Below are 71,118 nucleotides of genomic sequence, written 5' to 3' on the forward strand. Positions count from 1 at the left end.
TGTACAGAAACCACAGATTCATGGCACATACACATTTGCAATCTGTAGGCCTGCTCAATACCACTTTTTCACTAAGTTACAACACATGTGGGCAGTGAAACATAAGAAATGAATATACAATTCCCACTATATTGTGCCCACAATAATTCAATGCTCTGTTGCATAGAGAATAAATTTAACAAAAAGGCCGCTGACTTCCTTAGGATGAAAATTGTATTCTCAAGTTCAAGAAAACATCAAATAACAACAGCTCCACTATTCTTAGTGTGTGCTATAAAGAAAATGTCTATTTAAGGGGTGATCCTTTTGTATTTGTGCTTAAAGTTACGGTGAAAATACTTGCTGTTTCCAGATTATCTTAGTGATATTGTGATTATTATTGTAATATCATGCAAGTGTGAAAACATAAAATTCACATTCAGCAGTTATCAAACTCACTGTTTAGCCCGCTTGTTGTCCGCCTCTGACTGTGCATGCTTCGGCAGCACACCTTCCTTCGCCCCAACCTTTTGATCATGACCAGCATCACCAGGAGTTCTCTTGTCCATGCCATGGTCATGATCCCTCAACGCGTTAGGTGGCCCATGATGCCCCCCAACCTTGTCTTTCGCCGGCATTGGCAGCCCGCCGCCATGCCTGAAACCAGCCAAATGTGGCATGCCTTGCTCCCATGGCCGGCCATGTGCCCTCCCAAACGAACCTGACTTGGCATAGTACTCCTGAACACCACCCCATGGCGCAGGCTGCCCGCCTCCTCCCCCCATCCCCTCGAAACCATTAGAGTAAGCACCAGCGCTGGCAGCTCCTGTGTCAAACAGCGCGAACGAGTCGCTTGACGACCTGCGGTGCCCGGCCCGGCCGTGCTGCCGCGCCGCGGGCGTCTCGGGCTCGTTGAGCAGGTCGTCGAGCCACGACGGCGGCTGCTCCTCGATGAAGCTCTCGGACGACGTGCGCTGGTGGTGCCCGTGGCCGTGCCGGTGGTGCGCGGCGGCGGCGCCCTGCGGCCGGGCGATCGGGCCGCGGTCGGCGTACGGCGACGGCGCCGCCGCCGTCGGGAACGGGCTGCGCGGCGGCAGCAGCGCCTGCTTCTGGAGCTTCGCGTTCGCCATCATCATGAGCTCCGGCCGACCAAACTGCAAAGGAAACACAGGACACAGCTCACCTCAGACCCGACGCCAAGATTCTGAGCAAATTCGACGCCGAACCACCGCGAGCTCGCATCCAATCCAGGAAGGCGGATTGGCGCAGAAGCTCAGCAGTAAACTACCTACAGATCTCAGCAAACGCCCGTGCAAAAACAGTAAATTAGTCGGCTCAAATTCGCGTCAAAGATTCGATTTTTCCTAGCACAAGCATCAAATCGCCGAAAGAAAACGGTCAAGATCCACAGAAGAACAAGCAGGGACACAAAAGCTGCGCGAAGGAAAGCAGCACGAGAAGCAAATCGAAACAGAACCGCACGACAAACTGGAGCGGATCAAGAACAGGGCCATACCTGGCCGAAATTCAGTGGGAGAAACAACCAAAAACCCATGAAAAGCACTTACAATTCGGCGGCTGCTCCTCCAATCACCCCTCCTCGAACTGGACCAGATACTAATCTCGAACGAAACGGATTTTTCGGCGGAGTGTTCAAGAGAAGAGAAGAGGGGAGGGGGGGAGGAAGGAAGGCAAGAGGGGAGGGGGAGAAGAATGGAGAGAAATCGTTTAGTGGTGGGGGAACGAGAAAATCAATAAATATTGCGCATCTTTATTCGGGGTGGATCGTGTTTGGGGAAATGTCGGGAGGATCCTTAATTTTCGACGAGTAGGAGCCGTTGAATTTGATGATCGGACGGTGGGCGATGCTGATACGGATATTCTGTAGTGCGGGGATGCTGGTGGTCCCCACCAGCTGCGAGATAAAGGCTATGGATACCCCGAGTGTACACAAGAGGAAACTGCCCGCCTCCACTAGCAAAATCGACCTACCAAGAAATGAATGCTGGAGCTCCTTGCATTATTTAACATGAAGGGTATATGTAGGCTCCATTTATGAAAATGATTTGTTTATTGAATGGGAAGATCTCATAGTAGTTTGAACTTTGAATCTTCTGATACAAAAAATATTAGATTTTATCATATGTCCTAGCTTAAATAGTTAGGTCAAAATCATTTATGGGTTAAGTGGGCGAATTTGGATACTAAAAATGAAATTTTCCATGCTCTTGCAAACTACAAACAAGTGCCAATATATTACTTGTAAGATTCACTAATTTGTAAAGAATTTACAAGTTCAATGTGTCATCGTAAAATTATAATTATGCGGATGCAAAGGTAAATGGCACTTTTTTGACACAATGGATGCTAGTATTTTCTAACTTCATGATATAAATCCACTTGGAAGTTGGCACAAAGGGGCTAGTGTGAAAGTCCATGAGTTTGAGATAGCAAAGCCATTTTGTTTTTGTTTTTGTCTCTCTCTTTTTTACGAACTGGCAGAGCCGTTGTTGGTACATGTAACGAAGCAAATAAAAGTGTCCTTGTTTATGCAGCCCATATTGGGTAGTGGGGCAGCAGCGTGAGTGAGCAACCAGAAAACAGCCAGTGCCAACAGCAAGACAGCTCAGGGATCCAGCTGCGACCACAACATGATTCGGTGGTGCCCTGCTCTTTTTAATTCCGTGACATGATGATAATATCCTTATTTATTATCACCCCCTGATCTTGTTTTCTCTCCTCTTGTTCCCTTTGGCCATTTATCCTAGAGATCATCGCATTGGCCTCATTGGGAGAAAGCCCAAAAAGAAGCCCATGTTGGCTGCAAAAGGGAGAACGCAGCACACTAGAAAAATTGCAGCACGATTGAGCAAGGAATTTTGCAATTTGTTTATGTTCGCAATAATTTTAACACGCAGACACACACTAAAGGTTTGGATGGGGAAAATAGCCAACAAGGCAGGAAAAAGAGCGCGCTAGCTGCTGTCCATTTGTACCTATGTGCGCGTATGTGTTTTATCACAGCCATGTAACGTGTTTTATCTCAGCCATGTAAAATGCCTCAAGGTGTGTAGAGGTTACAATGATTGAAACCTACAAGTCACGATCTTTGTGATAGTAATTTAATTTTGGTAACCTGCTAACTATAGAAAAACGAAAAAATGTAAAGCGTACTATATTGATTTGGGGGTGTTTGGATACTAGGTGCTAAACTTTAGCAGTGTCACATCGGATGTTCGGATGCTAATTAGAAGGACTAAACATGAGCTAATTATAAAACTAATTGCAGAACCCCTGTGCTAATTCGCGACACGAATCTATTAAGCCTAATTAATTCATCATTAGCAAATGGTTACTGTAACACCACATTGTCAAATCATGGACTAATTAGGCTTAATAGATTCGTCTCGCAAATTAGACTCCATCTGTGTAATTAGTTTTGTAATTAGTCTATGTTTAATACTCCTAATTACTGTAATAAGTGCCATTTTAAATAATATAGTGACCATGAAAAATTCAAAAAGAAATCCAAAAGAAAAGGGAGAAAAATGGCAAAAAGATCAAATTCGGCCAAATTTTGACCGAAATTTGAATTTCAAATTTGAAATTCAGAAAAATTTGCCAAAAATGTGGATTACAAGTGTAATGATGTGTAGGACTCAAGGATAAAAAAAATTTGAGCTATGCTAGTGCCAAAGTCGTCAGAAGAATCAAAGAAAGAAAAGAAGAACTCGGTTTACTGTTCACCATCCGAAAATAGAAATTCAGAAAAACAGCTACAGAGTCTGTTTTCAAAATTCAATTCTGAAGAATTTTCCAACCAAGTGTACCAGAACAACTATACCATATTGAAGTGTGAATTTTGGACTACCAGATTTGGGTGTTGTTGGTCAGGATCAGTAACTGGAAGGGAGTCAAATTCCAGTCTAAAGTCGGCACAAAATCACCAATGACTGAAACTCTGAAATTTTGCTGAGTCTGAAAGGCAACATGACATCAACTTCGGATTTAAATTCAGAGCGAAGTGGATCAAGAAAGGTACTGGTTTATGATCAAAATGGAATATTGGGACAATATAGAGCATGTTTGGGTAGAAGTTGGATTGGAAACACTAGATTTAGGCCACTGAATTGGATTGGCAAGTGAAGTCGACACCACTGTCGATAACTGACGAACTGAATCCCTAATTCAGTTGAATTCAGAAACAGCTCGAGCTACTTTTCCAAAATTCCAGTGATCCAGTGTTTATCTCAAGCTAAGGCCAAAATAAAAGACGGAGATCTTGAGTTTATCTCCAAGTTCGGTTAAAGCGCAAGAGGCCATCGGATCAAGGATCAACCGCGGAGAAGCTCTGAAGGTCCCGGGCGGTGACTGAGCACCAGGACGTGGCGCCGCCGCCGTCGTCGGTCGTCCGCCAGCTAGCTAAGCTAGGCCACCTCCTCGCCACATACACCTACGGGTAGACCACGGTGGCAGCCATGCGAGGGGTAAAACGCTTGAATAACTACCGCTCCCGCGCCGCCGTTTTCACCGCCGCTCTTTTTACCGCCGCCCGTGCCTCTTCTGCCAGACGCCGCCGCCAAGCAAAATTCTACCTCCACGCCGCCGCTCCCGTCGATTCCTTCCGTCCATACCTCCGCCTACACCCCACCAGTAGCCCTACCAACTTGTTGCTCAGCTTCCTTGCCGTGACACCTTGTATCGCCGCCGCTTCTGTCCGCCGCCGTCGCACCACCCGCTCTCGGTGAGAACCCCCTCGCGCTGTCTCTCTTTCTTCTTAAGCAGTCGTAGTCGAGTCCCTAGGGTCCTAGGATGGTGTCGGGGTAGTCGTTTGAGTAGGATGTGCCGTAGTCGCGAGTAGCCACGGCCGGCCGAGGGAGTCGCCGCCCGTCGCCGTGGAGGAGGTAGCTCCGGTCGTCTCCAGGGAAGCTGTCGCCGCGCACGAGGTCGTGTAGGGTTAGGGTTGGTGTTGTCGTCGAGACCCGCCGCCGGGAGGGCGCCGGCCGGCGAGCCGCGCCGCCCCCTGTTCCGGTCGCGCTTTTGGCGGGAGGAGGAAGAAGGAGCTGTACACTGGGCCCGCGCGTCAGTGAGAGAGAAGGGGAGGGAAGGCGCAGGCCGAAGCGGTGCGGCCATCTTGGGCCGGCGAGTTGAGGCCCAGTGGCACGCGCGGGTGACCGGGAAAGAAAAGGCCGGAGGCCCAGAGCAGCGACGCAGGCCGGCGTCGCGAGAGAAAGGAAGTGAAAAGAAAAAGGGGCCGTGGGCCGATGCTGGGCTACCAGAAGAGAAGGGAAGAGGAAATCGGCCCGCGAGGCCCGTCGGGAGAAGGTTAAGGCCGGCGGGTAGTTTGAACAGGAAGGTGGGGTCCGCGCCATGGGGGCCCAGTGTTCGCGAGTGAGGGTAGAGTGTGGGTGAGTGAGAAAAGTTTTCCGGGGGAATTTCGGGGAAAAATTAGATTTCTTTAGCAAAATAATTCGTTTAAATTCATTTTGCACCATTTTAATCACAGAAATTTGTAGGAGTGTCCAAAATTAGTAAAACCAATTTTATTAGGCTTGTTTTATTTTCCTTTATACATTAAAATTTTTACACCCTAGGAAAATAATAAAAATTTAGGTATTTATTTAATACCTTCCTTTTTAGGTAATTAAATAAATACTTAATATTTATAAAATGTATAAAATATGAATAATGCTTTATCAATCACAAATAATTCTTAACCCATAAGAAATTAGATTTTCAAGTTAGAAAATAATTTCCACTTTTTCTAAAAATAAAAGAAAAAGCTATAGGAAGGGTTAATTAAGAAAATAAAAATCTAGGTTAATCTTTTTAGATTTCTTTTGTGTGTTGACTTACAACCTATTCGTGATAAGTCGTATAGTCTTTATTGGCTTGCAACTTTATCATGAAGGAAAGTTGTAAAGTCTGTTATTTAAAAAGTTTGCATTCTAACCCCTGCATGTATGTACCGTAGATCCAGAAGCGCCAGAAGAGGATTACTGGGAATTTTCAGAAGGACCTTCGGAATCCGAGGAAGTGTTTGAATTTGTCCCCTGTGAAGCGAATCCGTCGGCTTCTACTAATCTTTTTATCGATCAAGGCAAGCCCCGGTGCATTTATACCTATCTATTTTGGAGTCGTTATTTCATGTGACTAGTTATAGGTTAATTGGTTATTGTATGCACTAGGTCTAGGAGTTGGATGAAACCTATTCTTGTGTATGATCATGCCTTGAATTAAGGACATCTTTGCCACTTGTTCAGATCCTAGAAACTACCCAAGTCTAGAATTGCTTACTCGCTTACATGCTTGGTTTACCAACCTTAGGGAAAACTCTTGATCATACATGCTGTTTAGGAAAAATAGTTGGAAGTATAGAACCAGACAGAAGCTAGAGATGTAGTTCTGTCTGCTGATTAATCTGCTTAAGGACCGGGCCGTGTCTTAACCATTGATCAAGTGATAACTTCTGATCACTTACTGGGTATGGGACCAGTAAAGCCCAGTAGGTTAGTAAATTCGATGATCAGGAATGCTTCGTACCCGCATTTGACGTGCTGGAGATTGGCAGGGGTGTAGCCTGAAACTCACATGGAGATCAGGCCAGACGTGGGGTCCCATGTGGGGGTGCATCCCTGGGTCCGGGTAGTTGTGTTCCTAATCATTGACTTTACTAATCGAGAGGTTGCTAGTACGACCTGGACAGTCGTATGATGCGGGTGATCGGGGTACTCTCCTGCAGGATGTAAATTGATCCGGATCGCCGTAATTCTCGGTTATGAATGCACTTGATCGCTGTTAAGCTCCGTAGCATGAACTCATGTGATATAAAATTTTTATTGCCAAGTACTGTATGAATCAACAGCTGTGATTGCTTTTACTTCTGTTATCATCTAGAATGGTTAGGTAACAACTTAACTAAACTAAAAGACAAAACTAAGGCCGCACTCATAGTAAGCTTTTCGGCAAAAATTGTGTCAACCAAGCACACCTAAAGGCCGACATGCAATCCAAAGAAAAACTAGTATATTGGTTAGTCGGGTAAGACTTGCTGAGTACCCCGTACTCAGGGTTTTCCCCTTGTGGTTATCTTTCAGAAGCTCCACAGGAAGCTACCGAGGAGGAGACCCCGAAGACCTAGAGTATTGACCTGAGTCTCTCAATACTCTAGAAAACCGTTATCGACGCATCTTCTCCTAAGCTACTTATGTTTAATCTTAGAGCTTGTCTAACTATGCATCACTAAGTTTGTTTCAACCTGAAGTCTTGTAATAACCCGTACCTCTTAATTATGTATGTAAAAATGTAATATTTGTTGATATTATCCCATCGCGGATACTATCCTGATGTATGGTGATGAAACACGCCGTGGATCTTTCGAGGAGTCCTAGGGACACTCGACGGACTACCGGACTTATGCTGTTTTAGGTGCGTTTCGAATAATTGCTGCTCTGACAGCGATTAGGCGCACTTAAACCAGCTTAAGTTGGGCGGTTCCGCCACAATTAATATCCAAACATTCGATGTGACAGGTGCTAAACTTTAGCATGGGGTATCCAATATAGTTTAGGCTGGTTTGTTCTCCTGCCAATAATCATTTCATTAGTTGTGCCTCAAATACCATTAACATAGTTCGTGACTGAGGCTAATGGCCCCAACTGTTAGGGGTGGGCATTCGGGCTAATGGCCCCAACTGTTAGGGGTGGGCATTCGGTTAGACCTAACCGAACCAATCGGTTCTTCGGCCTTCCACGAAATTTGGTTACTAAAAACGTGAACCGATCAGTTCTTCAAATTTCTGAGAACCGACAACTTCGATCTCGGTTAGTTCAGTTCAGTCTTCGGTTCCGACCGAACTAACCGATCTTAAATCAACAAACACAAGAATCAACAACAAAAATCAAAACCAATGGCCCTCCTTGTCTATCTGCAGCACCAACGTCACGTTCTTGTTGCCCACAGTGGCCCTCCTTGTCTATCTACAATGCCAACGTCACCTCCTCCTTGTTGCCTATCTAGAGCTTGTGGATCTTATAGAGCTTGGTGGAGGTGGAGCTCCAGAGGCAGACCTCATCAGATCCGCCGTCTTCTAGAGCCAAGCCAGCGTCTAGAGTCGTCACCCGCGAGGAGGAAAGGAGGTGTTGTCGCTTGCCAGCCCATCGGGCGACGCTCGCCTACAGACATGGGGGATTGGGGAAGGAGCGAGGGCGGCCAGCAGCTCGTGGGACGTAAGGATCGGGCAACCGTGAGGATTGAAGAGGAGGAGATGTAGGGAGGCGCGATGGGGAGGACTGAGGATCATAGTTATTAAGGACCGAACCGGCGGTTGGACCGGTAAAAGATCGAACCAGAGCCTCCACCGGTCCGGTTTGCTTAAAAGACCGCCCATACAATTGAACCGGTAAAAACCGATGAACCGGCTGGTTTTAAAAACCGGCCGGTTCCGCACAAACCTGACTGATTTTGATTTTTACGGATGCGAACCCTCCGTCGATTCAGTTCAATCTTACCGGCCTAGGCGTATAAACGGAAAGACTTTTCTTTCTTACGAGCAACACTTGTTTGGCTTTGCGTGGCACAAATGGCGGCAGCGGCGTCGCATCTGCTGCCTGTTCTTCTCTGGAGGCGGCCGCTCCATGCCTCCACCTCGCTAGCTCGAGCTTGTCCCGTGCTCGTCTTTGCCGGCGGCGGACCCTCGACGGCGGCCTCTCATCTCCTTGCGGCTCAACGGCTTCACCCCAGTGACGTCCGCGGGGGCCGGCGGCCAGCGCTGCGCTCTGCTGCTCCGTGCCTCCAGTAGTCCAGTCCTTCACTACCTCGTCCTCGTCGTCATCCTATCCGACTAATCCCTGCTCGGCGCTCGACAAGACCACAAGGAATCTGCCCGCGATTCTCCCTGCCTGCCTGACATGGCTATCGGTTGGTAACTCAGCACCCAAGGTTCCAGATTACAATGATTCAAGTTGTGCAATGATTAGAGTTCAGACTTCACGAATCTAGAGACTCAAAATTGTTTGCAACTCTATAGGCTATTGAGTAGTATTCTGAATGGATAGAGCACACTTGCAGTACCACTGCGTGAGAGCTCAATAGTCAATAGGCTATTATTCAGTGAATACGTGCAATTTCCAGTAGATGGGCTAGTCCTAATAATTTAATAAATTGTTATTTGAATTTGTGGTTCGTTTGCTGAACACTTGAACTTGGAATGCAACTACTATAGTTATATATTGTGTCATTTATGAGCTATATAATATAATATGTACAGCTAATCATCAATGGTATATTGGACCGGTTCAAATTATTTGTGCCGGTTCACTTCAACGGTCCAAAGTTATTGGAGCGGTGGTTCAATCGTTTCCTAACGGTTTGAACCAATGAACCATTGAACCGACACCCTTATCGGTTCGATTATCGGTCCGATCCTAATAACTATACTGAGGGGGTGTTTGGAAGGAGGGTGCTAAACTTTAGCTCTGTCACATCGGATGTTCGGATACTAGTTAGGAGGACTAAACATAAGTTAATTACAAAACTAATTGCAGAACCCCTAGGCTAAATCGCGAGACGAATCTATTAAGCCTAATTAATCCATCATTAGTGAATGGTTACTGTAGCACCATATTGTCAAATCATGAACTAATTAGGCTTAATAGATTCGTCTCGCGATTTAGCCTAAAGGTTATGTAATTAGTTTTGTAATTAGTCTAAGTTTAATATTCCTAATTAGTGTCCAAACATTCGATGTGACGGGGGCTAAAATTTAGCCTCTCCTCCCAAACACCCCCTGAGGAGACGGGTCACGAGTATAGGTGGAGGGGAAAAAATCTGACGTACCGCTGCCTGGGGTCTCGGCCTCTCGGGAAGGTGGGGGTGTGGGTGAGTAGGATAGGAGAGCTGATGGGCCTGTTGGGGATATAATTGGGGTGGACCTGTTGGACTACTATTGTGTATACTTTGGTTTTCTGAGTTATTTCGGTTAACTAAGGGCCAGAACCGAAGTAACCGATCAAATTTCAGTTAGTTGAAAGTCAGAACCGAACCTAGGACTGAATTTCTCAGTTTTGGGCCTGTTCGCTTCAGCTTATAAGTCGGCTGAAAAGCTAAAATGGCTGATTTGTTGTGAGAGGAAAACACTGTTTGGTAGCTGATAAGCCAGCTGAATAAGCTGAAGCGAACAGGCCCTTTGTTTCTTTCGGTTCGGTCCTCGGTTTTCGGTTCGGTTCCCGGTCCTCGGTCAATTATGCCCAGGCCTACCAACTGCTTCCGTTCCTTTGGGATGACCCAACTAATCAAGGAGGCAATCACTGTGCTGCTTCAGTGTAAAAATAATGAAAAGAAAGCTCGCAGATATGTTTTCCTAATGCAAGTGATCCTATACTTTCCTGCAGTATTGTAAAATGGCAGAATTGTAGCTGTAGCCTTGGTTTATCCACGGAGAAAATATTATTTTTGACAACCAAAATTAACATATTAGAACTTCCGATATCGAAATCGGAATGTCTGATTGAATTTTGGCCCGGAAAGAGAGCTAAAGTCTGCTTGAACATCAGCATTCCGTATACTCGACCTTTCAGTGTGGGAACAGAACTTCCGGCTAAACTTTTTTTGTCCAAACAGATAATTAACCCAAGTCCGGCTAGGCATAAGAAGTTCCGGACCTTCTGATCCAATTTGAACTAGGGTCGTTGCAATTCTGCCTCCCCCCGCCGCTCCCGCAGGTGGCTTGGGGGCTCCTACTGTCCTACCGCCACCGAGTCTCCTCCCTCCTCCTCCTCCCCACCTTACCGTCGCTCGAGCTGCTGGCCGAAAGTCCGGCCCCTGCGAGGAAGGTGGCGGGGGCTTTTCGGACGAAGCTACTCGGACGAAGCTACGGATGCGCGTCGGGCGAGCAGCGCCGCCCTTTTCTCCGATGAGGAGGGGTCTTCTCCGGTGCTACGGCGGCCGGATTACACTAGTAGAGAACTGACTTTCGATCCACCCCCTTTTATCCCGGTTTAAAGTTGGCCCGGGACAAAAGGGGGTGCGGGGGGGTGCGGAAATCTGGAGGGGAGCATTAGTCCCGGTTGGTAATTGCAACCGGGACTAAAGGCCCCCCTTTAGTCCCGGTTGCAACGGCTAGCTGGGGGGCGTCGGTGGCCGGACCCTTTTATCCCGGTTGGAGGCACCAACCGGGATAAAAGGGTTAGTCCCGGTTGGATCCTCCAACCAGGATAAACTTCCAACCGGGACAAAAGGTGTTTCCTTTTGTCTCGGTTGGAGTTTTTAACCGGGATAAAAACTCATCCCCCACCATATCCCGAGACAGAGACTTTCTTCTTCCTCCAGCCCGAGCCAGTCCAGCACATTGGTAGAGAGCTGAGCTTCACCTATTCTCCGGTGGTGCCCAAGCAAGGGAGGTGCTGCCCGAAGTTTTTTCCCTTATTTTCGTGGGAATTTGACTCAGCCAACAAGTGCTGCGAAGGTTTGCTACTTCATCCTTGTGTTATGCTTTGATTTATGCTTTGGAGATGGAAAGATTATTTGCTACAATGTGATGATGAAGTAGAAAAATGGAGAGGTATTTTGAGCTAGAATGTGAGGGAGATTGATGTGTCATATATAGTATGCATTATTTCAGTGGTTTAAAAATGATGCTACCTTGTCTAGACGGTTTATCTTATCAAATTAAATATGGTTTTTTAAATCCATATACTTGTTGAACTTGCATACCGTGTTCATCTCGCCGAGGATGTTCTCCGCCGAGTAGCAACGTATGTCAAGAAGGAGGTTCGATTCTACGAGAAAGAGTGGATACGGACATCGTGACCGTGTCCCCTTTTCCGTAGCATCTAACCTCTTTCATGACGAAGTGCGGTGCCGCCTAGCTGAGGACATCCTCGCGAGATGAACACGGTCTTCAAGTTGAACAACTTATGCAGTGTTAAGATAATAATTTAAATATGTGTATTTGGATCTTCATGTTGTTGTATTGTACCATGTTGTTTGGATCTTTAATCGATTTTCACGCGTAATCCATTGTCAAGTGTAATCCATTTTCATGCGTAATACGATGCAGATGGACCGGCAATTGATGTATAATGCAGACAGGCGGAGCAAGGCGTTTATTGATGGCTTGCATTATTTTCTCGAAGTGGCAAAAGCGAACAAGCCAGAGAATGGGTTCGTATGTTGTCCATGCTTCCAATGCAATAACAGGAAGGAGTATTCAAAGGATTCCTGGGGGACTATTCACAGCCACTTGTTTAAATACGGTTTCATGCCTAACTATTTGGTTTGGACCAAGCACGGTGAACTAGGGGTTGTAATGGAAGATGGAGAGGAGGAGGAGGAAGATGACACCATTCCGGACTGGGTTGCAGGCCAAGCTTTTGCAGGTACTACAATGGGCGAGGCTGATGAAGATGAGTTTGCAGAAAATGACCCTACTGATGACCTTGGTCAGGTGATACGAGATGCATACAGAGATTGCGAAACTGAGAAGCAAGCAGCAAAGTTGCAGCGCATGATAGATAATCACCAAAAATTGTTGTACCCAGGTTGCCAGCAGGGCCACAAAAAACTAGGTACGACACTAGAATTTGTGCAATGGAAGGCAAAAAATGGTGTGTCCGATAAGGCATTTCAGGGGATGTTGAACATTGTCAAGAAGATTCTCCCCGAGAATAATGAATTACCGTTCACAACATATGAAGCTAAACAGATTATTTGCCCTCTCGGATTGGATGTTCAGAAGATACATGCATGCCCTAATGACTGTATCCTCTATCGTGGTGATGAATACGAGAAATTGGATGCTTGTCCCGTCTGCGAAGCCATGCGGTATAAGATCAGGCGAGATGATCCTGGTGATGTCGAGGGGCAGTCTCCCAAGAAGAGAGTTCCCGCGAAGGTGATGTGGTATTTCCCTATAATACCACGCTTAAAGCGCTTGTTCAGGAACAAGGCGAATGCTAAGTTGATGCGATGGCATAAAGAAGACCGTAAGGAAGATGAGATGCTGAGACACCCCGCAGATGGGGCATAGTGGAGATCAATTGATAGAACGTTTCCAGACTTTGAAAGTGAAGCAAGGAACATAAGGTTTGGTTTAAGCACTGATGGATTCAATCCATTCGGTGAGTTGAGTAGTGGTCATAGTACTTGGCCTGTGACCCTTTGTATGTTCAACCTTCCTCCTTGGTTGTGCATGAAGCGGAAGTTCATTATGATGCCGGCGCTTATCCAAGGCCCAAAACAACCCGGCAACGACATTGACGTGTACCTAAGGCCGTTGGTTGATGACCTTTTACAGCTCTGGAAGGAAGAAGGTGTACGTGTGTGGGATGAGGATAGACAAGAGATCTTTAATCTACGAGCACTGTTGTTCGTAACCATCAACGATTGGCCTGCATTGAGTAACCTTTCAGGACAGACAAATAAGGGATATCGGGCATGCACCCACTGTTTAGACGACACAGACAGCATGTACTTGAAGCACTGTAAGAAGGTCGTCTATATGGGTCATCGTCGATTTCTCCCTGCTCACCACCAGCTGAGAAAGAGCGGGATGCATTTCAAAGGGACGCCAGACCATCGTAAAAAACCTGCACACCGTAATGGAAAGCGTGTGTTCGAGATGATGAAGGATGTATATGTAGTCTTCGGAAAGGGACTTGGTAGCCAACCTGTTCCGAACGACGATAACGGACATGCACCCATGTGGAAGAAAAAGTCAATATTTTGGGAGCTACCTTATTGGGAAATCCTAGAGGTTCGCAACGCAATAGACGTGATGCACCTAACGAAGAATCTTTGTGTGAACGTGCTAGGCTTCATGGGTGTTTATGGAACCTCAAAAGATACATTGGAAGCACGACAGGACCTGAAAGCCATGGGGCAACGAGATGACCTACATCCGGAAAAGAGAGATAATGGACAGCACTACTTACGTCCTGCCAGTTACACTCTCAGCAAGGAAGAGAAGGATAGCATGTTTGAATGCTTAAATAGTATGAAGGTCCCGTCTAGGTACTCCTCGAATATAAAGGGAATAATAAATATGAAACAAAAGAAGTTTACAAATCTCAAGACTCATGACTGCCACATGTTGATGACCCAGTTGCTTCCGGTTGCACCTTGTAGCCGTCGTGATCGCCGCCGAGTAGCCGCCGTGATCGCCGCCGTCCTGCCGCCCATCACAACGTAGTAGGCACCGCCCATGGTTCCGGTGAACCGCCTCCGCCGTACCGCCGCCCTGACCGCCGCCGTCCCGCCTCCGCCGCCCTTATCGCCGCCGTAGAAATTCGTCAAAATTCGTAGAAATTCGTCAAAATTCGTAGAAATTTGTAGAAATTTGTAGAAATTCATAGAAATTCGTAAAAATTTGTAGAAATTCATAGAAAATCGTAGAAATTTGTAGAAATTCATAGAAATTCGTAGAAATTTGTAGAAATTCGTAGAAATTTGTAGAAATTCATACAAATTCGTAAAATTCGTCAAAATTCATAGAAATTTGTAGAAATTTGTAGAAATTTGTAGAAATTCATAAAAATTTGTAGAAATTTGTCAAAATTCATAGAAAGTTGTATAAATTCATAGAAATTTTTATAAATTCATAGAAATTCATAAAAATTTGTAGAAATTTGTAGAAATTCGTAGAAATTCATAAAAATTTGTAGAAATTTGTCAAAATTCATAGAAATTTGTATAAATTCATAGAAATTTGTATAAATTCATAGAAATTCTTAGAAATTCATAGAAATTCATAGAAATTTGTAGAAATTCATAGAAATTTGTAGAAATTTGTCAAAATTCGTAGAAATTTGTAGAAATTCGTCAAAATTCATAGAAATTTGTATAAATATTCCGGACTTTGTACGATTCATGTTATTTTATGATTTCATTATATACATGTATGATTCCGGACTTTGTAGGACTTTGTACAAATTTGTATTAAGATGATTTCTATGACTGTCATGTATGATTCCATGTATGTTTCCAGCAATAGTTGAAATGGCAGACGATGAGACCGCAAGGTATATCATGGAGCAGATAATCGCTGGTGATGGTAGTGGCGACAACGTTCCACTATCATACACGGATGAAGAGGGCACCCAGGCGGACATGTTCCTCAACATGTCTGCCGATGGGAATGAAGAGCAACAGCCGTAGCAACAACTTGCCGTGGCGGAAGGTTCCGGCGAGGTATATACAACCATTCTTGTATTGTTTCACGCCATCGCTACTACTACGTACTAATTAACGAATTTTGAACTGTTAGCCCTCCGGATCGACACAAGGGCAGAAGACCCGAGGTCGTACAAAGGTGATGGAAGGGAGGCTTGTCATCACCGAAGTTACAGAAGAGGGCAAGCCGGTTGCTCCCGAGAAAGTAGGAAAGAAGTACGTTAGTCAAATCGGGGCAATCGTCCGGGACAACGTGCCTATCAGCATCAGAGAATGGAAGGGCAGAAGCGATAATCCGTACGCCCTTCCAGAGGCAGAAAAGAATATGCTGTGGGAAGACGTGAAGAGACATTTCACATTCCCTGAAGGATATAGCGAGAAGGATGTCAAAGCGTGGACGCTTAAGAAGATGGCTACTCAATTCCAGACATTCAAGAAGATGCTGGACACCCACTACATCAAGAAGGGCAAAACTCCAGACTTCAACGCGTGGCCAAAGTTGAGGGACCACTGGGATGCATTTGTTGAATACAAGAGGAGTGAAGAAGGTGTGAAAAAGATCACGACCAACGTTGCAAATGCTAGTCAGAAGGGCTACCACCATCATTTGGGACGAGGTGGGTATGGCTCAGCAATTCCCAAGTGGAGAAAGATGGAACAAGATCTGATCGAACGGGGAATCATACCTGCAACTATTGAATGGCCCGAACGATCAAAGAACTGGTACTACGCTCATGGAGGCTCCCTAAGCCAAGAGGATGGGACGCTGATTTTCAATGACACAATACGTGAGAAGGCCGAACACCTCATGAAGAACATTGAAGATTCCAAGGCTGGGAGGTTGAGGGTGGACCGAGAAAATGATGAGCTCACATTGGCCCTCGGTAATCCAGAGCACCCAGGACGTTGCCGGGGGTTCGGGGTGGTTCCGTGGAAGTTCGCTTTCCGAGGCGACAGCGCCTCTTACAGAAGCCGGAAGCGAAGAAAGGAACAGATGGAGGAGAGCTGGCGGCAGATGCTAGAACAAAGAATGATCGATGAAATCAATCGGCGGGTGGCCGACGCAGTTGCGGAGTTGGCGCAATCTGGAGCAATGCCGAATCCTCACACCGCCAGCCCTTCTCAACGCCTCGGGAGCAGTTGTGCTTCTACAGGGGTCCCCGATGCGCAGAGGCCCAGGTTACCCGTGGAGGAGCAACGGTTCCCCGTGGATGCCATCACGCAACGGACCTCATGTGAGCTGCATGCACCGGTCGGCAACCTCACTATTAAGGTATACTTATACATAATATTTATGCAATCTTGTCAATTGATCCAGGCCTCGAGATCGGAGTTCAACTTGTTTACTTCTGCTATATGTACAGGTAGCGTACGGGAGTGCGTTACCAACGCTGGCAGGGCAGAGCAGTCATGGCATGGACATTCCAACAGGCTACGCCAGCGTCTGCGTCGAGCAAATAGTAGATGCCCAGTATGAAGCCCTAGAGCTCGACTTCCCGGGAGGCGACGGGGAAAAGACATTGGCAGATGCGCTTCATGGGATCATTCTATGGAAAAAACGCTACATCATTTTTCCCCGCACGGAGCCATCTCCTCAGACCTCAAGACCGCTCCCCGTAGATCCCGAGCAGCGACCTTCTCCTCATACCTCGAGACCGGCATCTCCTGCTCCAGGACCGTCTCTTCCATCTATATCAAGGTCTCCATCTCCACCACATCCTGGTGCTGGGAGCGACGACGACAATAACAACACCCCTCCCCGATCACCGTCGCCGGCACCAAGAGCGGCCCCCTCGAAGGAACCTGCAGCACCACTCAAGAAGTCACGAGCACCGCCTCCCAAGCAAAGACAGCCTCGAAAGAAGAAAACAAAGGTCGACCCTGAAGTGGCTCGCAAGGAACGCTTTGAGGCAATGTCTCATGTGGAACAGTGGGTAGAAATCCAACGAGAGGCCAGTGAGTGGTTCAAGAAACAAGCCGAATTAAAAAAGGCAAGGGAGATGCAGCCACCGCCAGTAAGTCGGCGAGATTTAAACTTTTTTATCAGGATGGAGGAAGGAGCCAAGAAAAGGATACCACTCTTGTCAAACTATGAACGGGCTCTAGTAAAGGCTGATGAAAAGGATAAAAGAAAAGGAAAATCATCCTCCAGCGGTCCAGTCCCCGACCTCAGCCATTTATCAAAAAAAGATGCTCAACGGGTAAAAGCAATGCCCTTGGATCAACAAGCAAATATATTGAAGTTCATGGAAAAAACAGGTCTGGGACTTGATGAATGCATAGGGCAAGTCGAGACGCCAACTGCACCGCCCCCTGAGCCGAGATGGCCTTATGAGCTAGGCAAACCTCTAGTAAAGCCTTCAATGCTACGGAAGCTATCAACAAAGTTGTACGAATTCCATCAATGGTACATGATGGCATCCGCCGACTCGAGGGAGATGATCGGCATGAAGGTAAAACCAATAGATTTTCACGGTGAAGGGGAGAAAGTGCTGTGACTAGACTTCAAGGATATATATGAAGTGTACCATCATGATGCCCTGGACGTCTCTCTGATCAGCGCTTGGATTCTGTAAGTGTCCGTTTATTATCTCTACATGTAAATTTTGGCGTGCGTCACCGTACTAACTTCATCTTCCATTTCATGTAGGATGCTAATTCAGACATGCCGCCGAGAGGCGTACCTACATGTAGGCTTCATGGATCCATCTGTAGTTAACCAACAACAGATACAATTAGCGCCGGAAAAAACCTTTGCGGAAATATACAATTTCCTACACAAACAAACATTCAAGGATTTCATACTACTTCCATACAACTTCAAGTAAGTGTGTGTATACCGTCTACTTTCGATGTCTTTTTCCTTATCTCTACATGTTAGTTAGCTCTAATATGCATAAACATTTTACGCACGCAGCTTCCACTGGATCCTTATTATAATTGAGCCTGAAAGAAGCCACGTCACTGTCTTTGATTCGTTAAGGAAAGATCCGGTGGACTACCAAGAATTGCAAGACATGCTAGGCTTGTAATAATTCTGGACCTTTATCTCTATGCAAAAATTTATTTCCTAAATTTTATCCCTGTTACACTATGTCATTCATTATTCTAATCCGCAGCGCATGGAAACAATTCATAAGGACACACAAAGGTCCATTCAAAGAAAATCTTACATGGAACACAGACTTCCCGGTACGTATGAAGTCTGCACATTTATTACATTGTATAACACGAATAGTTCATAACTTATTTTTTTCCGCACTGAAGTGCTTAAGACAGGAACCCGGGAATAATCTATGTGGCTACTACATCTGTGAGCACATGCACAGTTTTTTGGGACCCAAGGGACCGAAGATGACGCCGCACAACTTTAAAGTACGTAAAATAAATATATTACTAGTTAATTATTTTCTAGCTCCTTATATGTATTTGTTCATGTAACATTCACAAATTTCCAAATTATAGATGTTAAATATTCAACAAGGACTCTTGAAGGAAGAAAGAGTAGCAGCAATATGTGAAGGTCTCATTGGATTCATAATGGACGAGGTGGTAGATCCAAGAGGAGAATTTTATTACGATGGACGACAATTAGACACTCCGATCAGCAACACCACGACGGGAAGATCGTAGGAAGATACTTTGATTTATTTGTATATATGATCGATTTGTACTAATTAAGCTAGTTGAATTGTGTATATGAATTGTGTATATGGATTGTGTATAAGGATTGTGTATATATATAGTAATTGTATAATTACAAATCCCATTCGTTTAAATACTAGTTGATTTCGTTCTAAAAAAATCTCAACTACAAGGTTAACAAATTAAAAGGGTCGCGGTACTACTATACGTATACGTGATGCATGCATGAAAAATTCAGGCGTCACGGCAGTGCCATGCAAGCGCCATTTAGTCCCGGTTGGAATTGAGCCGGGACTAAAGGGGACCCCTTTAGTCTCGGTTGGGAAATCCAACCGGGACTAAAGGGGGTCCTTTACTCCCGGTTAAAAGACCCGGGACTAAAGACCCCCCCCCCCTTTCGTCCCGGTTGGTTTATCCCGGATGGATATCCGAGAGATATGCACCCTACCAACCGGGACTAAAGGTCAATTCTCTACCAGTGTTAGCTATCCCCTGGGGTGGACCTGCCATCCCTCGGCTGGGTATGTCCCTTCCTTGAGTGGAGTTGCGTCCATGGCAGCCGGTGGAGACGCGGCTGCCATGGCTTGGCATGGGGTGGTGAAGCAGCTTGGCGGGATGTGGTGGCGCAGGCCAGCTACGCGCGCTTATGTGGGGCAGCGGTGGCTGAACGGAGTGGCCTGGTGGTGCACGCTGGGAGGATTTGGGCTCGAGCGGCAGCTGAGAGGGCGGTGAGGAGGTGGCTCCTCGATGACCGTGTGGAGATGGTGCGCGCCAGAGTGAGCAACACGGCCGGGGGAAGCTTCGGCCATGAGCGGCGCGGCTCACCTCTGCTACGGCGGTGGCTCAGGGACGGCCGCGATGCGGCGAAGATTGGCGCGAGGAGGTCGCGCTAAGGCAGCTGGCGCTGCGCGAGAGGGGCACGCGGCTGCGCGGTGGCAGTGCGGTGATGGTCCAGCAGTGGCTCGGTCGGGCGGCGTGGTGGCCGTGGAACGCACGTGGCGTGGCCACGGCAGCGAGCAGGCAAGGTGGAGGCGACCCGGCTGCACGCACAATGGGGCCGTGCTGCGGCGGCTTGGCGAGGTGCGCAGAGGCAGCGCGGCGGCAGTAGAAAGCAAGGAGGCGTGGCAGTGCAGCGCGGCGTGAGGAGGCTCGGCGGTGACGCCACCCCAGGTGGGTTTCCTATGGCCATGGTCTCGGTACTACCGGACTGAGGGCGTGCAACGACTAGGGATGTTATGCTCCGGGCGAAAGTCCTTACTAGCAATCTTGCTGGTGGCGATGGCGGCAGCGCCCTTGGGCGTCGTTGTCCCCTTTGGAGGCGCCATGTTGGAGCTCTATTCCTACTGCACGGGGTTTTATGGATGAAAACCCTATCCAGTTTCTGGACGAGTGATGGCGGCGCCATTGGCGTCGTGCCCTTCTTGAAGGCGTCATTTTTAGGGAGACGGCGCAAACAACTTTTTTGGCTTGCTGGCACGGTGTCGGAGGTTTTGTGCACGAGCAACAAAGCAAAGTCGACATGCGGTGACAGTTTGGCGGTTTGATGGATACCTTGGGAAGCAGGGCAACATTACTCAACATTCCGACGGCGACTAAAGAAACAGATTCGTGACATGAAATACTGTGGCGGACGTGGCGAGGCCCCGTGCGCGGTGTGTCTTTGAAGTGACGAGAGCGAGGTGGAGTCCAACGGCGGATGTGGCGAGGCCCCGTATGTTGTGTTTTCATAGTGCCAATTGCGAGGCAGCCTACGAGAGATCTGGATCTGGTGGTTTCACTCTATTGAGTGGAGTGTGGTGTTGCAGCGGCATTACGGCGAAGGGTCCTGTATAGCGGTGGCCTTCTTGGTGTAGTGCAGTCTGCTCCTTTCGGTTCCCTATCGACGCGGAGTCACACCTGTAGGTTCGGCAACTACATGAGTGTGAGATTGTCGGGGGTACCTTGTTGCACGTCGAGTGATGTTGTGTGCTCTGCTGTTGCTGTTTGAGTGGAGTGGTGCGACCGTGTTGATATCCCAATCCAACCGATCGGATTTGGCGGTTTATTGAGCTTAGTGGTTACCCACGTTGATGTCCCAATTCAACCGGACGAGTTTAGCTGTTTTTTCCTTTTCTTTTCTTTTTCCTAGCCTCCGCTGTAGTCTTATATTTTTTCTGCTATATCAAAAACTCGCACAATCTTATGCGGTTCGTTAAAAAAAAGGAACTAGGACCGTTTGGAAGTTGATCAAATCTGTTTGAGATAAGTTCTGATGGATTCTGACTCGACACATATGAGCACTTTTAAAGGCTGGACGGTAGATCTTACCAGGCTGCGATCCGATCAGCAGATTGTGTTTGGGATCACTGTAACTGTGTATCAAGAGAGGGAAACATATGAACATAATTTACAGCCTGTTTAAGTCCAATCAGTATGAAGAAGATGAGGGCAAGTTATTTGGTTGGATGTCACCGTTGGAGTATGTTGGCTCATCAGTGTCACAGCAATGTAACAATCTAGCTCGGTTCCTTGGCTATTGTCTTAGTGACTGGCTTAAAGCCTTAAACCCGTCATCTGAATATTTCTAGATTGGCTCAGAGTCCTTTATAACCAATCTACAAAGATTTTGCATAGGAAATGTCATGTGTGCAATTGGCTGTTTGCTCGGCTCGCTCTTTACACGTGGAAAAGGGAAGTGGATTAGGTTAGGACCCACTTCTGATTTCAAGTGTCATCTCAGATCGAGCAACAAGCCATATCTAAGCCTTAGCTAGTGTTTTGCTTTCTGTTCTTTGATAGACTGGTTCCATGGTGGGCCACAAGCCCACAATGGAAATCACAATTCCGCAATATTCAAACATAATTCTTTTAAGCTATGGGTAAGCAAATATTAAACATATTACTTTAATTATGTAAATGTAAAAGAAATATGTAATGAGATGCTAAAGAGAATTATATTGGATTGAAAAAAAATAAAGAACAAGAAACAGTAACATATGGGCCTAAATAACTGAGCTAGGAGCCTATGAGTGAAATAAAATGTGTTACATATCACAAATAGTTATCCAACCACACACATACATGCCGCGCATTTTAGTGGGGTATTTAATTATGATTTTATTTTGATATCGCAAAACTTATGTACTTGATGCTTGTACAATGTATATCAATGTTGCTACTAGGAATTATCTATCGTGCACTATATAGTTCAATTATTTTTCAGAAAATTTCCGGCTAGTTAGATAAGCGCAGATATTAATTGTTTAACCATTGCTGCAAATTTAGGGGATAAATAAATGATTCTTAGCCGCATTTTCATACCTTGCCTAGATAGAGAAACAAAGTCCACAGCATTCCATTGTGGAACAAGTCCACGCACGCGCAGCAATGGATGTATGGTGCATGATGAGAGGATAACCCGTGTTGCAACCATTGTGGAATGCCCTTTTCAGGACGGTTGGTTTGGAGCACTCAAGTTGGGCGTCAAGTCTTTATTCCAACACGATTGCGATGCCGTTCTCAGCCAGCATCACAGCCAGCTCTCTGTTTCTTGGATTTGCATGCCCTCTCCTTGGGAGCTTCACACAAGACACAAGTTGTGCTCTAGTTGCTGCTATCAGTAGCACGGTGTCAATCGCGCATATATTGACTTCAATTACCGGGAGCTCCGTTTTTTATTTTCTATGGAAGGATGGTTTTGAAGAGTTGTGTGGGGGTTGTTCTCCCTATATAAACCTATCGGTCAATTCGCTGATTCGTGACAACTAGAAAATATTATGGACCGTATATTGTAAGTGGGGTGTTATTCTCAAAAAGCAATACCGACTGCATAATTGCAAAATTTATCCCAGCCATACAGGCTTTCGGTGTTAAACTGAAAGCAGTTTTTTTTTTCATGCCTAATGGAAAGAAATAGCAATATTAATTCCCTCATTTGAGATTTGGTGCCTAAATTAAAACTGATCGACCTCTAGTTATGAACTTTTAGTAAAATTACTTGTTATACAATTTGAAGACCTGCCTCGGTGATCATCCTTTTCACAATCTTCCACGTGTATTATTCACAACTGGTATATATACCATCCAAGCACCACCTTACATGTGGGAATGGGACAACAAGGCTGCTGTCAATCGGCAAGTAGCGGACAACAGCGTAACGGCTTGATTGTGATAGTGCGTGTCTCCCTTAAAAAAACGAACATTTCTGTCAAAGCGATTGATTCGATCGATAATTCTACATTAATTTGGCTTGATTACCAACTTTTTATCAAATTTATAAGATCACGAAACTATTGATCAGAACCAATATTCACATATTAAATGTTCGATTTCGGTAGTCAACGTTTCATATGTTTGGTCGGATCTTATCCAAAATGTCAAGCATATTGTGACCGTTGAGAGTATATGTCAAGCATATTGTCACTTGGAGCTTATTGGTCGACGCACACGATGACTAGACTAAAACATGCCCGATCAATAGACATCAAGTATTCGGCAAGTGGCTCTAGTGTGATGAACTAATGACTATATTTTGCTTTCATGGAAGGAAAGGACAAAATACAAGGGGCAGACAGGTCAGAGACGTTGATGTGAAACCGGGTACAGCGCTCTACCTGACAGGCTAGCACTTGACAATGACACTGTGTGTGTTGTTCAGTGATGTTGATTAACCTAACAACAATGGGCGTAATACTGTAATAGTACTCCAAAATCTTCAAGTTCCATTCTGAACAATTTCATTGGTTCTCATTTTATTTAACATGTAAGGAGTCGGTTTCAAGTCCTCAGCATTGCACTTTTTTAAACCATATATATTACTTTAATTTCTACAGGACATGTTGCGATAGTTTATTATAAAAGCACTAAATTTTCTACTCTTAGTTTTATCTCATAGGCTTTATTTATCCCTTAATTTGAGGATTGAGATTTACAACAACACAATATCCACTTATCCCTTTTTGTAGTTGAGCTGGATGCTCCACTCGGTTGAAGGCTCTGTCAATCAAGGTTGATTTATCTGCACTTAACCTTTTGGACTATGTAATCCACATTTCGTCAAAATACATAAGCAAAAAAAGTAATTTAATCCACAAGCTTTCATTCTTTTAGTTTTGTTTACATTTACATTTATCAAGGGGATTTAAGTGGATGGATGAGCGGCAAACACAGATTGCATGGGCTGGATTGTGGGAGCCCAACGCAGATGGGCCCACGTTAATGATAGAAGTCACCTATGACAACAAAAGAAAGGAAAGGTCTTTGTCTTGGGCTGTTTTCTTTGCCCCTAGCTAGAGCGCAAGTTTTGCTCTTGGGCTATTCTTCGGCCAAATTTTTTTTTCATTACTGCCGCTGGGGTGTATACTCCGTATTTGTAAAGATGACTGCACTTAGAAAATTTACTTTAAAATGTGGGCTCATCTATGGATTATACAAATTATAGGTTGTTTTAACTTTTTTAGATACATAATTTTTTTCATGCACCTAAATATACATATTTTATCAAGATATATAGCAGAATTTATACATTTAGAAAATCCAAACAACCTACAAACAATCTACAATTTGGAACGGACTGAGTATATAATATTAGGGCAGTCACATTTGGTCATATCAACTCCAAGAAGCTGGGCAAAGGGGAATCGGTACTTCCACATAAATATGATATGAAGTCATGATGATTTCCCAAGAAGTGAGTATTACCTAGAGATAACATGACGATTTCCAAAGGCCTAGGCTGAGCCCGGCCTTGGGGTTTAATAGGGTTGGGCATGGCCGTGCTGGTCAGGCCCAAATAATTTTCTCATTTATTTAACACTAAAAATGTTTGTGCGGCCTGAGCCAAACCCGAGAAAAGCTCGAGCTCGAAACTATGTGAAGAGTGTTAAGTTAGCAAAACCATTTGTATCGAGTGCTACTAATGCTATAAGAATTTCTAATTAGAAAAGATTTTCAAAGTAGAGTATTTGGAGAAGTTTTTAGAAATAAATTCGTATAGAAGCTTTTAGAAAAGAACCAGACATTTTCTACATTCTTTTAGGGAAAAAAAGTATTTAGAAACCTTGATACAGAAAATTAATGAAAAAATTAAAAAATTCTACTAAAAAGGGGAGGATACATGGCATTTTTACTTCATCTCGTGTTCCCTTACTATAGATTTAGATGTAGAGGAGGGTAGCCATAAGGTGCAAAGCTTAGGGCACCCCAAAGTGGCCATGGGCCCATGACCCCCTCCCTCCCTCAATGCAATTTTCATTTGGTTGCACAATAATTTTGTACTATTTAATGATGTTCAATGTTCATTTACATGGACTGCCCCTCGGCTTTTTTTCTTTTTTTTTCTGAAGCTCCGCCTCTGGCAGTCAGTCGCAATACTAGAGACTCCACCTTCATACTTCTCTAATGATGTGTTGGTACAAACAAATCATAGAAGATATAATGAATGGAGTAAAAGAGGGAAACAAGAGAGAGATAGTTGAGCCACCTGAGAAGACAAAAGGAAGCAACTAGAGAACTCGCGGTCCCATACATGTCATCCAAGGGAATTAGCTAGGGAAGAGGGAAGCAGGGAGGAAAAGATTCGAGACATGCTTGCCAACCCCGTGTTTTACACATTGCGCCACGAGTACTCAAGTGTGTAACGGAAATTTCATATGGAAAGTAAATAGAAAACTCGTGGGCCCATACATTAAATCCATTGGAATTGGCTTGGAAAAGGGAAGCATGGAGGAAAAAGATTTAATAGCCGTGACTTGCTGCACGAGCACTCACATGTGTAACGGAAATTTCATGTGGAAAGCAAACTTTTGTAGTCAATAAGCCATGGTCTTCGAGTACCATGTTCCGAGGCTCATTTTGGTCTCTTAAATTCCAATATGATGATAAACTAGTTAGATTCTCAATCACCACTTTACGATTTGGTCCCTTGGTGTAGGGGTGGTAAAGGGTCCTCCAATTTAGACTAGCAAATTTTAAGGATCAAGTTCAATAAAGATCAGGCTATAATATTATATAATTTTGAGTTAAAAATAAATAGCGTTGAGTTGGATTGTGAAAAATGCATGAGAGCCACGATCCAGCCCTACTTACTAGATATATAACTTGACCCTAGTAAGTTTCTATTGTGATCCATTTACTGAAAAAGTTTATAATCTATACCTAATAATAATATTAAAGTGCGGTTGTTTCTTCCAACCGTCATGGTTATTTTGCAAAAAAGTTCCTTAACTTTTTCGTAATTAACAATGATAAAAGATTCCAGCTCTAACTTAACAAATGAAATAGGGAACATTGATGTTCAGCACTCAGCAGTCATGTGCAGTCTCCACACGTTCAGGAGACACGAAGAAAATAACAGGATGGGTTGTTTCACGTTTCACGGCCTCGATGGCGGATGACGACGAAGGCTCACCGAGTTGCTTCAGCCAGGGAATACAGAAATTGGGGTCAGGAAACACTGATGAGTGATCGAAATTCGAAACAGACTAATTAGGTAACATGATGCATATATCTGGCACCTTCTTCTTCTTGGATTTGGCCGCCTTCTTGCACCTTTTGATGCGACCCATCAGTTGTGTAAAAGAAATCCGCCAATATAGTAGGAAGGGAGAATGTCGACGAGACTCTGTCTAGCTATGATGAGCTGGGCAGAGTTATGGGGTGTGTTGTGCGGCTACGAGGGAGAAGTAGGAGCTAGTAGCGTGGGCGCGCAGCCGACGCTATCGGTGGCGGCGTCAGGGTTTGAGGCAGTTGCATTCCATGGATGCCAAGCAAGATTATATTGGCTGGGCCGAGACTCAGGTCTCGAGTGGGCCGAGAGCAGATAGGGTATCGTCGTAGCCCATCAATTACTTGCAATGTCCTAATTTAGCGCCGCTACTCTTTGTAGCTTGCCGCCGCACCTCACCATTCCTCGTGGGGAAGCAATCGGAGTGCCGCCGAGAACCAACGGAGCCCTTGAGCACCGTTGGCCGTGGATGTCAAGCCACCTCCATGTTTGTCATTTAATTGTTGAATCTAGAGCTGTCGTGAAGCCAATGGAATCGGGCAGCATGCCACCATGTTGGCGCACCACCGTGCATGGACGCGCGTTGGTCGACGTTGTTGTGTCCGTCGCCGATTGATGCAATGCAACTGCGCTCGATCGCCGCTGACGATCAGGCAGCGCACGTGTCGTGTTGATCAACCAAAGTTTTCAATTCACACTTAAGAAAAAAAAGCAAACAAAGGTTCCAATTCAAACTTTACATCCTATAAGTTTCGACTCAAAACACATGAAAACGTGAGGAAATAAGGGGAGCTGGGCGAATTATGGGCATGTTCATGCGCATGCTAAACAAGAGCAAACATAGGAAATAATTTTTTTCTGGATTTATTTTAGGATTTAACCTGGCTAAAGTGTTCTCATCTTCACCTCACATGCGAACTGACACTTTAATCAAGCCAATTTGGTAGTTTGTCGGGTTATACCCAATAAACCACTTGTCTCCGACCGAAACGAAAAGCATCTCACATGAAGGCGAGTCCAGAGATTACAACATTCCAGTAGTTTAATACATAGGTCCCACTTTATTTATTACATCACAGAAGTTCGAAAGTGCATAAAGTAAATTGTTCAAAATTTAAGAAGCGGAAAAAGGATGGCAACTACATGTTGAAGCAGAAACATCATGGCGAAGCTAACCATGACGTCCGTTACCACAGTCCTCACCGACTGAGGACGGGTCCCACTCGACCGTCCAACCCAGAGGGAGCTGGGTCGGCCAAGTCACACTTTCAGCAAAAGCACTAACATCTAAGTTACTTGAAAGTAAAGCCACAAGTAATACTCAACAAGACCTACCCGTAAGGTGGCAACTATTCCACTGAGTTCTAGACATGCAAAGCTTTTTTGCGGAGGGATTTGTTTTTGCCAAAAGTATCTAAGTAGATCCTTACTTTCAAGTTTTAGCAGCAGGTTCTAGTAGACTATTTATTCTAGGTAAGCAACCTGTTCTAAGCAAGCAAGTTGAGCAAACATTTTATGCCAAGCATCATCATTAAGATAATCATTCTCTGTTCCACTTGTTACTCAGTGCAGCATAGTAGTCAAGCAGTCTCAAGCTGTGAGAGGCAGATGATTCGAATCGAGTTTCTTAACCTTGCATGCAAGGTGAACCTAATCCCACGACATTGCGTACCACTACGGGTCCACACATGTCAGTCATCCCCATCAATTCCCAAGCACATGGCTAGGGCCCACTTCCCTTGGATACAAGGCCCCACGGTCCCGGAACGTCGTCGTACCGTGACTACACTTGTACCCATATGATGCATCAAGGGAACTCCGTTTCAGAGAGAGCGGGGAGTATGCCCACATCTCGGTTCAATCATGTACTAGGCTTCCTATCCCATACTAGGCATGAGATTAGTACTTTCAAACACTTGATTGTGAATGCTGACACATTTCGACCTTAGCATTTTCATCACTAGACAGATGGGACAAAACCACCAAGTCGGAACCAATCCTGGTCCCGTCCGTCATCCTTATGTTTATAGCATGAGCAAGCAATCAACTCCTATAAACTCGTTTTACTGATTCCTATTTAGCATTGCAGCTACTCGGCCTATCATACTAGTATCCAACCATAGGTACCTAAGATCATGCAACTAGGTTTTCAATCAACTCCTATGAACGTATATGCACAAACATAAGTATCATAGACATTGCATGAATTTAGAAAACTGGGTTATGCTCCGAGGCTTGCCTTCCTATTCTAAGTTAGTGGGGAGCTCGTTGGATGCTTCGCTGATCTCCTGCTCGGCCTCAACGTGATGTAGCTCGGTAGGTACTTCCTTAGTTGTCGGGAGTAGTTCGTACGTCCCATCTGTGAGATTCGCTTCTACACGAGATGCATATGCAATAGTTCAAGTTTCCATGCTTTCACATGCTGGATGCAATTCATGCATTATTGCTGAAGTGTAAATTGTATTTCGACCACATTCACCTAAATAAGGTTCTAAACTTTCATTATCCTCATGAAGTAAGGTGCGTTATGGTATAAAAATTAGGGTTGACTTTAATGGTGATTGTGGACACATATAAGGTTTTACAACTTAGACTTCACAAAAGAAAGGTGGGGTCACTCTAGGGTTGCTCAAGGTTCATTTCGAAAGTTGTTCTATTTCTGAATATTTTTCTGTACCTTAGTGTGTATTTACCATTTTGTCCTTCTCATTAACTACCTTGTTTTTATTCCTTTTTCTTGGTTTAATTTTCATAAATGTTTCTGATAGTTTTTGTTAAGATATGGTTCTGAAAATTTTACAGCGACTCCCTAATCACATTAGTGAGCTACTGTTAAATTTTAGGATGCATTAGAATTCTACAAAATTAATTAAAACTAAAATAGTACCCTGTGATAGATTATAGGAATCTATTTTTAACTCAAGTTCCAGTGGCAGTTTGGCTCTCATATATTTATAGGAGGTTACACTAGTGTGACAGAGGTTTCTGTGATTTTTCCAAGATTCATGGTGAAGGACATTTATTTTCCATACTTTCCTTTCATTTAGTCTTTCACAAAAGTTAAGCATGTTTCACTAGGTCTCATGCAGTAACCATTATTTTTCCTAGTGAGTGTATTGCATTTGTGACCCAACAAAAGTGGTTTCATATTTTTCTCTGCCTTAAACCATTTATTATGCATAAAGTAAGATTTCACCTCAGATTTCAAGGTTTAAACTAAAACAGTGTGTTAAACATCTAAACTTGTGTCACCACTATTTTATGCAGCACAAGCTCAGCATAACAAAGCTAACAGAGGTGGATTTACATTTTTAGCATTTTTGTGTGATTTACAGGGCATTTACTTTCCTAAGCATAAAATAAAACCTAGAGATATAATTACAATAGTGACATACACAAAATATTTTTCCTGAAAAACTACTCAACACACATATTCTAACAAAGTTGGCTTTGCATTTTCCCATTTTTCTACACTTTCTCGTGCATTTTCAAAGTTTCAGCCGATTTAAACCATTTAAAATAGAAAAAGGATAAAACATTTTACGTGGGGGCCCTGAGAAGTTTAAAACCTCCATAGATAGGTCCTGAAATCTTATGCAGAGGATCCTAGAAAGAAACTATGGTTCGCAATGTGATCCTTGCGCACATCGGCGGCGATTCCGACGAAATCGCCGGCGAGCGGCGGCGCTAGAGGGGAAGGGGAAGGCTCGAGCGTGGGGAGGAGCTCACCTGGGGCCTGCGGGATGAAGAAATCAAGGGCGAAGGGTGGCCGAAGGTGGCTGTCCGCGGCGGGGATGAAACCGGCGGCGACGGGCTCCTGCGCCGGCGAGGTGGTTGTCAGAGGGAGCTCGGCGGCGGCTCGATGAGTTGCGTGTGGGTGTGTGTGGTGCTCAAGCGAGCTTAGCGGGTAGTGGGGAGGCTCAGGTGGTGCTTCTCCACGACGAGGGTCGTGGTGGAGCTAGGGGCAGAGAGGGGTGGTGGTGTGGCGTGCCGGCAAGGGGGTGCCAACGGCTTTTATAGTCCGGGGGAGGTGCAGGGGTGCGAGGCGGAGCTCCAGGCAAAGGGATAAAGCCGGGCGGGCATTGGCTGTGGAGAAACGGGTGGAACGCCACTAGCGGGCGGTGAGCGAGGCCGGTGGTTGGCCGGGCGAAGATGCAGCGCTCGAGTGTGATCTCTGGCAGATTGGCGACCCAAGATAGCGAGCCAGGAAGATACTTTGTGCCGTGGGCTGCAGTTGGCCGGTTACTGAGCTCGTGTGGTCACCTCAGGGGCGACATTGGGTGCAGCGGCGCGGCCAAGCCACGGCCGCGACGTGGTGGGTGTGGCAGCTAGGGGCGAGATGCAGGAAGATAGCGCCGGCGTGCGGTTGGGCGAAGGGAGATGCGGATGCAGAGGATAGGGATGCGCTCGCGAGTTGGTGGGGCGGAGGGTCGGGCTGACCCGTCGCGTCGGCGGCGGCGGGGGTTGGCCGGCGGGAGCGCTGGTTGGACGGTGCCATGTGGTGTGGTGCGACACGCTGGGCGCGGTGACCACGCACGGGAAAAGCCGTGGCGTGCGAAGCTGTGTGGTTTGAAGTGATTTTGCGCACAAATTCGAATCAAACTTTGAAAAGTTCAAATACAAAACTTGCTGGCCAAACCAAACTCTACAACTTCTACAAAGGGTCTAAGGTCGAAAGTTTTCTGGCTTTGGAGATAGACTAGGCTAAAATTTGACAGAATGCCGGTTTTACAGTCTTGGCGATTTCAAACCAGTTTTTGTGGATTTTGCCAAACTTCAAACTGAATTTTCTCAAAAAGTTGAAACTAAAGTTGAGAGATTCCAAATGTAGAAGTTGTTGTCCATACTTCAGACTCCAACTCTTAGAAAGGGTTCGGGTTCAAAACTATCTTGGATTTGAAGATAACCACAAACAAAGTAGGGAGAAACAACTGTTTTTCAGAACTTAAGAGAAATTTGAATTGAGCTGATCTTTGACTCGATTTTTGAAAGGGTTCCACTACAAACTAGTAAAAGCTCAAATAAGCAAAGTTGTGTGTTTTGAAAAGTTCTACAACTTTTGTATTGGCAAGACTTTGAGTTATTTAACAAAATCTGAATTTATGAATTGTCCCCAATTTAAGCCTTTTTAAGGGCATTTTGGTCCATTCATGTGCTTGATTAGATTTCAACCTGGTCCTTTAGGGTTCTTGGCATTTTTACCGCAAAACAAACCTAGTGTGAGTATTTCTACCATTTAATCTTTGGGTTTGACTTGATCTGGTCAATTTAGCTCCTAATGTGATATTTCTTTGAGTGTTTAAATGTGATCGTGCTCAACAAATAATAAGTTTGAAATTCCTTAAACACTCCAATTAGACTCTTTAAGGACTAAACCAAAACTAGGGACATTACAGTAGGTAGGTCGCCTGCTGCCATAGCAATCGGACTCCGAACAACGGTATGCCACTCAGAGTTGTGCCCGTTTCCGCTTCCATTGGAACGCACGAGTTCCATGTGTGGGTCCTACGTAATAAACAGATGGCATCAAACCATCCACAAATGTCTTCTATTACTATGTTTGTAAAGAGAGGACTACTAGGGACAACGTACTAAAATATTGTAAAGCGAAGCTAACCAATTATGAATAAGCGAATAATAATATGAGAGCAAGAAGCGAATAATAATATGAGAGCAAGTTATAGAAATGCACCGACATTTCTCTAGTAATTAAAAAAATACCTAAACGAAAAGCCCCATGGTCTGCCCATGCGCCGCCTTTCCTTTCTGCTGAAACCCCCCCTTTTTCTGTTGCTGCCGTCACCGCTCCCTCCGGTCTGACCCCGCTGGCGCCGCCGGATCCACGCCACGTGGCGGGCGCACGCGCGCACGTGGTGCGCCGAGTCCATCCGGACCCTCCCATAAATCTCCGCCCACCGGCGACCACGAGCCCCCGACTGCTGTTCCCCTCGGCCCGATTCGGTTCGGACCCCAGCTTCTCCCCCCTCCCCTGTCCGCCCGTCGCATGGCGGCTCCCAAACCCTAACCCGGCAGATCCCTCCCTGACCCAGCAACCCCCGCTGCTCCGGTCGCCGCCCGCCCCGCCGTGCCCGCCGGCGCGGCGTCACCGGCCCCCGCTCCGCCGCCCCACTACGGGAGAAAGGCGCCCGGCCAGACCTCGGCGACCTCCGCCCGCCGCGCGAGGTAGGGTCCTGTCCAGCCCGCTCTGTTTCTTTCCCCCGCCTCTCCTGAGGGGATTGCGCTCCCGCGGCGCGGCGCGCGCTGGTTCTCCGCGGTGCCGGGAGAGCACGGGCGCGGGGGGAATTGGGCGAGGGGCTCGCGAACCCTAGGTGGTTCCGTGCTGGTAGGTGTCCGCCGCGGAGGCTCGCGCGGGTCCCGCGCTCCATGGCTTAGGTTTTGCTCGGCGTTTCCTATCCCTGGGCTAATTATTGGAATGCCTGGTGCTCGATTTACTTCAAATGGGCTGGGACGCCTCCACCATTCTTTATTTGCCAGATATTCGCTTAGGGGCTGCTCGGCGTGCGCTGTCTGTGCACCAATTCCTTGAATGCCTTCACAATATTTCTTACCAACAGCTTTGGGCGTCTAAAGATGCTTTCTTTATCCGAATATACAAGTTGTCTGAGCAAATCTTCTTGCTTCCAGGTGCAAGTCCAAGAGAACCGATCACAGAATTATATGAAGTAGCGGACGTTGGATGACCTTCTCTATGGATTTGAACGCATCGCCATTGCCTGAAGATGACGAGCAGCAGCCTTACGAAGAGGCGGCTGAGGTTGAGTATGCTCAGGAGGAGCATGTTGAGTCCGCTGTCGCGACAATGCGCAGGGTACGCAGCTATCTTTATTGATGTTGATGCCCGTTCCACGTGCCATGCTCTGGGCATCTCTGGTTGCTGATTAATTACGACACATGTTTCGTACGCACGTGTGCAGTTGCTTGGTTGACATTATTAGCTGAATAAAATGGCCTCTGCAAAGGGAGTAAGATGTTAACATACTGGTTTACTATGCATTTTCTTATTCTTTTCTTTGTTGTGCACGTGTCATGCTGTTATTGAAAATAGTGAATCCATCCAATTGGGCTAAACTGCCTAAACAGTTTATTCTAGTCTTTTCATATTTAGCATGCAAGCTTGGTATGATTGATCCCCTTTTTTTTGGCTATTTTTGACAGGAGCGTGAAGAGAGACGCAGGAGATTAAAGCGAGAGCAGCAGGATGATGGGTCAAGGCTACATTCCCAGCAGATTAGGAATGATTATGTTCCTCAACCCAAAAGACATAGTCGCATAAAAGAGGCACCTCAGGGTACGATGCATTGGGCAATTTTTGAATAATTTGGGTTGCTGATACAGTTGATTGTCTGTTCCACATTCTGCCCCCTCTGTTTATTTGTTGTTTGTTTTGGTCCGCTATTCTTTTTCCTGTGTTGATTTGGTATGTATTATCTTTCGGTGCAATTTCAGGATGGTTGGACTGTCCTGCATTTGGAGAGCCAATAGATAAAATCATACCATCCAAAGTTCCTCTTGACGAAACATTCAATGAGTCGGTGCCGCCTGGGAAGCGATACTCCTCGAAGCAACTAGTTAACAAACAAAGAAAAGCTGGTCGCGATGTAAGTATTGCTTGCTTGCTTGTTCTTGCGGATCATACTCTAGTCCCTCCTACTGTACTAATTATTATGTGAAGGTGTCCCATGTTTGGTTGACTTCTGATATATACTGTAATTTGGTTGATTAACCTCAACCCTCTAGAAGTTAATTTCTTTTCTTGTTTGTAACCCTAGTGTTCTAAAAAGCGTTAGGTGATAGGAGGGCTAGATGGTGATTACATGCTATGGTGGGGGTTGCCAGTTGTCTGGTGCTGCAAAGGTGTAGCAGGGGTACGACTCAGGAGACCACCTTTTTTAGAGCGTTGTGCAACTGCCTTCCCTTGTTTCTGTTCTTCTTTTGCGTCTTCTCATTTCTCATGCTAGCAGTTCTCGTCACATCATTTTTTTTGACATCCTGGCCTTTGCCCTATATTCATATTTCTCCCTTGCAGATATGTCATCTTTGCTTGATGCTATGAGATCCTTCCAGTGCTGTAGTCACCTTGGATGCCCCTAAATAACAAATGAATGCAAAAGGGTGGAATTATCTTTACTAGCGTAAAAAAAATAACAATCTACTTCTTTGTGATGTGCACACCAGTGTTATGTTCCAGTTGATCTAGAACCATTGTGCTTAAGGCACCCGTGGGGGTTAAGGTGTCCCCGGCACTTAGCCAAAAGAGGGTAGGAGGAAAGGGGAGGGAGCATGGAAGGGAACCTGCTGGCAGCATAGCCCTCCCTCTGCTTCCTCACCGGCTCCGGCACCGTTACCAGTGTATCCCTCCATCCACTCAACTGGAAGGGGTTGGTGGCTGAAGCTCCATCTGGATAGGGTACAGGGAGGGGCGATTCAGGGGTGGCGAAGCCGTGGAGGTGCTTTGGGGTGGTGTGCTTTGTCACGCTTGCGGGCTGTGTCGGGGACCAGGAGGCAACAACGATATGCAGTGGGTGCCATCAGGAGCTAGGGCTTATTAGGGTTGAGGGGAGGGGTGCTATATGGGCTTTTGGCTTGGATTGGGCTTAACTTGACTAGTGGGCTGACATGCTTGTGGTTCTGGGCTTCTGGCCCATCGATGCTCCTATTTTTACTTTTTGATGTGTCTAATGTATATTTGTGTGTAGCGTCCGCCTCGGCCTGTCTTGCTGCTTCACCTTAAGCACCCAGGTGATAAGAAGGGGTACCGCCTAACATTCTAGATCTAACCCAAATGAATAGAACTGCTGAGGTTTGAAGTTAGTCCTAAAATTCTACCATCATCCCCTTTGTCCAAACACCCCTTTATAGTCTTGTATAAATATAGGGGCATGTATTCCATATGCGCACTGGCTATTGATAACAACCTATGGCAGGTGGTGGTTGTCGGACTTCTCTATACAGTTACAATAGCAGTTTAGTTTTTTATTTACTATTTCAGTACTTCTTATGTGTATACGTTCCCAGGTATTTATGTATTGCTGACAGAGCATGCATTCTGTATTAACTTTTAGTTTTCCTTTTTCAGATAGGTCTTGTGATTGATTTGACAAATACCACTCGGTATTATTCACCAGCAGAATGGACGAAGCAAGGTACTAAGCATGTCAAGGTGAGAGCACTTAACTTGAATGCTTTCTTGTTTCTCAAAGACCAATCGTAACTAACATATTTTACTTTAGATTCCATGCAAGGGAAGAGATGCTGTACCTGACAATGAATCTGTTAACGTGTTTGTCTATGAGGTAACACCAGCCTATGGATGCATACCTCTCTAGAAGCAGTATAAATACTCAGGATGTTTACATATATTTGCGCCCCCTCTTTTTCGGGGTCTTTTTATTTTTTTTGGGGGGGGGGGTTTGCTTAATTGTCACAAATATTTCTTTCCTTTTTCAGAGCCAAATATTTCTTCCTGTTGTTCTTGGGCACCATTTAGTTTATGTTCTCCAAGCTGGTTCAGTTACTGTATCTTATTTAATTCCTTTTTGCTTATAGCATTGTGGATGATTAATCAGGTTGTGTGTGTTGTTAACGCGTGCCACTTTTCCGTTTTCTGCTCCATGCTCATCACGTTACGAACTTCAACAGGGTGTGCACCTTTTTTTTTTCATTTTCATATTGTTGGATCCTCTGCCAAATTGATTTGGACGCTGCATATCAGTTACCACATTTCTTTTGCCCTAAAACACGCAAATGGAATAGATAAGTCTCCCAATTGTCACCAATATCTATGGTTAGCCCCCTTTATTCTGCTTGAAAGATTGATACATATTTAGGTCAGTTTGAAAGAGCTTCCTGTAAGCCATCTCTGAACAAATTTTGCTGTCCTTTCAGGCGATGATGTTCCTTGATCGACAGAAGCAATCGAAGAATCCTAAATATATCCTGGTTCACTGTACCCATGGTCATAATCGTACAGGTTTCATGATTATTCATTACCTTATGCGCACACATGTCTCTTGTGTTGCTGAGGTAGGGAAACTAGATCCTGAATGTTATTTCACTTGATTTAATTCACCAGTGTTTCTTGACCACTTCTTTTTTCTAGGCAATAAATATATTTGCTCAAAGGCGGCCACCTGGCATATACAAGAGGGACTACATTGAAGCGCTGTATTCATTTTACCACGAGGTCCCTGAAAATATGATGATAGGATGCCCTCCAACACCAGAATGGAAGAGACCTGATGATCTTGATTTAAATGGCGAAGCTAAGCAGGACGACGACGATGACAATGGTGATATTGAACCACCAAATGTATGTGTTCTCTTCTCCAAAGTTTCTAAAGAACATTTGTTTCTACTTCAGGTTTATGGAATTCCCTAGAGTTAAATATTTATTGTGTCCTTGATATTAACTTACTGTTTGGCTTCATTACTAAGCAACAATTTTTGCATTATTCGAACTTTTATTTCTTACTATCTTGACGCCTGGTATGCTGTAGAATGAAACCGAGGAGAAAGTCATCACTAATGACGATGTGTTAGGGGACGCCGTGCCGTATGACCAACAAGAAGCTTTGCGTGTCCTATGTTATCGGTTGCTTGAAATGCCCCTTGTAAGTATTATCGTTTCTACTCCTGCCTAATGTCTTAATTTTCAGCTCTTCATATTGATAATGTTATACAAGTTATTACAATGATAACATGAAGGATTACCAATATCTTTCCAATACCAGCAATTCCATCTTCGCTAGCTATTTTGATCTCCAGATACTAAGTTAAAAGTTGGCATTGAGAAGATCCATGAATACGTACAGTTTGTTCATGTCATGCAATTGAAATGCAATAATAATTTGCTCATTTCACATGGAGAATGTGACAGTGTGACATGCTGGCAAGATACGTGTTAGCTTCATACTAAATTACATGGCAGGATATTAATTATGTGTTCCAACATGATCTGGAATTATGACAAGTTAAGCTCATTTATGTAGTTACAGTCTTTTGGAAACGCAGGGAACTTATATATTTGGTGTTTAATACGATGTGATTAAACTTGTTTCAGTGTGTGTTGGTGCATGCTTTGTAACTTCAATTTCTGGAAGTTTCTGCATGTGTTGCTGCTCCCAAACAAGTAGTGTTTTTTTATTTTTACATTCTTTTTTAAACTTAGGGTGCTCTGATCGCCTTTATTTGATTATAGGTAAGAGGGCACACACAATTTCCAGGTTCACATCCAGTCTCTCTTAACAGGTGAGTATCATTAACAGTAACTCAAATTTCTCTTACATCTTTTTTTGTGCAGTACGATATTCTTTATTCCTGTTGTAAATACAAATTCTTGTAAGGCACTATTAGATCATGCAAATTAATAAATGGTCCTAGGGGATAGGCAGATACATTAAATAAGCTTAAAGTATTGCATAGTGCAGGGGTTTTGGGGATTCTCTCTCACACACTTGTTATAAATTCCTGTAATTAAATGCTGTTTGATGTCATCTTTGGGGCTGGCTATTGAGCATTTGAAAACAGGATCCATTTGAAATTGATTTTTTTTGTTTAGTATCATCTTTCTTAAAGTTTCAGACCTTTTTATAGAGTTTTTCTAGCTTGATGAGTAGACTAACATAGTAACATACTTGAGTCGTCATTTGAAATCAAATCATATTGATTTTCAACCAGACAAAACATAATCAGATCAATCCTGTGCTGAGCTCATGAGCTCAATAAAGTTTTTTTCTGCCAGCATAGTCATTAGTCCTTTTACCACAGATAACAGCTTATTACAAAATTTCTATTCGGAGCATTATGGGCCCAAATTTTAGTGTACATGCAACCAATATGTTTCCTTTTTTTAATCTATAAATGCTCCTTTTGCTTTGTTCAGCGAAAATCTACAGCTACTTAGACAACGATACTACTATGCTACATGGAAAGCTGACGGAACACGTTATATGATGCTTATAATGAGATATGGCTGTTTCTTGATTGATCGGAATTTCTGCTTTAGAAGAGTCCAGATGCGCTTTCCCCACAAGAGCCTCGAAGTAAAGGTTTCCATTGTGCTGACAAAACAATCATTGAGCATGACTTTTTCTGCAAATATTTTAACATTATTTCTTTGTTATAAAGGGTCTGCATGATACGACCTTGATTGATGGAGAAATGATTATAGACACAGTACCAGATTCAGGACTGAAGAGAAGGTACTTGGCGTATGATCTGATGGCACTTGATGCAGTGTCCAAAACCAAGGTAAATATGGCATTAATATTACACATAAAGTTTGTTGTTTTTGACTTGCTTGTTTATCTATCAGACTATGTTGTCAGACTTCAAAGTAAAGAAAAGAGATATCCTTCTTGAGTTATTCCTTGAAAGCTGACCGATATGTCCACCATCCATGTTTTGCTCTTATCTTCGTCATAATCGTCTTTGCTTAGTCACTTTTTTCCTCCATATCGGCAGATGGGACTACAATGTTCATGTTACCATACAATCCATAAACTGTAATGAAGTTTAAATTATTTTTTACACTGTAACTTCCATATGTGAGCTCTTATTGTACATTAGGGTCGTAAAAACACACATTATTATTGCTTGTTGGGATTATCTTTGTTGAACTTTGGAAATTTGTGTATGCAGTTGCCATTTTCTGAAAGGTGGAGAATGCTGGAAGACGAAATTATACGGCCACGTTATCATGAGAAAAAGCAGTTTGAGAGTGGTGCCAAGAGCAATCCGTTGTACAAATATGACATGGAATTATTTTCGGTATCAGATTCTAAAACATCCGAGTTATAAATGTTCAATTTTCGTGAGTCTTATGAAGCAAATTTTCATTTTTTTTTTATTATGTGATGCTACCAGGTTAGGAGGAAGGATTTTTGGCTGCTCTCCACAGTAAAAAAGTTGCTTAAGGAGTTTATTCCAAAACTTTGCCATGATGCTGATGGCCTAATATTTCAGGTAAGGTTTGTCTTCTGTTTGTTTACTAAGGAGATGGTAAATTTGTCAGCTTGTGGTCTGTATTCATGTATCATGTTTTTCCATAGAGGCTGGTGTAATCTGTGGTCTTTTAAACAAGATGCATCTGTTTAACTTTCCGTGGTCAAGATGCCTCTGTTCGACTTTGTGTTACTTTTTATTTTGTTGTTCGCACCTAGAAAGTTGAAACGATTCATCTGTGGTCTCTTAAACAAGATGCATCTGTTAAACTTCTTTCCCGCTTACTAGTGGTTTCAATAGGAGTTCTTTCATGTTTGTGTTCACTCATTTAGTGGTATACTAGTCTTAGGTAGAACACTTTGTTTTGTATGTGTAGAAACCTGGACCAAATTTTATGGAACAGCTCTCCCTACCTTCACCCTCGAACATCCTTTGTTAACTATTTATTTATTTCGTGGTTTGTTAACACTTATTTTCAGAGTTTTTTTTCAACTACATTTTGCTTTTACTTGGCTGATATGCTCCAATTGTTCTTGCAGGGCTGGGATGATCCATATGTAACTCGTACTCATGAAGGTCTTCTAAAGTGGAAATACCCTGAGATGAATTCAGTTGATTTTTTGTTTGAGGTTCTTATGACGTTTTTAACTATCTTGTTTTTAATGATATCAGTCACAATGAAGATATTTTTTGATATTGGGGTTTGTTTTGTCATATCTAACTGTTGCAGCTTACGAATGATAATCGTCAGCTGGTTTTCCTTTATGAGAGAGGAAAAAAGAAACTTATGGACCATGCTCGGATATCGTTTCCAGGTAGCATGCACTTCAACTTTCACGATGACTTTATGTTGTCAGCTTAAGTTGCTGGAATGATCTTTTCAACAAAGTTAAACAAAATTTTAGGTGTATTATCCTTTAACAACATTTCTTTTTCTTATTCTTTCTCATGAATTTCCTTTTTATGTTATTCAAAGTATTCTACTTTATATGTTGTATATTTACTGCGTATTGTGTGAAACTCATGCAGAAGAAATAGATCCTCCCTCTGTTGCTGGGAGGATTGTTGAGTGTTCTTGGAATAAGGAAGAGCAGTGTTGGGTCTGCATGCGTATTCGAGCAGATAAATCGACACCAAATGACATCAACACATACCGAAAGGCATGTTCTCATATACTTTATTACATCTTTTGCTAATTTATTTCCTTCAGATATTGCTGCATGTGAATCTGGGCTGATCCTTGTTGAAAAGTCTATATAGTTGTTCCAGAATATGAAAACACTCGAACTCATCCATCAGAGTTAAAACTGGACCTGTGTTGTTCTGTTGGTACTTGAGCATCATATTTTGCCATTGGGTTCATTTGGGATGAGAAAGTAGAACTATTGCACTATTCTCATAATTTATTTGCGATACCCACAGGTGATGAGGAGCATCACCGATAACATCACTGAGGAGAAGCTTCTTGAAGAGATTGACGAGATCAGGCGCCTCCCGATGTATGCAGATAGGATAGCGCAGGCTCATGCGAAGATGGCACAACATCGGCGGAGATGAAGAACGCCAGATTAGAGTGCTAGTCTTGTTGTGATAGTGCTGGAGAGCTCTCTGACCGCCTCTGGCCAGCGGCTGGTCCCCATAGCTGTGTAATTAGTAGAGGTTTCTGTAGGGCCCCTATGATGATGGCTGGCTGGGTCTGGCCAGCCAACTAATTCTTTGCACCTCCGCATTTGTGCTTCCTCCCCGCCCACCTGTATAGGCGTCGCCGCAGAGTAGTTGCATGTAAATCGTGTATTCTATGTTCTATATTCTCTCCTATGGTTTTATTTTTCATGGGTGTAGAATAGCGTTCAACAAGAGGGAGTGTTTGTTCTAGTCTAGGTATATTAGTGTATGCTTTACCATCTCTCTTGGTGTTGCCTTGTGCTAGAATAAATGTAGGGTGTACTGGGTTGCCATCTCGTGCTGCGTCATGTTTTTTCTTTCTGGCGATATCATGTGGTTCATGCGCATTATAGAGATCAGGATGCTGCTCTCTGACGTCTTTTGTGCATCCTATCCTATCATTCTTTTCGGTTGATTAAAATAAATGTGCTTTGGTAAATACGAATGACATACGGGATGGTGCTTTTTCACCCGCAAGGTTGGCAGCATGTATTGTCCGGCGTAGCATTTGTGCTCCATGTTTTACCTCTCCGGGGAAGTCGCTGTTGCAAACTCCGGGGAAGTCGCCGCTTGCGCTTGCAACAGCGCCAGCGCAGCATATTTAGAGTGAAGTCTAGCGTGGCTGGGTGCTGGCACCTCGTTGGATGGACTATCCAACAAAACAGGCCATTTTCGGCAGATTGTTTGCACTAGTGTTTGTGTATTGTTCTGAGTACGGCACTGGGTAACGATAATAACTTTGAATGGCCTCGTAGCAAATTGCATCCGTCTCATCCAATCATGGGTTTTGAGTTACTATTGCATCTCATTCAATCATGGGGTTTCAGTTTACTATTGCACCTCAAATTTGTCTTGCGGCTAGACTTGTTTTGTTCCACCAGTATCAATTTAAAACAGCTAGTGCTAGGATTAAGGACATATTTAATTAAAAAGCTGTCAACTGCAAAATTTTAGGTCACATTGAGTGCTACAATTTTAACATGAAGATTGTTTTCTCCGAAATTATATGAAAAGTATGGTTTCTTCAAAATCACCAGAGGATGGACTAATTTTCGCCAAACCATATAGCGAAACTTAGATATTTTTGTCGTTTCCATATATGGTTTGGTGAGAACGTATTTTGTACTTTAATTTGGTGATTATATTTATTGCTCATATTTCCGTCAATCCTGAGGTTAGTTTTGTAATTACTTGATTCAATTGTGTCTAAAAAAATAAAAAAGTAAGTCCTTGACTGAAGTATTATATACATTGGCAGTTCTTCCCTTGTGTTGTAATCCCTCCGTCTCAAATTGTAGGTTGTTTTAACATTTCTAAGCCTAAATATATATTATGTCTAGATACATAACAAAAGTTATGAATCTAAAAATACCAAAACGACCTACAATTTGGGACGGAGGGAGTACCCATCCAGGGCATGTGATGCATTATCTATTTTATCTTTAATGGATGAGCATAACTATCATTTGCCTAAAGAACGAGAAAGATCCAAGTCTTATTGGAAAGCATGGATTTCTCAAGAAAGGCTTTATTACTCCCAAATACGCATGGACACACCCTTGTTACAACTTGAGCCTCACCAGAGCAATTTTATTGTATAGAGTGCAACATGAGGTGCTCCATGCATTTGCGTCATGCAAAAATGAGCCTCGCTAGTCGCTAGTGAGCATTATTTCGCAGACTGAATGAAACCTTTGATGTCGAAAGCTCCGTCACTATCAGTTTTTGTGATCACACCCTGCAAATCATTCGAAAAAACCTCAGTCAGCCCTAAGCATACCAACCAATATTCTCTGCAACATTGGACACAAAGAAACATTTCATAAATGGGAAGAAGCGTACCTTTTCTGTTATGATGGCAGTAATCAGATTTGCTGGAGTAACATCGAAAGCTGGGTTCCAGACTGAAATACCGGATGCGGCAACTTGCTTTCCAAGACCACCTTCAGAGTTCAGCAACTCCTTTGGTGACCTTTCCTCTATGACAATTTCTTCCCCAGATGGGAGGGTGAGATCGATGGAGGTTACTGGCGCTGCCACATAGAACTGGACACCATGATGCTTTGCAGAAATGGCAAGGTTGTATGTGCCAATCTTGTTGGCCGTGTCACCTTGAAATTTTATAAAGGAAACACAGTCAACAGTAGAAATTTTTAGTTTTACAATGATTTGAGAAATGATGTGGATATTTACCATTTGCTGCTATACGATCAGCACCGACAATAACTGCCTGAACACGCCCTTGTTTCATCAGTGCAGCAGCAGCAGAATCTGCTATCAGTGTTGCAGGTATTTTCTCATGAACCAACTCAAAGGCGGTAAGCCTGGATCCCTGGAAATTGACACCAAATCAGCTTATAGAACAACATTGAAAAGATTTATCCTAAAAATAGATGCCGAAAAGGTTGTAAGCAGTTACCCCCATTGGCACATATACGTCCATTGCCAGAATAATTAGTTACCCCTGTTGGAATGTTTGACTGAACTAAATTGATATTCAGTGATCTAATCATTTGAGTTTATGCCAGAGATGTAATAGCTCTAAACAAAATGCACATCTCGGGGCAAAAACTGACATGTTTAGTTATAGTTTAATGGTAATGTAATAAAAGAACATCTACCTGGTTAAATGGACGAGTTTCAGTGCAAAATGCCTTCTCTAAAACTCCACCAGAATGAAGAGCGCGAATAACCCCAAGAGCAGTTCCGTAACCAGCAGTTGCAAGACTGGATTAGAGAGAAAGCCAAATTAAGTATAATTGCATAAGGAATTTGGGCATCACACATAGAAAGGAAAAAAAAGATGCATCTCGGGTTAGCATTTACCTGCCCGTATTACAATGGGTTAGAACAGAGATGTTTTTTGAATTTCCAAGCTGCTTTTGAAGAAATTCAGCTCCATGTGAGCCAATAGCTTTATTATCTGCCACATCATCAATAAGCATGGTTTCTGCAGCCTCAATGTAGACCTAATTGTTGAAAGGAATATAAAACAGGTTAGCAAGTAGTCCGCCCAACCCTCACCAAATAGGAAAGTTTGGGGTTTTTTCCCTCATTGTTCGAGTGAGTCATGTGAACCAATGCATTGCATTCTATAATAGACATGTTACAGCTTGATAATTTTAAGCCTTTTCTTTTGACTCTATGGTTCCATGTGAAAGTTTGAGGGAAAATTTGAAGTGCCACAGCTCCAAAAAGTGTGGGTCCATACAAGTAATTTCTGTTGGAAATAATTTCTGTGTGTGTCCAGGTTCACCTAGTGTCTAGGTTCATTGCTATTAGTGCTAGCTAGATTTCAGCTTCTAGTTAAAAGAGAAAAGAGAATAATATGCAGATCATGTGGGCATTGACTGCATTAATTAGGAGGGTATCATGGGCATGTTGCAGCCTTGTACCAGCTATATATATGTGAGAAAATGACGAAGGCAGTGTGGCCAGCATCACCAAAAAAGCTACTTTCGCTTGTGTGTGAGTCCACCATAGAGGAAAACTAGAGTGTCTGTGATAGACACCTAGAAAGTGAGGGAGTGATTCCCAACAATTTCTCGCTTTACATTGGTGCCATCTCCTAACGTCACTTCATCAGGTTGGTTACTTCTATCTTTAGATTAAGAAAATACAAGTTGAAGGACAGATTAGGTAGACAGTATTTTTGTTCACCGCATAAACAGAGTGTATTCATAGTGGATTATTTCTGCATGTTTTTAACTATTCACAAGCAGAAGGATGTACAAAAATTTCATATCTAACTTGGCACCTGAAATATAGCCTTGGCATCTTTCGCAGTTTCAGCTGTCTTTGACACCAAAGTCTGAAGCTTTGTAGCAGCATCAGATAGGTTCACAGCAGTTGGGCGGCTGATACAGAAATATATAATAAAATTAGATTAGATATGCATGGTAGAAGTATGCATCCTGCTAAAAAAAGATAACTATGCTTGTCATACGCAAGTAGGAAAGAGATCAGTTGAACTATGCTTACCTGGATACAAGGTATTCCAGTTTCTTGGAAACAAAAGAAGCTGCTCCTGCAGGCGTACCAGTGAAATCTAAACCAGAAACTTCCACAGCTAACGCTAATGCTGCTGCTATGGCTATTGCTGGAGCACCACGGACAACCATGTCTCTGATTGCATTCCTGGATAACATTGTGGAGTTTAAGGCCCGGTATAATAAAATAAGCATTTTTTGAAGGAATAATAAAAGAAAGCATTATTAACTAAAAAAGGAGAAAAGATTCACAGGAGTTGGCATCTATAATCTTATCCTGAGATATGCATCACTGGTTACATTTCAATGAGGTAGTAAGCTTGCAACTAGGAGAGCATAAAACAAGCATCACTGGTTACATTTCAATGAGGCAGTAGGCATGAAACCAAGAGAGCATAAAGCAAAATTACTGGAATGTACTCTCTAATTCCATCAATGTTTATTCAGAAGACCAGGACTTTCACTGATCACAGATTCAGTATGATAGCATTGTACAGCTCTATTGATGAAATTACCACAAGTAACTCACTTTGATAATCACAAAGAAGCAGAATTCACTTTTGCATTGTAAGCATCAGGAGCATACTTATCAGTGATAATGACCTCCACCAAACTAGTTAAAATGTACACAAATTTATTTGCTATAGAAGTTACAGTTGCAAAAGAAGAAAAGAAGGGTGAAAAATGATCTGGAATTTGACCATGGCAATAACATTGATGGATTTTGACTTCCAGCAACTGCTAAAATTAAAGGCTGCTCGAGATAAAATATTTACAGACATGACATAGAGTCATAGACACTGAAGAACACAAATACATGCATGACAGATCGTGCCCGCTGATGATTCGTAAACAAACAAATTCTTGTCTAACGATGACCAGCAATTAAATTCAGATAGATTTCATTACTGTAAACGGATATGGGTTCATTACTTCATTATCATTTCCGGTGACTCATATAATCCCTCCAGTACTTCACACTGTTCAGTTTCTTTATCAGACAACATAAATTGTGCATCCACAACAATTTCCTCCTCTACTTTGTCAGGTCACCTATAGTTCACTTATCGACTAGTCCAAAGAGTTGAAAAGCCACAATTTCAAGTGGAAGGCTAATAACCCAAAAACTCGGAGCTTTAGTAGCATCCTCCAATTTAAAAAGGAAACTTTTGGCGTCGACCACTGAAAGTCTCTCATGCTTCTACAGGACACCACTGAGCTTTTCAGGTTCAGTAAAATAACAGCATACAGCGTGCGGATCTTTTTTATTTTTTTTAAAAAAAAGAGATTCCGAACCCGAAACCACCGTCCTCCCCTCCTAACCGTCAGATACCCAGGCGGGAGGACAGGGCCAGGATGACGATATAACCAGCTAGAACGCGTCTGATAAAGCAAACAGTTGCTCTGCACAGCACACCCATGACAATGAAGAACAAGGAGATGAACCGAGAAGAGAGGGAATCCAAGTCTCACCAGCCATCGGCGGAATCCTTGACGTCGATGTAGTCCACCTCGAGCGGCAGCTTCCTCTGCACCGAATCAACACCAACCCAGAATGAATCAAACCCAACCAAGAACTCATCCTCACTTCACACGAAGCAGAAAGGAAAAAGAAAAGAAAAGAAAATCGACGGAACAAACAACCGAACCTGATCGAGGAGGCGGAGCGACCCGCGGGCGTAGACGATGGACTGCAGCGCGTCGGATCCCACCATTCTTGCAAGGGGGAGAAAGGAACCAACCCGGCGTCCGTGAATTGGGGAAGAGGAAAAAGATTCGCAGGAGCAGAGCAGGGGGAGGGGAGGCGGCTGGCTTGGCTCGTTCAGTGAGCCCGTGAACTGTTGCCTTGTTCGTTTGCGCGCATCGGGATGGCCGGATGGGGGGCCTGGCGCCCGGGGCCCGGGCTAAAAGAAGGAAAGGAATGTCTCGCCGCGGTTTTGCACTGAGGCCCTCATACAGTATTTTGTTTTACGCGTCGGTCCATACCGGGCGCGGTCAAACGTAGTCGACGCCGGGCTACGCCGACGCAGCCGTCGTAGGTGTGACGTGGCGGCACGAAACATGATGGATTTGGATTTGTCTACCGCTTTTTTTTTTCCGTGATGGATTTGGAATCTAAGTCGGCGGCACGAGTCATGCCATGCCTGGGAACTAGGCAATATGTTGGGGACCTGGAGGGCCAATATGCAAAACGCGTACAAATTACAAATTCTTCTTATTTTTTTTTACCTCTTTGCGCTCGTTACCTGTGACTCTGTGAGGCCAGCTCGTTGCCCGTGCTCGTTCGATCAATTATCCGATTGCATAGTGACGTGAGATTGTGGAAGATGCATGAACCGGACAGGCATCAGAACAGAGAGCATTCTTCTCTAAGTGGATGGCATGACACGAGAAGAGCAGAGAATTGGATTCGGATAATGTCACACATGCAGGGTGGAAAGATGAGTTGGAAAGGTGAGGTTTACTGTAACGCGGGTCATACGTGTTGCTGACCACGTTTCAATCCACGCACCTCAACTCCAAGGCAGGAACATTTGCAAAATTCAGGATCTAGATCCATGAATGAATTTGATGAAGTATTTCAAGGGAAATTAATGTTTTTCAAAACCCACATAAAGTTCAGTGAGAATTACCCCACCTCACACGGTTCATGCTTCGAAAGTCCAAAATCCTCATAGATAGTCTGTTTGGAATCGATATGGTTGGCTTCGGTTCCACCTCATACATGTATCACCCACAATAGAAGTGAGCTATTTTTTTTTTCAAAACGACAAAAAAAATAAATTGGGAGCGTCTTCTTTGATCTGAAGCCATGGTGCTACAACGTGAAATTGAAACCGACACGAATCATGCTAAACAGATCCTAAATCGAGGTGAGTATAACTAATGTATTTGCGTGGAGGGTGCTTTAGCACTCTAAAATCATGCCACATTATCCATCCCTTCAAATTGCCACTTAACACCCCATTGGAATAATCACTTCCTTTCTTGATGCACCTTATTAAAGTACACGAGTTGTGCTTATGAACTCTTGGATCCCAAGTGTTAGCTCAAAACTATTTTACTTTTGGGAAACTTTTCAATTTTTGACTCTAGCTCGGTGAGTGACTCGCAAAAACACATGGTCAAACATTGGTATGTCCCGGATCATAGTCGAATAAATCGGCGCATTGTGGTTAAGGTTGTAATATTTTGAAGATAAAACGTAAAGCAAAACCACTTGATTAATTGTTTACCATCTCCTTTTCATTTACTTTTGAATTTTCCAAAGTTTATCTTCGACAAAATTAGGAATGCGACACCCATTATTCTGGCCCCACCTGCCAGGGATCTTTATGGCCAGCCTCATCCTCCAGGCCCACCCGGCAGCCTCCGACGGTCGCACTCACAGTAATCCCAGCCAGGAAAATCGAACTGGGTCGCCGCACACAAACATGGCGGGACCCACCTGTCAGTGGCGCGGAGTTACAACCACTAGCTTACTAATCCTCCATTTCCCCCACCCCCCACATAAACCCCTAAACCCCAGAACTTTCTCCTGCCCCCGCCGCCGCAACCCTAGCCCCCCGCCATGGCCCTCGCGCTGCGCCTCCGGCGGGCCCTCGCTGCCGCCTCCACCGCGGCGCCCCTCCTCCGCCCGTCCGCCTCCGTCGCCAGGTCCCTCCCGCTCGCGCCTCCCTTCGCCTCCCCGGCGGCGCCGCTCCCGCGGGCGCCGTGGCGGCTCCTCCCCGGCGGCGCCGCCGGGTTTCGGTCGACGGCCGCGGCGGCGGCGCGGGGTGGGGCGGACTACGGGGCGGACGACAGCAAGATCTCCCCCGACGAGATCCTCTTCGAGGGCTGCGACTACAACCACTGGCTCATCACCATGGAGTTCCCGGACCCCAAGCCATCCCGCGAGGAGATGATCGAGACCTACCTTCAGACCCTCGCCAAGGTCGTCGGGAGGTATGACGCGCTGCATATTCCCCGTTTTCATTTCGATTTCGTTACGGAATGCGTGGCTTCGTTACGGATTGGGCTTGGTGCCGCGTTGTCTGCGCTGAATTGGTCCTTATGGGTGGTCAAATGTGATTCTGAATTGTGCGATTGCTTCATCTCGTTGTGCTATGGCTTGTTGGTGGCAGGGGATGAGTCGGGTGTTTGATCTAAAGTGCTGCACATGTTGGCATCCTTGCGGTGCTGAAAGGGAACTGATAGTCCTGTTATTTTGTTTAGCGCTTAGTATTTACTAGCTCCAGTTATAAATAAGCGACGTGTCGATGTGTCAGAATGCTCCAGGTTAATATTTTCTTTTGAGGACAGTTAAGATTGTCAACTTCATCTTTTACTGGCCATCATATAAAAGATGAAATATTTTTTTTCTCAAACAACATAGGAGAACTGCGTGTCAATTTATAAAAGATGATATGATAAGTTCATGTTGAAAATTTGAGTTTTACTAATATGAAATACAATAAGGGACCATGATTTGCCTTTTAGACCATGTCAATTCGCAAGACATGCTGTTGTGCTTGTGCTGGAGATCAGATACTGTAACTGTCAATGATGTTAAAGTGTGTTCCATTCAGATGATGGTACTACTATGAAAAGTAATACCATTTACTTCTGGTATGATAGGGGAATTTAAGGAGGTCTTATTGGACTAAATTGTGGAGGGTGTACATTGCACATGGGTGACTTGAGGGACAATGTGTACGCAAGTTTTTCCTAGAGTTGCAATGAACATACACATCAGAAGTGGTTACATGAACATATTAGTTTTTGTTAATGTAGGATTAAAAAGTTGCCCCATAGCATCAAAACAATCTAACTTTAATGAACATACACATCAGGAGTGGTTACATGAACATATTAGTTTGTGTTAATGTGGGATTAAAAAGTTGCCCCATAGCGTCAAAACAATCCAACGTCTTTTCCTGTTTACAGTCTTTGACTTCATTAGTTCAAATACTACCAGGTTTAGTTTGGGGTCATAAAATAGCATAGGTCCACATGAGAATTTATGTTGAAACCAGAAAGTATTATATAAGGGCCCACCTGAAACTAATGTGTACTCCCTCTGTCCCAAATTGTAGGTCGTTTTGGCTTTTCTAGATAAATATCTTTTACTATGCATCTACATATAGCTTATGTCTAGATACATAGCAAAACCTATGTATCTAGAAAAGCCAAAACGACCTACAATTTGAAACGGAGGGAGTACATCTGAACTGTTGCATTGCTCTTTTTTTTAAGGAACGGTTTGCTTTCTGTCATACCTTGGAATAGTTATAGTTAACGGGAAGGGATGGATTCCATTTTGGAGGACTTGTAATTATTATCTTGTTTTTTTTGAAAATAAATTTCAGTTAACGAAGATGTATGGTCGTCCACTGTCAAACCGTGTACACAGTCTATGTTCTTGCCTTTGACTCGGTGTTTCTCTAGTTTCTGCAGCCTTATGCTCATATTACTCTGCATTTTACTAGCTGGAATCTTTATGCCAGTGATCTTTTTTTTGATTAATTGTGCCCCCCATGCAATATTGATTTAAATTTGAATTGTCAAATTATTTTTTTAGACCCAAGGCCATTATTGTATATCTTTAGTGGCATAGCTCTTTACTAAAGTCTTTGACTTGTTGCTGTTATAAGCGTGTAGTCTTTTGATATGAGATAAAAAAATAATTTCAATCAATCACCATTTATAATATGATTTACCTCATTTGCTGAGCTTTGAATTTTTTTAGTTATGAGGAGGCTAAGAAGAGGATGTATGCTTTTAGTACAACAACCTATAATGGTTTTCAGGCTGTAATGACTGAGGAAATGTCAGAAAAATTCCGCGGTGAGTGCATTATAGCTAATTAAATTTCTGTTTTCTTGCAACTGATATGATTATGACTTGCATAGTACTTACCCTGCTTGTTTTGGTATTTGGTCAGGTTTGCCTGGAGTAGTTTTCATTTTACCTGATTCATACCTGTATCCAGAGACAAAAGAGTACGGAGGTCTGTTCAATTCTCACTCTTTCTTTAATTTGCCAGTTATTAACTTGAAACACCTGATTTTATTCTGTGCCTTGTTAGTGAATTAGTGATCTTTACATTTCCTTGAGTTTGTAATTATTCCACGATTTAATATTTTACTGTATCTAGCACATGATACTTGTTAGAAATTCATTCTGACTATGTAATTCTGACTATGTATTGATTTCACCAGGAGACAAATATGAAAATGGTGTCATCACTCCAAGACAACCGCCTGTTCATTATAGCAAACCATCAAGGACTGACAGGAATCGTAACTACCGGGATGGCCCTCCCCAGCAAGGAAATTACCCGAACCGCCCTCCTCCGCAAGGAGGTTATCATAATAGTCCACCACAGCAAGGAAACTTCCAGACGTACCGCTCGCAGCAAGATGGAAGAGGCTATGCCCCACAGCAGAATTATGCACAAAGTGGACAAGATGCTAGAGGTTTTGGGAGGAATGATTATGCAGACCGTTCAGGGTACAATGGACCACCTGGTGGCTTCCAAGGTCAAGCACCTCAGTACCAAGGGCATGTAAATCCAGCTGGTCAAGGTCAAGGTTACAACAACCCCCAAGAGCACAGGAACTTCTCGCAAGGGCAGGGAGGAGGTTTTAGGACTGGTGGCCCTTCAGCACCTGGATCTTATGGCCAACCATCAACACCTGGATCTTATGGCCAACCATCAACACCTGGATCTTATGGCCAACCATCAACACCTGGAAACTATGGTCAGGCACCTCCATCAGCGTATCCCGGCGGTAACAGAGTTCCTGGTGTGAACCCTAGTTATGATGGGGACAGCAGAGAGGGGGCAGGACCGGCATATGGTGGAGATAACTGGCAAAGAGGTTCTGATCAGTATCCTAGCCCTGGTGAAGGACAAGGAAACTGGCAGGTATGAGAGCATTTGCTATACAAATTTCACTTACAAGTGGTATTACTACAATTTGCATCGAAATAAAGCAGTTTAGACGACACATTGTAACTAATGTTTGGCCAGTTCTAGATTGAACTCATAGTGACTATGCCTTCATGTTAAATGATTGTTTAGATTTATGAACTAATTTACTCCTTTTCAATTTCCATGCCCTTCTATTTGTTGAATTGCTTTTGTAGGGCGCTGTAATAGAAGTGCAGGAATACATCAAACCCAGTTTTAACAAAGTGTAGCTACAACTGATTCTGCAATAACCTTTCTTCAGAGGAATACCTATGAACTTACATTTTTTTTTCTTTTATAAAAGCAAGAAAGAAAAACATTTGTCTTGCAGCCATGCATTGGGGTTACTACCTTACCAGACTGCACAACTCTTACTCAAACTAAGTTTGTGAGCACACTTAAAAGTTGTCTATATTGATGAAAAGAAACCAGGCACAAATTAAAGCTCCTCTTAGGCATTTTGATAGTTGCTGTACCCTAGAAACTAACCGATAGCTTGTCTGTATCAGGCGCATGCAGAAGCAATGAGTCACCAATAGAATATGAATTTACACCATCAATTGCTGATTACTGACACTTGTTCTTTTGCGGTTGTGCAGGGTAGGCAGTAAGAGCTTCAAGTGTTCCACTGAAGACAAGCGCTAGACCTGAGATGTAGAAATCCCCACCTGTAAAATAAATGACTGTGGTGCATTACTTTCTCTTTTCGTTTGCATTCAAGCACTGAACTTATGGGCATGTGTCATTACCAAAGTTATGGATGCAAACTTATTTTTTGTTTGTTGGGCTAGATATTTGACATTTTTAAACAAAAAAGAATATGTGGAACGTTCTTTTGTCTCTTTATCTTTCCAGTTATATGCATGTAATCAATGTTTTCCCCGAGAATGTCTTCCGGTGAATATTGCTTGTAGGGCTGCCTGTAACCGATGAACTCGCATCATACTCTTATATACTCCCTCTGTCCCAAATTACTTATTTGGTTTGGTTGTTCTAGTTACATATTCTTTCACTGCATCTAGATATATATTATGTCTAGATACACTATATTATGTCTAGATACATAGTAAAAGTTATGGATCTGGGAAAGCTAAAACGAATAGTAATTTGGGATGGAGGAGGACATGTTAATTCTGAGCGGAGGTGTTCATTTTATACCGCTGTCGGTTGCACAACAAATTGAGCAGCTAGAGGCCTAACGTTTCACGATCATGGGATCTTCTTTTTCTGAGATACGTGCATGCATTTACAATAATATGCTCGTCTTTTCATCCATATTTGCAAAAGGTTCTGCATTCCTTGTCATATCAGGCGCTGCTTGCTTCCCCTGTTTTCAAAGAGAGCGTTACCAGAATTTGCATTTTTGACTAGTTAGATGCTCGTTGACATTTGCTGGAGATTTGCACCTACCCTTGAAAAGGTGGGTACCTTTCAGATGCTTTGATCGATCGTAGCATTGGGCATCTCGGTTCAGATGAAAGTTGCATGAGAATGAGATTTCAAAAGATTTTGGGTGAAGTCAACTACAGGAGGGAAATCCAGTTGTGTTTTTCCAGGAAAATTAAAACCCACCTTTTAGGTAATGGCGACCTTCAGCATAATTCAAAATGCCGGAATCTAAGAATTTGCCCCTTTGAACGGAATAAAGTAGTCAAAAAGGGCAGCAAATACATGGGCGAATCAGGTTGCAGCTACTGGTTTTGCTTACAAAGTCATTATGTCCTTGGTACATCCATAAGGTAAATTCATGGGACAATGTTGTGAAAATCATGCCATAGCTTAGCTGCTATAAAAAAATATGCATATATTTAGCATTTCTAATGAAGGAAGCTTTATTAACGATAAATTTTCGGTCTCTATAACATACATAAAACTATTACAAAATAAGGAGGAAAGAATCAGGGTTGTAGTTAGAGCACCTAGAATTAAACGGGTCTAAAAAAAATATGTAGGAGGTACCCTGCTGACTGGTCAGAAAAAAGGAAAAAGAATAAAAAATCAAAGCAGAGCAGTATAAGCAACACTTGAATCATAAACTTAGTGTATAGCTCAAAACCACTTGTCAACACTCTTCGCTCTCTCCGAAGGTCCAAAATTTTCGCGCACCTCCATCCCCACCGCACCATACTTTTGATGCCATTTGAATGGAGCAAGAAGAGTTTACATACATTTGAAATGTGGCGAGCATCACGAGCATACATGTACAATTTAAGCTCAAACACTACAACCCTGATTCTTTTGTGGAACTAATATATGACATTGCGCATGTTCTTTTAGGAGTCTCATGATTTTCACAAAAAAATGGTGATTTCTCGCACCTCAATTCTTAATTAACATTGAATTTGTACATATCATCGTTGCCAATTGAAACCACACTATTCTTTCCTTGGATCAAATCGTAGCAAGATATGGTGACGCAAGCGTGACATGTCCCTTCAGCTCTCTTTTAATCGAGGAATGCCTATTCAGTAGAGCTGACTTGGATCTCTATCCTATACATAGAAATTCCAAGGCACTCTCTTCTAAGGTCTAAAATTCTTATGGACCTCTATCCCCATCATCGATTTTTGACCTGCCATGAATGACACCATATCTTTGTTGCCATCTGAAAAATGGAAAAAAATAAGAGATGGCAGATGCCATTCACCAAAGTGGTGAGCATCACCTGACCCCTCTCCTTGTCCACACTATAAATACCTGTTGTATGCAACCAGTGTTGCCAGACAGACACCAAGCTCAAGAGAGGCAGCCATGGCTGAAGGCCTGGAACACAGAAGGTGGAGAAGAAGAAGAGGGCGGCCTCACATGGAGATGGAGAGCCCCTTTTGGTAGCCAAGAATGACTTGCCTATGCGTGCCTTCTGTTGTCATATCCATTAGCCATGGATGATGCGATGTGGCTGCATCGGCGAGTCTTCTTGGCTAGCCAGAGGGCTCTCATCCACCATGCCAGGCCTCCCTCTTCAAAATTCCACAGAATTTTGCTCTCTGCACATGGAATTTGGTTATGTATCCTGAACCCACTCTTTCAATTCCTACATGCCTCTCATTTCCACAAAAGTATTATTATTTGAACTTTGGAGATATGGATTTTTTTTCTTGTTTCTTCAGTGAAGTTTGGATTTAGACCATTCTGTGTGGTACTGATTGGAGAACATGGTTTTAAAGTTCATCACACAAGACAGAGAAGGGAAGCAATATGCATGTGCAAGATCAATTGAAAATTTGAATGCATTTATCTTTTGCTTTCACTTTTGTTGAGCAACAATATGAAACTTAGCGCTTAGCAGCCAGCCTAACATATTACTACTATGCTGAGTTGGAAAGCCAAGCATCCGACTGCTATTAAATTCATAGAAAATAGAGAATTGCCTTTGCATGGCTACTGATGTGTTACTGCTAGCTTCTGTAAGTGATGGTCAGGTTTGTCAGTTATGCAGTGCCAGTCACCAGATCCAAGAAACTCCTGCCAACATGCACGGCCACGAGGGCACCAGGAGTTGGCGTCTGCGTGTGCGGCAGCGTATGTATGAGACCCTGATCGCCACACGTGTAGCACACTGCACGCGCGGCTAGTTCCAACGTGTGCCTTTTCCGTTCGCATGTTGCATTCAGGATTTCGTCGTCGTCACATGTACAGTCAGCATGCTTTTTCTACCCCTCTAGCAATCTTGTCATGACAAATTGCCATGACAAGATATTGGCGTAATAACATCTTCACATGTACAGTGTGTGTCAGAAATTGTATCTTACCACAAAACATTTTGGCTATCATTACTTCAGTAGTCCAGGTAGTTTGGCTCACGCGATGAATTTTGTTTGTCATCAGTAACACATTTTGTCTTTTGCAAAAATATTTCCTGTGTTCATTTATCTATCTTTGTAAATCCATAAGGGGTAAGAAACAAGAATTTGAACACCTATCCGTATATCGTTAAATTCATCATTTCCGAGTCCTGAAAAGTATAAGAACAAAATTAAGATGCACAACTATTTGCGAGTATGTGCAATCCAGAACATAATTTCATCTGGCTCAGTTTTTTTTCTCAAGGGCTGGCAGGCCAGCTCGGGACCCCTGCCCCCGCTGGCTGCCGCCACACCATGTGTCCCAGCGTGTTGCCTATCGACTGTGGCGCCACCACCAACCGCAGCCGCCGTGCTGCCCGCCAAACGCTGGAGCCCGGCGCTGCCACCTACCGCTGCGGCCCAGCAGGTGACCGTGGCCACTGCCCCCCTCCCCCTCACACTGCCGCTATGCCTTGCCTAGTTAGACGCCCTCCAAGCCTTCATGCTCCCCCACCGCCGCGCCTTGCCCTGCTGGCCGCTGCCGCTTCTCCTCGCCACAGGCACGAGGTGAGGGGCGAGCAGTAGGGGGAGAGGGACATCCATGGAGATTGGGGGAGAGAGGATGGGGAGGAGTGGATAAGATGCAACAGGAGCAGGAGGTGAGAGAGAGTAGGGAATCAGACGCATGTGGGACTTAAATTCAATCATGTGTAAATTTCAGGTTCGAGACCCAGGTTGCACCGCCGGATGGAGACACAAGCCGTCTGTGATAGCTATCACTGCCATCTCATAATTTGACCTAATGGTGATGTTATTATCACCACCGGTTCAATTCTTTACTGCCTAGTGATAACTTATCACCATCAGTTTGAGAAAATACGACGGTGATATAGACGGCGGTGATAGGTTAGTTCTGCTGTAGTGTAAATTCATCTTTTCCGAGTCCTGAAATGTATAAGAATAAAATTTAAGATGCACAACTATTTGCGAGTAATCAGGAACTTAATTTCATCTGGCTCATGCTTTTTGCTCAAGGCCTAGCAGGTTGGCTAGGGACCGGTCTGGTGGGAAATACTATGATGATAGATAACTAAACATCTGTAATCCAGCAGTAGCCCAATAACTAGCTCATAATGGTCTAACAAACTATCTCAACATTTTAAATGAATATCTCATCATTTTGATGTAAAAAAGTTGGTGAACGTAAAAAAAATGTTGGTGAGCGTAAAAAAAGTTGGTTCATGTAAAAAAATATTGAGCAATAATGTTGGCCAATGTAAAAATGGTAAAGAAAAATATTGGTATAAAAATATTGGTCAATGTCAAGAAATACTAATAACAATTAAGTCAGACGTTTTTTAAAAAATGTTGATGAATGTCAACAAATGTTGATGGATGTTAAAAAGATGTTGTACATGGACTTAATATAGACTTTAAATATGGACTTTTTTCATTATATTTATTTATATAACATACTGTGACTTGGAAACAGTGACCATGCCCAGGAGATGAAACCCTTTCATACCTTTTCTTGAAAAGGGCTATTTGATTCCATATGAGATAAAAACAGCTTGCATAATTTCTAGGGGATCCAAACATGGAGATTGTAACAATATTCTACTCCTGCGGATCCACATAAGTGGATTAGGCAATCTAGAGAATAGATTGTTATAATCCAACAACCTTTTTTTTTCCTTTTTCTTTTTACAATCCAACGATCTATTCCTACCAGATTTGACACTTTCGCCTAAGATTCTATTTGGCATAGCTCCAACTACAAACTCCAATCCAAAGTTGAGTGGATCTAGCTAAACGACCTAACTCCAGATATTTTTGGAGTAGCCTAACTCCATGGACTTGGTGTTGGAATACGAGGTAGGCTACACTAGCGCAAAACAAAATTTCTACCGCGTATAACCAGGAAGAACTGCCGTATAAGGATCACGGGATTACCACTCGACGCACTACTGGTGCGGAAGATGTAGATATGCGTCGATGCAGTGAAGACGATCACGTAGTCGTACGTAGTCGATCAACGTAGTCGTACGTAGTGGATCACGTCCAGCAGCTCCTCAGCAGCTCGTCCACGTGCAGCAAGATCGCCTCCGGTGCCGTGGCTCGTCGTCGGCTCGTCGTGGCTCGTCGGTGGCTCGTCCAAGTGCTGCAGGCGCAACACCTCCAAGGTATCCACACGTGCAGGGAGGAAGCATCGCAAGCCGGACTGCTAGATCCGCGAGTTGCAACAGGCGAGGGCGTGGGAGGCGCGGCATGTGTGTTTCGCCAAAAGGTGTCGACCCTAGGGCGCCCCCACCCCTCTATTTATAGAGGTTCCTGACGGGCCTCTGGATCCGAGGCCCATTAGTACTTCTAAACCTAATCCAACTCGGATCTGATCCGAATTGGGCTTCCAGCCCCTTAAGTGTGTGACCCTATGGGTTCGGATACGTATAGACATGGCCCGAGTACTCCTACTCGGCCCAATAGTCGGTAGCGGCCTCTAGCAAGACGTGCCAACTCCTATACGCACACGAAGATCATATCAGACGAACCATCACAACATAATATACATGCTATTCCCTTTGCCTCACGATATTTGGTCTAGCTTCAAGCCGACCGCTCTTTCTCGATCCTGTGATTCGGAATCCCTTTGTAGGTTAACTCTTAACCGTACGTAGCATGGCCATGCATTTTCGGATCCGATCACTCGAGGAGCCCAGAGATATCACTCTCAATCAGAGAGGGGCAAATCCCATCTTGATTGACCATGTCTCATAGCATGCTTCTTGACAAACCCGAAAACTACCTTTATAACTACCCTGTTACGGCGTAGCGTTTGATAGTCCCTAAGTAGGTCGATCCACATCTAGAATACATGCGACAATCTCAGGTCTAAGGACAAAGCGTATATGTTGTTTAAAGAGAGAACTACTTCTCGTGTTGGGTCAGTCCTAGCACATGTCTCCACATGTGTCCACATTATTAGTTCAACATCTCCATGTCCATGACTTGTGAAACATAGTCATCAACTAATACATGTGCTAGTCTAATATTCATGTGTGTCCTCACATGAACTCCGACTAGGGACAACTTTAGAATAACCATACAAGTAAAGAGTTTCACATACAATTCACATAATTGCAAATCAATTCAAGTAGCCTTCAATGGATATTCAATGAACACAACATACAAATCATGGATACAAATGGAATATCATCATCTCTATGATTGCCTCTAGGGCATACCTCCAACAGTCTCCCACTTGCACTAGAGTCAATCTAGAAGGTACCTAATACCCATAGCTCTTACATGCGCATCATGCTTAGCCTACGGGAGTGGTTTTGTCAACGGATCAGAAATGTTCAGATCCGTGTGTATTTTGCATATCTTGATCTCACCCCGGTTAACGAAGTCTCGAATGAGATGAAATCGCCGCATTACGTGTTTGTTCTTCTGGTGGTTCCTTGGCTCCTTTGCTTGCGCAATTGCCCCATTGTTATCACAGTAGAGATTCAATGGGCTGGACGCATTCGGGAACACACCAAGCTCAATGAGGAAATTCCTTATCCAAACACCTTCCTTCGCGGCTTCCGAAGCCGCGATGTACTCGGCTTCTGTCGTAGAATCGGCCACCGTCTCCTGCTTGGAACTCTTCCAACTAACAGCACCATCATTTAGCGTGAACACAAATCCTGATTGTGACTTTGAATCATCTCTGTCGGTTTGGAAACTAGCATCGATGTAACCTGTTACAACGAGCTCCTCCTCACCTCCATAGACGAGGAACATATCTTTAGTCCTTCTCAAGTACTTAAGAATGTTTTTCACCGCTGTCCAGTGACTCTCACCTGGATCAGATTGGTGTCTGCTTGTCATACTTAGCGCATATGAAACATCTGGGCGAGTACTTATCATTGCATACATGATAGATCCAATAGCCGAGGCATATGGCACTCTACTCATGCGATCCCACTCATCAGCAGTCGAAGGACACTGAGTCTTGCTGAGATGTATGCCATGTGACATAGGCAAGAACCCTTTCTTTGCCTCTTCCATGCTGAACCGCTTCAACTCTTTGTCAATGTAAGTATCTTGGCTTAAACCTATAAGCCTTCTCGATCTATCTCTATAGATCTTAATGCCCAGAATATATGCCGCTTCCCCTAAGTCCTTCATCGAAAAACTATTTTTCAGTGAAGTCTTTACGGACTCAAGCATAGGAATGTTATTTCCAATCAGTAATATGTCATCCACATATAAGATTAGAAATACTACAGAGCTCCCACTAACCTTCTTGTAAACACAAGACTCTTCTTCGTTCTTGGTGAAGTCAAACCCTTTGACCACTTCATCAAAATGAATGTTCCAACTCCTAGATGCTTGCTTCAATCCATAAATGGATCTCTGAAGCTTGCATACCTTTCCAGCATTTTTCGGATCGACAAAACCCTCGGGCTGTATCATATACACGTCCTCAGCTAGGTTTCCATTCAGGAAAGCTGTCTTGACATCCATCTGCCATATCTCATAATCGAAATATGCAGTTATAGCTAGAATAATCCGAATGGACTTAAGCATCACTACGGGCGAGAAGGTCTCGTCGTAGTCAACTCCTTGAACTTGTCGAAAACTTTTTGCGACAAGTCGTGCTTTATAGATGTGAACATTTCCATCCATGTCCTTTTTCTTCTTATAGATCCACTTGCACTCTATGGCTTTAACACCATCAGGCGGGTCAACCAAGTTCCAAACTTGATTGTCTCCCATGGACTCTATTTCGGATTGCATGGCACTCTGCCATTTTTCGGAGTCTGGGTCCATCATTGCTTCTGCATATGTCGCAGGCTCATCATTGTCCAACAATAATATTTCCCGCATTTCGTGGAGCCTTGCTGACCTTCGTGGTTGTGGCGGTGCTTCTCTTGCCATGGGTATCTCAACTTGTTCTGCTACGTTAGCATCACTCATTGATTCTTGCCCGATCGGCTCATCTTGAACTTCTTCAAGATGCACTGTCTTTCCACTCTTTTCTCCTTTGAGAAACTCTTTCTCTAGGAAAACCCCGTTCCTAGCGACAAACACTTTGCCTTCTGATCGGTTGTAGAAATAATATCCCAAAGTTTCCTTTGGATATCCCACGAAAACGCACTTATCCGACTTGGGTGTGATCTTGTCCGACTGAAGTCGCTTGACGAAGACTTCACATCCCCAAATCTTTAGAAAAGACAAACTAGGAACCTTTTCAGTCCATATCTCATATGGTGTCTTAACTACGGATTTAGATGGTACCCTATTAAGTGTGAAAGCTGCTGTTTCTAGAGCGTATCCCCAAAATGACAACGGTAGGTCCGAATGGCTCATCATTGATCGAACCATGTCTAACAAAGTTCGATTATGTCGCTCGGACACACCGTTTCTCTGAGGTGTTCCAGGCGGCGTAAGTTGTGGAACAATTCCGCAACTCTTTAGATGATTGCTAAACTCGTGGCTCAAATACTCGCCTCCACGATCAGATCGTAAGGCCTTAATTTTCTTGCCACGCTGATTTTCAACTTCATTCTGAAATTCCTTGAACTTTTCAAAGGTTTCAGACTTGTGCCTTATCAAGTAGACATAGCCATATCTACTAAAATCATCAGTGAAGGTTATGAAGTATTGGAATCCTCCTCTAGCCGTTGTGCTCATTGGTCCGCATACATCACTATGTACGAGTTCCAACAAGTCTACTGCTCTCTCAGGAAATCCTGTGAAAGGTGTCTTGGTCATCTTGCCTAGCAAGCAAGCCTCACATGTCTCGTATGATTCAAAATCAAACGAAGTTAGAAGTCCATCAGAATGGAGCTTCTTCATGCGCTTTTCACTTATATGACCCAAACGACAATGCCACAAGTAGGTAGGACTCAAATCATTAGGCCGAGGCCTTTTAGCACTTATATTACAGACAGGTGAACCATCAAGATTTAAAACAAATAATCCATTCACAATGGGTGCAAAAGCCATAAACATATTATTCTTAGAGATCACACAACCATTGTTTTCACTCGCAAATGAATAACCATCCTTCATCAAGCATGAAGGAGACAAAATGTTTCGACTTAAACTAGGAACAAAATAACAATTATTCAACTCCATAATAAATCCTAACGGGAGGTGGAGTTGCATCGTCCCGACGGTCAACGCAGCAACTCTTGCATTATTGCCCACGCGGAAATCAACTTCTTCTCTTTCCACGCTTCTACTTCTTATCATTCCCTGCATCGAATTACAAATATGAGCAACCGATCCGGTATCAAATACCCAAGAATTAATAATTGTATCAGCGAGAAATATGTTGTCTATAACATTAACAACAAGCGTACCTGAGGTAGAAGTACTCTTACTTCCGCCATTCTTCAAGGAAGCTAGGTACTGCTTGCAGTTTCTCTTCCAGTGACCAAGTTCATGACAGTAAAAGCACTCTTTGTCTGGAGCAGGTCCAGGTCCAGCTTTAACCTTGGGCGCTGGGTTTGGCTTGGACGTTCCAGCCTTGCCCTTCTTCTTCCAAGAATTGCCCTTCTTCTTAAAGCTAGGCTTGTTCTGTACAGCCATCACATGGCTGGTACTAGCGCTTTTCTTGATGTCTACCTCTGCTGTCTTGAGCATACCACACAGTTCATTCAAACCCTTCTCCGTCCCATGCATATGGTAGTTCGAGATGAAGTTCCCATAGCTAGGTGGAAGAGATGAAAGAATGAAGTCAGTGGCCAACTCTTTGCCCATTGGGAAGCCCATCTTCTCCAATCGCTGAGTGTAACCAACCATCTTGATTACATGTGGTCCTACTGCTGCACCTTCTACTAACTTGCACTCCAGAAAGGCTTTGGACACATTGAACCTTTCGGTCCTAGCCTGTGTCTGGAACATGTCCTTAAGCGCCACGATCATATCGTGTGCCTCATGATTTGTTTCGAACTGCATCTGTAGCTCGGGTTCCATGCAAGCAAGTATAAGGTAGCTTACCTCAAGATTAGCATCAAATGCCTTCTTGTAAGCAGCCTTAACGGCAGCAGATGCATCATCAGCAGGTACTGGTGGTAGTGGGGTGTCTAGAACATCTTCCTTTTTATCGGCCCTGAGAACAATTCTCAGGTTACGGATCCAATCCGAGTAGTTTGTTCCATTCAACTTGTCCTTCTCAAGGACCGAACGCAAAGCAAACGATGTGGTGGTGTTGCTAGGTGCCATTTAATCTATAACAAAAGTAATGCAAAATACACTAAGACAAACGTATCCATGATAGAGCAAATTACATTAAACTATTTTAACAGAATCTACTCCCACTAAAATCAATATCCCTCTATTGAAACTTAGTGATTCAGGATCCACAACTAACAAGTCCACTAGTGAGCTTTAGCATCACCGCTAGCAAACGAGGTAGATCGGTAAGCAACTTTTGCTAATCATATCACATATGACTCCTGTTGTTGGGTGACATCTCCATATCTCGGCGCCCAACCTTTATGCCCCAAGGTCCTTAACCGTTAAGATAACCTTGTTAAGCAAACCAACCCTTATGCATGTTAGTGTCCGACACAAACCTGTCTAGTCAAGGAAAACTAGTGGCACCCTAATTTCATAGACCCACCACTAATTGTACAAGACATGGGACGGTGCAAGTTTTAGTTGGGAGGGCATATTAACTTAAACTTTGTGAGGGATCGTTCTACTTCTAACATCACAGCATGCAGAAAGTAAAACATAAACAGAATAGCATTCACACAGTTGTGACACAGTATGACCCGTTTTCATATGGTGATCTCCATCTCCATAGAACCTGTTCACCATGGTGATCTCCATCTCCATGTTCCATGTGCGCCATCCTCCTGGTGATGAGTCCTCCAAGAACTAGAGCATGCTATTACGCCTAATAGCTAGTAAAGAATCTAGTAATGAAGATTACATAGTTGCTTGGGTCATCACAGATTGGTACGCAGACCATTAAATACAATAAAGTGACAACACATATGGCTCCTGCCGTGTTGCTGTACGCGCGACACGCAGGTCACGAATGAGTTACACACATGCATCACATACACAAGGGGGCCATACTGATCACAAGATACAAACATACATCCTGCAAAACAGAGTTAGGCGTTCTAACGTTCCAAACTTTGGAGGCCCGAAACTCCATCTTCCAAGCCGAATTTGGGAAATCTAATTTCGCCGAAAACGGCAAAGCCGTTGAATTTCATGTGTAACTTTTTCTGTAGATCAATTTTCATATAAAATTCGTCCCGATCCGAGATCGTACCGAAAAGTTACGGCTGATTTACCGAAGCATACGCATACGGCAAAAATCCCGACCCCGGCAGTAGATCCCATCTACTATTGCACATCTAATGCGCCTGGCGTATGACCCTGGATTTCGATTCGACCAATCATATTGATCTTCGCTCACTGCAACTGGATTTAGGTGTATCACTTAACTCCGATGGCGGAAACCGACCGGTAGGAGTATGTCGTTGCACTACCATTGCAGCAAGGGCACGAAAACAGGACATAGATTAAACGGAAAACTCGCATATCTCCATATGCACACATCCCGAATCCAAAACTAAGCAGCTACGGCTCTTGATACCACTGTTGGAATACGAGGTAGGCTACACTAGCACAAAACAAAATTTCTACCGCGTATAACCAGGAAGAACTGCCGTATAAGGATCACGGGATTACCACTCGACACACTACTGGTGCGGAAGATGTAGATATGCGTCGATGCAGTGAAGACGATCACGTAGTCGTACGTAGTCGATCAACGTAGTCGTACGTAGTGGATCACGTCCAGCAGCTCCTCAGCAGCTCGTCCACGTGCAGCAAGATCGCCTCCGGTGCCGTGGCTCGTCGTCGGCTCGTCGTGGCTCGTCGGTGGCTCGTCCAAGTGCTGCAGGCGCAACACCTCCAAGGTATCCACACGTGCAGGGAGGAAGCATCGCAAGCCGGACTGCTAGATCCGCGAGTTGCAACAGGCGAGGGCGTGGGAGGCGCGGCATGTGTGTTTCGCCAAAAGGTGTCGACCCTAGGGCGCCCCCACCCCTCTATTTATAGAGGTTCCTGACGGGCCTCTGGATCCGAGGCCCATTAGTACTTCTAAACCTAATCCAACTCGGATCTGATCCGAATTGGGCTTCCAGCCCCTTAAGTGTGTGACCCTATGGGTTCGGATACGTATAGACATGGCCCGAGTACTCCTACTCGGCCCAATAGTCGGTAGCGGCCTCTAGCAAGACGTGCCAACTCCTATACGCACACGAAGATCATATCAGACGAACCATCACAACATAATATACATGCTATTCCCTTTGCCTCACGATATTTGGTCTAGCTTCAAGCCGACCGCTCTTTCTCGATCCTGTGATTCGGAATCCCTTTGTAGGTTAACTCTTAACCGTACGTAGCATGGCCATGCATTTTCGGATCCGATCACTCGAGGGGCCCAGAGATATCACTCTCAATCAGAGAGGGGCAAATCCCATCTTGATTGACCATGTCTCATAGCATGCTTCTTGACAAACCCGAAAACTACCTTTATAACTACCCTGTTACGGCGTAGCGTTTGATAGTCCCTAAGTAGGTCGATCCACATCTAGAATACATGCGACAATCTCAGGTCTAAGGACAAAGCGTATATGTTGTTTAAAGAGAGAACTACTTCTCGTGTTGGGTCAGTCCTAGCACATGTCTCCACATGTGTCCACATTATTAGTTCAACATCTCCATGTCCATGACTTGTGAAACATAGTCATCAACTAATACATGTGCTAGTCTAATATTCATGTGTGTCCTCACATGAACTCCGACTAGGGACAACTTTAGAATAACCATACAAGTAAAGAGTTTCACATACAATTCACATAATTGCAAATCAATTCAAGTAGCCTTCAATGGATATTCAATGAACACAACATACAAATCATGGATACAAATGGAATATCATCATCTCTATGATTGCCTCTAGGGCATACCTCCAACAGTTGGTGGAGCTCTAATTTATTTTTATGGAGTACCTCTTTCCCAACTTCAAAACCCTTCGAAAGAAACCTTGAAGTGAAGTTCGGAGGTAATTACCCACCACCACCATCGGTAAACGGTTCGATTCTAATCTTTCTTCTCTCTATTGATGCCCCCAATCCCCGCCGCGCGCCGCAGGACCGTGCCCCCTGTCTCGCCCCGGCGCTGCCCCTTCCTGCGCCACGCGCTGCCACTGTCGGCCTACGTGCCGTCCCACCTACACCGCTGCCGGCCCTATCCCACACCACCACCATCCCACGCTGCTGCCAGCCCGCACCGCTGTTGTCTCGTCCTGCGCCACTACTGGCCTGAGACGCCACCGCACCATCTTTCCATCCCTTGAGGGCATCTACCGTGAGGAGGGCCTTGCGGGCAGGCTCCTTTGGCATCCCATGCCACGCAGCTTGAGGGCGCCTAAAGCAGTGATGCGAGGAGGCCCCTATGGGCGAGCTCTTCTGGCCTCCTATCCCGCGCCGCCTGAGGGTGCTTGACGCCCTATTGTGGGGCCCTCGTGGGTGTAGTGGTGTAGTGAGCATGGTCCCATTAGGCTATAGTTTGTAATTTTGGTGATTGAGTGATAATATAGTCATTGGGACTAATGCTTTGTAAAGCATGTACCTTGTAGGTCTTCTAGGTCCCAAGAATGCAAACCAAACCATGGCAAAGTCAAAACTATAGTATTCAAGTATCCAAGCTATGATATTCTTGATATTCAAATCATGGTATTCAAGTGTCCAAGCTATGTTATTCAAGTGACCCAGCTATGGTATCTAGGATTATTGTATAGTATTATAGCATCCAAATGATAGAAAATCCAGAGCATCCAAGTGATGGTATTTTTGGTGTGCAAGTGGCAGTATTCAACTCAGAAAATTCAGTACCATCGAATGTTTCAATGGTTCGTCGGAGCAACCATCGGAGCAAGCGTTGGAGCAATTGGTACAACAGAAAATCCTGGAAAAACCTCAAGTGCACCGGATGATTCGACGTGGGTCATTTTACAAGCGTTGGAGCAATTCGCAGAGGAGGTAGAGAAAATCCTACAACATCCTTATTGGACCCGACTTGATACAAGGCCCATCGGGCTAAAATAAGGTGACAAGGCACCTTTGACAGAAAAACCCTAGGACACATCCTTATTGGACTCCTCCTAATGACGGTCCCTGACCGACCCTATCTGATACCAATTGTTGAGAAATTGGCACACCCGACCTTGACACCGACTTCGACACCGACTTCCTATAAGTGGCAGCAAAGTAGTGTGATACCACTTCTTTTGTGGACCCTTACCCACACTACTCTGAGGAGACCTTCGCACCAACACCAACACGGGAGACCAACTTTCTACAAAAGAACTCAAACCTTTATTCACAACTCAACTATATGTAGCCACCCTAACATGACATTACTATACTATATGGCTATCGTGCCATCTCCTACTTGAGACCTCTTATGCCATATTATGGCTAGGAGGAAGAGGAGCACGTCTATTTATAGGTGCTCATGATTATTATAGTATTGCTAGGGCTAGATAACGAGCTAGCTTGGCTCGGCTCGGTCTAGCTTGTTAAGATAGAGAGCTGCTGGAGGAAAAACTAACAACACAAATTGAAAGGGAAAAGGCAATAAGACTGTAAGCTACAGATCAAGCAAAAATGCAAAAGATTCAGAGAATTGGATGCACATAAGACACCGTTGTACAGATCAAACCAGAAAAATACAAATTCTATTCTAAAAAGGAATTTGATTTTGGCACTAATGACCAAAATTGAGGAAACAGCAGCGGTAAGCATTCAGCAGGGACGCCGATGACGTTGCGGCAGCCACAGCCATTCTGTGAATCGTCGGCGCGGCCAAGCATGAGCGACGCAACCAGCAACATCCGTGCCGACGAGGATGGCCTCTTCTCTGTGCTGCTCCCGGATTCCCTGGAGGTAGTTGACCACCTCCTAATGAACAGGTGCTCGATGACGATGAAAGGAGTTGGAAAGTGGAGACGTAGTGCTCTCCTACGATCTTGCGTGAGCGGCAGTGGCGAGATTCTGTTCCTCACGGCCTCACCTATTCTCTCAGCTCTCCATGCGATGGCGCTTTCCTGCCTCTACGAGCGCAACTATGCGAGGGAAAGCGCAACTGTGCGAGGGAAAGCGGAGGATGGTCACGGCCTCACAAGGGTCCCTAGGGTTTAGGTGGGGTAGAGATTGGGCTGGGCCACATGAACATCGGGCCGCTGGCCTGCGCCTTGCTCTCAGCTCGTTTGGCTCACGAGCCGGCTCGAGTTAGGCTCGTTAGGTTAACGAGAAAAAACCTTGCTCGGCTAGTTAAGAAAATGCAACGAGCCGAGCCGAGCTAGTCACGAGCCAAACGAGCTAACGAGTCACGAGCATATTGTTCAGCCCTAGGTATTGCCACGTGGTAATTTTCACACTCTTCTCGAGAAAATATCTAACTTTACAATTATCCTCATCCTTATCTAGTTTCTTGATATTTCTACCAAGTCAAAATATCATCTCGGTGAAGTGTGGAAAACGGCCAGGCCGGCCAGCCAACATTTGTATAATCTCTTTGCTCCTCAAGTTTTAGTAATCCTCCGTTGACCCGATGAATCTCAATCAGCTCACCAGATAAAAACCAAGTCAGTCTGTAATTCAAAATTTGTCAAAAAAATTATTATATTCAATTTGGCGTGTGCGCATGTACATACGGACATGCGACAGTTAATTAGCACCAAATATAGGTAATAAATAGGGACAATCAAAGTTATTTTACCTCTTTTTTGACCGAAGTCAGCAGGTGATAGGAACCCGCTAGGGTTGATTCCTGATCTTTCGATGAGAGGGCGTGGGATAACTCGATTGGTGGATGGAGATGACGTTCATGGCCCGACTATAGCCTTCCAAGAACGTTGCACCTTAGCAACCGATACACCACCTCCTATGACTGCCTCGATCTTATGGAGCGCGTCACGCGGCCACTAGTGCAGTCGTCCTGCAAGCAATCGAAGAACTAGCAAGAAAAAGTATAACAGGTACTAAATTTACTAGATGAAGATGAAGATTTCAAACTCAATCCCAATAATGATGGGGTTTTGAAGATAAAAAGACGGGCGGCTGATCCAGCACGTGCGCTTACAAGCAAGTAGCAAAAGCTAAACTTAATCTAAACAAAACCCAATCTGTTTGTGGCGGCTCTAATCCTTATTAATACTAGGAGGACAACCAGGGGGGTCCTGGTGTCATGCTACAACCCTAGAACACATCCTTATTGGACCCGACTTGATACAAGGCCCATCGGGCCAAAATAAGGCGACGCGACACCTTTGATAGAAAAACCTCTAGGTAGTAATTTAATCATTGCGACCGTCTCAGGAACGATATGGATATGAGTCTGGGTCCATATGAAAATATACTTCATAAGAATTCGAAGGAGTACTTGAACACCCAAAACGGAGTCCGGATGAGGTCGTGGCGGCCGTTGCAAGTTGGTACAATGTTGCAGTCCGAATCCAACCCCAAAACGTGTTGGATTTGATCTCTTTCTTTCCTTGAGCCAAAAGTGACTTGGTGACGTGGTAGAGGATATTAGGAATACTTGGACTTGACCCCCAATCAACTTCTTTAGTTCTCCATAACTTCCATGTGTGTTTAACACTCTTTTTGATCCACGTATGTATTTCTGAAAATGATAATGAACACACATCATGGTGCAACATCAATTCATCAAATGTATCAAACACAATCATGTCAAAGAATTATTTCATCTTTGAATCAAAAGTTGCTAATGTGGTTGTATCCCAGCAGGTGATGTTCTCATCAGCAAGGAAAGCTTTTACCTATTTTTTTGCATAATTTTTTTTATTCCAGACCCGGTTAACCTATCCTGCTAGGTGCTACTCATGTACTCTAACAACTAGGTGCTACTCATGTACTCTAACAACCAGGCTAGAGGTCATTTCGTGTCATTTTACCTCCTTATTAATCTGTCTAGAATTACTTGGAGCGACTTATTTTTTGGACGGAGGGGTATTTGTAATCAGCTGATGTGCTACGGATGAAGAACTTTGTTGTGTGCTGTGGGTCGGAATCATTTCCTTTTTTAAAAATGTTTTTGATTGTAATTTCTCCAAGTTTATTTGGATAATTGTACAAATTTCATTTGGTGTATAATAACTTCCGGCTTATATATGTAACCAACCAGGAGGTAAATTCGTAAACGGAACTTAACGGAAAATGTTTTGCAAATAGATAAAAATTCTAGGGCGCCGTCACAATAACACGGGGTAAAGAGGTGACTAAATTTCAAAAGGAAATACCATGATCTGAAAAAAAATTAAGGTAAAACATCTTGATCTGAAACCAAAAAGGAATTAAAAATATCCCATCTCAAAAAGAAAAGAGGAAAATGTTTTGAACAAAACCTTGCAAGGCGCTTGAGTCCCCTTCAAGGACCCAGGTCATGTTTAGCCCTTGTCTAGTTCACCTCCAACTTCCAACTTTGGCACTATGCAAAAAGAAGATTCCCCATCACATCAAACTTGCGGTACATGCATGGAGTACTAAATATAGACGAAATTAAAAACTAATTGCACAGTTTTGTTGTACTTTGCGAGACGAATCTTTTGAGCCTAATTAGTCAATGTTTGGACAATAATTCACAAATACAAACAAAACGCTACAGTGTGCTACAGTGCTGGCATAGTAATTTTGACACTCCAAATTTTGGCAACTAAACAAGGCCTTAGTTCACTCCAAAATCCCAACTTTGGCACTATGCAAAAAGAAGATTCCCCATCACATCAAACTTGCGGTACATGCATGGAGTACTGAATGTAGACGAAATCAAAAACTAATTGCACAGTTTTATTGTACTTTGCGAGATGAATCTTTTGAGCTAATTAGTCAATATTTGGATAATAATTCACAAATACAAACGAAACGCTACACTACAGTATTACTACAATAATTTTGGCATTCCAAAATTGGGCAACTAAACAAGACCCCAAACGCGCCGCCGTTGGCAGCGACGGCATCAGGGGTTCGTCTATGCTCCTCGACATGATGATCAAACCGTGCACCGTCAGCACAGCCACCGCCGGCATCGGTTCACTGGCTATACCCATCCGCAGAGAGAGGTTCGGAGTCGCCCAGCAGGGAAAGATGATAGAAGTCAATTTAAAGCTAGAGTTTTGTGGAAAACTGCGCCGGCCCGGCCCTTGCGAACATTTTTATGATCTCTTTGCTCCTGATAAGTCCAAATGATCCTCCGTTGACCTGATGAATCTCAATCAGCCATCATAAAAGTTTTGCAAGTTGATCAAATTCTGCAGCTTGCCATTTCATCACAGTACTAACTAATTTTCTGCAATAAATATAAATGCCAATACTTTCATTAGCACGAATCTTGTTCATATGAATGAAAGCATTGCACATGTGGGCATATTTT

The 71,118-nt window shown here is 44.0% G+C and overlaps 4 protein-coding genes across 5 annotated transcripts in view; 2 read left to right on the forward strand and 2 right to left on the reverse strand.

Moving 5' to 3' along the window:
• Nucleotides 1-1,728, reverse strand: part of LOC117833333 (uncharacterized protein At4g06598) — a 4,167-nt gene extending 2,439 nt beyond the window's left edge. Inside the window, exons 1-2 of the mRNA XM_034712789.2 lie at nt 1,548-1,728; nt 439-1,133 (exon numbers count right to left, since the gene is read on the reverse strand). Coding sequence (XP_034568680.1) covers nt 439-1,115 — 677 coding nt within the window. The 5' untranslated portion in view covers nt 1,116-1,133; nt 1,548-1,728. The remainder of the gene's footprint in view (nt 1-438; nt 1,134-1,547) is intronic.
• Nucleotides 1,729-32,220: 30,492 nt separating this feature from the next.
• On the forward strand, nt 32,221-41,199 carry LOC117866810 (uncharacterized). Of its 2 annotated transcripts, none has more exons than XM_034751092.2 (18): nt 32,221-32,458; nt 32,921-33,104; nt 33,452-33,584; nt 33,743-33,894; nt 35,373-35,456; nt 35,527-35,589; nt 36,182-36,319; nt 36,396-36,605; nt 36,793-36,906; nt 37,494-37,543; nt 38,178-38,343; nt 38,423-38,545; nt 38,936-39,064; nt 39,161-39,259; nt 39,778-39,867; nt 39,969-40,053; nt 40,268-40,398; nt 40,661-41,199. In XM_034751092.2, the coding sequence occupies exons 2-18, from the start codon at nt 32,973-32,975 to the stop codon at nt 40,793-40,795; spliced, it is 2,034 nt and encodes a 677-aa protein (XP_034606983.1). In that variant the 5' UTR covers nt 32,221-32,458; nt 32,921-32,972; the 3' UTR covers nt 40,796-41,199. The 2 variants fall into 2 exon arrangements, with proteins under 2 accessions (XP_034606983.1, XP_034606984.1); XM_034751093.2 differs by having other exon boundaries at nt 32,222-32,458; nt 38,178-38,337.
• Nucleotides 41,200-42,415: 1,216 nt separating this feature from the next.
• Nucleotides 42,416-46,778, reverse strand: LOC117866811 (methylthioribose-1-phosphate isomerase). The gene is made up of 9 exons (XM_034751094.2): nt 46,542-46,778; nt 46,366-46,421; nt 44,885-45,040; nt 44,661-44,760; nt 43,730-43,872; nt 43,525-43,630; nt 43,097-43,235; nt 42,746-43,014; nt 42,416-42,641 (listed from the first exon to the last, which is right to left on the reverse strand). Exons 1-9 carry the CDS (start codon nt 46,605-46,607, stop codon nt 42,573-42,575), a joined length of 1,104 nt encoding a protein of 367 aa, XP_034606985.1. The 5' UTR covers nt 46,608-46,778; the 3' UTR covers nt 42,416-42,572.
• Nucleotides 46,779-48,417: 1,639 nt separating this feature from the next.
• On the forward strand, nt 48,418-52,693 carry LOC117833797 (uncharacterized). Its single transcript, XM_034713396.2, has 5 exons — nt 48,418-48,837; nt 50,621-50,718; nt 50,816-50,881; nt 51,093-51,802; nt 52,447-52,693. Exons 1-5 carry the CDS (start codon nt 48,464-48,466, stop codon nt 52,456-52,458), a joined length of 1,260 nt encoding a protein of 419 aa, XP_034569287.1. The 5' UTR covers nt 48,418-48,463; the 3' UTR covers nt 52,459-52,693.
• Nucleotides 52,694-71,118: the final 18,425 nt, after the last annotated feature.

Source organism: Setaria viridis, chromosome 8, assembly GCF_005286985.2.
Source record: "Setaria viridis chromosome 8, Setaria_viridis_v4.0, whole genome shotgun sequence".
NCBI lineage: Eukaryota > Viridiplantae > Streptophyta > Magnoliopsida > Poales > Poaceae > Setaria > Setaria viridis.

What these genes read in the sequence shown, in the direction of transcription:
- LOC117833797 (XM_034713396.2), top strand. Translation starts at nt 48,464, where the DNA reads ATGGCCCTCGCGCTGCGCCTCCGGCGGGCCCTCGCTGCCGCCTCCACC. An exon ending in AATGTCAGAAAAATTCCGCG is followed by an intron (nt 50,719 to 50,815) that starts GTGAGTGCATTA and finishes GTATTTGGTCAG; the next exon opens with GTTTGCCTGGAGTAGTTTTC. An exon ending in AGAGACAAAAGAGTACGGAG is followed by an intron (nt 50,882 to 51,092) that starts GTCTGTTCAATT and finishes TGATTTCACCAG; the next exon opens with GAGACAAATATGAAAATGGT.
- LOC117866811 (XM_034751094.2), bottom strand. Translation starts at nt 46,607, where the DNA reads ATGGTGGGATCCGACGCGCTGCAGTCCATCGTCTACGCCCGCGGGTCG. An exon ending in CTGGAATACCTTGTATCCAG is followed by an intron (nt 44,761 to 44,884) that starts GTAAGCATAGTT and finishes TTTCTGTATCAG; the next exon opens with CCGCCCAACTGCTGTGAACC. An exon ending in ACCCATTGTAATACGGGCAG is followed by an intron (nt 43,631 to 43,729) that starts GTAAATGCTAAC and finishes TCTCTAATCCAG; the next exon opens with TCTTGCAACTGCTGGTTACG.
- LOC117866810 (XM_034751092.2), top strand. Translation starts at nt 32,973, where the DNA reads ATGACCTTCTCTATGGATTTGAACGCATCGCCATTGCCTGAAGATGAC. An exon ending in ATGTCTCTTGTGTTGCTGAG is followed by an intron (nt 36,320 to 36,395) that starts GTAGGGAAACTA and finishes TCTTTTTTCTAG; the next exon opens with GCAATAAATATATTTGCTCA. An exon ending in CATCCAGTCTCTCTTAACAG is followed by an intron (nt 37,544 to 38,177) that starts GTGAGTATCATT and finishes TGCTTTGTTCAG; the next exon opens with CGAAAATCTACAGCTACTTA.